This window comes from Lathyrus oleraceus, chromosome 2 (genome assembly GCF_024323335.1).
Source record: "Lathyrus oleraceus cultivar Zhongwan6 chromosome 2, CAAS_Psat_ZW6_1.0, whole genome shotgun sequence".
Classification (NCBI taxonomy): Eukaryota; Viridiplantae; Streptophyta; class Magnoliopsida; order Fabales; family Fabaceae; genus Lathyrus; species Lathyrus oleraceus.
In genome coordinates, this window is record NC_066580.1 from 131,544,965 (window position 1) to 131,617,053 (window position 72,089).

The 72,089-nt window shown below is 34.8% G+C and overlaps 3 protein-coding genes across 3 annotated transcripts; 1 reads left to right on the forward strand and 2 right to left on the reverse strand.

Annotated features, from left to right (window-relative positions):
* Positions 1 to 48,791: 48,791 nt before the first annotated feature.
* LOC127122239 (WRKY transcription factor WRKY24) lies at positions 48,792 to 49,574 on the reverse strand. The gene has a single exon (XM_051052608.1). It carries the CDS (start codon positions 49,572 to 49,574, stop codon positions 48,792 to 48,794), a length of 783 nt encoding a protein of 260 aa, XP_050908565.1.
* A 128-nt stretch (positions 49,575 to 49,702) lies between these two features.
* Positions 49,703 to 51,190, forward strand: LOC127122240 (uncharacterized). The gene is made up of 6 exons (XM_051052609.1): positions 49,703 to 49,839; positions 49,914 to 50,081; positions 50,182 to 50,286; positions 50,383 to 50,449; positions 50,849 to 50,944; positions 51,035 to 51,190. The coding sequence occupies exons 2-6, from the start codon at positions 49,927 to 49,929 to the stop codon at positions 51,188 to 51,190; spliced, it is 579 nt and encodes a 192-aa protein (XP_050908566.1). The 5' UTR covers positions 49,703 to 49,839; positions 49,914 to 49,926.
* A 3,577-nt stretch (positions 51,191 to 54,767) lies between these two features.
* LOC127121020 (probable O-methyltransferase 3) lies at positions 54,768 to 56,261 on the reverse strand. Its single transcript, XM_051051642.1, has 2 exons — positions 55,365 to 56,261; positions 54,768 to 55,216 (listed from the first exon to the last, which is right to left on the reverse strand). The coding sequence occupies exons 1-2, from the start codon at positions 56,136 to 56,138 to the stop codon at positions 54,911 to 54,913; spliced, it is 1,080 nt and encodes a 359-aa protein (XP_050907599.1). The 5' UTR covers positions 56,139 to 56,261; the 3' UTR covers positions 54,768 to 54,910.
* Between the last annotated feature and the right edge of the window lie 15,828 nt (positions 56,262 to 72,089).

Below are 72,089 nucleotides of genomic sequence, written 5' to 3' on the forward strand. Positions count from 1 at the left end.
GTCGATATATTATTACTCTCTACGGTAAGAGCAGCTCAGTCAAGCAGTGCTACATCTCAAATGAGCTCAAGTTCTATTGGCTTTGTTGCTGGTATGAGACGGATGAACGGAAACACCACAAGTACCTGAAAACCAACAGAATTTAAAGAGAATGAGCGAAAATAACTAGCAGTGAATAACCATTTACCGACAGTGAAAATATGCAGCAACAAAAGCGAATCAAAATATTTTCAAGGGAAAGTACAAAGTACAACTTATCTTTTCAGAGCAAGCACCAAAATGGGGTAGAAAACAGAGCAGCGCAAGAAAGCACTCCCAATTCCAATACTCTTTTAATCTCAGTGGATAATTCCAAATCCTAACAGGGTGAATATAAAAGCAAGTACACTCTCTTCATGGGGAGGCGGCTACCATTCAAAAAGAGAAAAAAGAGAGGAGAAAGACATTTTCGAAATCTATCTCTCTCTGTGACACTGTTCACACAGAAAAATAACCCACCATACTCCACGCTTCAGTTGTAAAAACCACAAACCCCTTAAACTCTCCTCCGCTTAAACACTTCCTCAGTTTGCGACCTATTACATCTCTCCACCATTTTCGTAGCAGCAGCCACGACTACCGGCGTAAGCTCCAACTGTTCGCACCAACTATCCGACATCAAGAGGAGCGTTCAACTTTTGGTAATATTCTGAGTGTCATCCCTTAACATTGTATCCATTTGCGGTTTATTTCGATAACATTTTTGGTCTTGATAGTATGTTTATTTGGAAATTTTGATTATTTCATTATGCCCTTTAAATTGTTTTTTTTTCTCTCTTTCCTTTTATTTGAGATTTATATTTACTGGTATGAGGTTATGTGTTCATTGTTGTACTTTGGTATTTCTAAACATTGAGTTGGTAACAGTGACCACAATGGTTGTTTCTGCTACTATTTGCTGTAAAATTTATTTTGTTTTATCTCAGCATCACTTTATAAAACATATACTATTGGACGCGAGAATATCACAAGGTAATAGGCCTGGTCGAGTGGTAATACTTAGGGTTTGCCTTCCCTGCGTCTTGAGTTTGATCCTTCTGTGTGTCATTTCTTTTTGTCCAACTTGTTTTTTTCCCTTCTTTTTCTAACTTTCTATTTATTTCATATTTTTACCATTTCATTTTTTCTAATGTTATTTTATTTTTAATCATTTTTATATTTTTTTATTCTCACTTCTCCGACACTTGTGAATTTTTATGTTTGTCCTTGATTTATTGTTTAAACATCGATTTTTTTTATGGATTCAACAATTCTCATGTTGCTTATCCATGATTATTTTTATCGATACATTGATAGTATTTCGCCGCGTTTTGATTAATCACATATGACATTTCGATTGTTGTTAATATGTGCAAACCGGCTTTGAGCACATTATTTAGGTTGTGTGTCCCTCAATTTCCATCCGTGCAAATCTCAATTTTACTTCTTTTGATTTAATTTTTGATTATCTTGTAAATATAATTTTGTATTTGTTGTTTTCTTCATATGGCTTACTCTTGGGCCTTCTTACAATGAGACAGTTCTCTTGCACTTACACTCATACATCGTATTGTTTGTTGTTTGGATCTGATTTAATTATTTCATTACTTTGAATCCCCATTCGACAAAATGTACCCCCACTCCCATGGCATGTAATAATTTTTATCGCTTTTTTACTTCTTTATTTGCTTGACTGTTTAGTTAGTTACTAACACAAGAATAAAATCAACCATTTCCAAAAGATCAAAAATAATGACTCGATCCAACGTCGAGTATTTTCTCAATAAACAAATCAATCCATTTCTTCCTCCCATTCTATTCCATTTCTTTCAAACCTTCATCAAATGCTTGATCCAACGTCAAGCCATTTTTTTCATAATAAAAACTCAAAAATACATTAATTCATATTTAAGACCTTTTCAATAAGGATGGAAATGGATCGTGGTGGATACCACGCACTCCTGAGACTAGGGTTCGAGATGGATGTCTCGCCTATCCTAGCTCTCGCCATCATCCAAATTTATCTATTCTGTTTCTCTCAAACCTTCATTCAAATCTTTCTCTTAAACGTCCATCAAATGCTTGATCCAATGTCAAGCCATTTTCATAATAAAACTCAAAAATACTTAATTCATATTTAACACTTTTTCAATAAAGATGGAAATGGAACGTGGTGGATACCATGCACTCCTAAGATTAAGATTCGAGGTGGATGTCTCGCCTATCTTAGCTCTCGCCGTAATTTAAAATTGTCAATGCGGTTTCTTCAAACCCTTTCTCAATCAAATTCAAAACACTTAATCCTTATTAAACACTTTTTGCAAATAAGATGGAAATGGAACGTGGTGGATACCATGCACTCCTGAGACTAGGATTTGAGATGGATATCTCGCTCATCCAAGTTCTCGCCATTACTCAAAACACATCAAACGAATCAATTTCTTTTCTCGCCGCCGTGCGATTGACCCTCTTAAACCTTTTCTCAAACGAAAGGTACTTTGTTTCAAAACAATGCAAGGCAATGTTTCTCCACCTGTTTTGGGTAGTCCAACAATGTTTTCGTCGATTTGACACAAAGTAGCTTTCGTTAAAATCGACCAACAAACAAACATTTTCTACCCAGAACTACGTAAGCCTTGATTTCTCTATTGAGATACGTAGGAAAAGGATTTGTAAATCTTGTCAGGTCCACTAATAAAAAACTTAGGCTTAGTCCTTCGTCAAAAATCCAAAAACATTTTCCTCTCTTTTATTCTTTCTTTCCCACCTAATAACTTAAAGCCTAATATTTCAAATTAACGCGCACAAACTGACCTAATGGTTCCCGTTGAGTACAACTGACGTGAGGGGTGTTAATATCTTCCCTTTGCGTAATCGACTCCCGAATCCTGATTTGGTTGCGACGACCATAATCAATGACGTTCTTTCTTGGGTTTTATCGATATTTCCCCTTTCCTTTTTAGGAATAAATAAAGTTCGGTGGCGACTCTGTTCAGTCCATCATTGCGAGCGTGCGATTGCACTTCGGTTAAGTCGTGTTCTCATTTCCCGAGGTACAACACGCAGGGCAAGTGAACTCTTCACTATCCATAGTTGTAAGGATCAAAGCACCGCCTGAAAAGGATCTCTTAACAACATATGGGCCTTCATAATTAGGAGTCAATTTTCCCCTAGAATTTGGTTTAAAAGATAGAATCTTCTTGAGCACAACGTCACCTTCTCTGAATACGCGAGGTTTGACTTTCTTATCAAATACTTTCTTCATCCTTTGCTAATATAACTGACCATGACACATGGCAGTCAATCTCTTCTCTTCAATCAAATTCAGCTGGTCAAATCTGGTCTGACACCATGCCATAAACAAGTGAAAAAGGGGTTGCCCCTATTAAAGTGCGGATGGATGTACGATACCCGTACAAAGAAAATAGGAGCATCTCATGCCAATCCTTATACGTTACAACCATCTTCTAAATAATCTTCTTGATGTTCTTGTTTGCAGCTTCAACAACCTCATTCATCTTAGGTCTGTAGGGAGAAGAATTATGATGTGCAATCTTGAAGTCTTTGCAAAGAGCTTCTACTATGCTACTATTCAAGTTCGATCCATTATCAGTAATGATCTTACTTGGCACACCATGCTGGTATATAATCTGATTTTTGATAAACCTCACAACAACTTGCTTGATTACATTTGCATATGATGCCGCTTCAACCCACTTTGTGAAGTAGTCAATAGCCACCAGAATGAAACGATGCCCATTCAAAGCTCTGGGCTCAATCATGCCAATCATATCAATTCCCCACATGGAGAAGGGCCATGGGGGAGGAAATGACGTTCAACAATGTCGGAGGAACGTGAATCTTATCTGCATAAATTTGACACTTGTGGCATTTCTTCACAAACTTGCAACAATCATATTCCGTTGTCAGCCAATAGTAACCTGCTCGCAACATCTTCTTTGCCATGTCATGTCCATTGGAATGAGTACCAAAGGAACCTTCATGGACTTCAGTCATCAAAAAGTACGCTTCGTGTCTATCCACGCATCTGAGCAGGACCATATCGAAGTTTCTCTTGTAAAGCACATCACCATTCAAGTAGAAGTTGTCGGCTAATCTTCTCAAAGTCTTCTTATCTTTCAAAGATGCGCCAGACGGGTAAATCTAACTTTGGAGGAAACATTTGATATCAAAATACCACAACTTTTCATCTTTGACCTCTTCAACAACAAACACATGAGCTGGCCTATCAAGACGCATCACAATCAGTTTGGGAACCTCATTCCAATACTTAACCATAATCATTGAAGCCAACATTGTAAGATCATCTACTATCCAGTTCTCATCTCGAGGGATATGATGAAATTCAACCTTTATAAAGAAAGTTGAAGTCCTCCTCGCATAATCTCTATATGGTATCAAATCGGGTTGATTTGTCTCCCATTCACCTTTGATCTGATTCACAACCAAAGCTGAATCTCCATAGACGTCCAAATACTTGATTCTGAGATCAATGGCCTCTTCAAGCCCCATAATGCAAGCTTCATACTCAGCCATATTATTTGTACACTTGAAAGTCAATCTAGCTGTAAATGGAAAATACGTGCCTTGAGGAGTAATGATTACTTCCCCAATGCCATTACCATATTGATTAACAACTCCATCAAATATCATGCCCCAACGGGAACCAGGTTCCAGCCCTTCTTCAAGCAATGGTTCATCACAATCTTTCATTTTCAAGTATAAAATCTCTTCATCAGAAAAAACGTATTGCACTGACTAATAATCTTCAATTGGTTGGTGGGCCAAATTGTCAGCCAAGACACTACCTTTGATTGCTTTCTGAGATCGGTATTCGACATCATACTCTGATAGAAACATCTGCCAACGGGAAATCCTCCCAGTTAAAGAAGGCTTCTCAAAAATATACTTGATTGGATCAATTTTAGATATCAACCAAGTGGTATGATTTAACATATATTGACGCAGACGCTTAGTAGCCCAAGCCAATGCACAACAAGTCTTCTCAAGCATAGAATAACGAGTCTCACAATCGGTGAACTTCTTACTGAGGCAGTAAATAACATACTCTTTCTTTCCAGTTTCATCTTGCTAACCAAGAACACAACCCATACTCTCTTCAAGCACAGTTAAATACATGATCAACGATCTTCCTTCAATAGACGGAGACAAAATCGAAGGCGTAAGCAGATACTCTTTGATACTATCAAAAGCTTTTTGGCAATCTTCGGTCCAATCATAGGACTGATCTTTCCGAAGAATCTTGAATATAGGCGCACATGTGGAAGTCATGTGTGAAATGAATCTTGAGACATAATTCAAGCGATCGAGAAAACCTCTGTCTCGCTTCTCAGTTTTGGGCGCATGCATCTCTTGTGTTGCTTTGACCTTGGCAGGATCAACTTCAATACCCTTCTCGCTGACAATAAAGCCCAACAACTTACCAGAATGAACACCAAAAATACATTTATTGGGATTCAAGCGGAGTTTGTACTTCCTCAAATGCTGGAATAGCTTCAACAAATGCTCAACATGTTCCTCTTCATCAATGGATTTGGCAATCATATCATCAACATAGACTTCGATCTCTTTATGCATCATATCATGAAAAAGAGTAGTCATTACTCTCTAGTAAGTTGCACCAGCATTCTTTAAACCGAAAGACATCACTCTATAACAGAATGTTCCCCAGGGTGTAAATAATATGGTCTTATCTATATCCTCGGGTGCCATCTTAATCTGATTATATCCGGTAAATTCGTCCATAAACGAAAAGACTTTGAATTTAGCTATATTGTCTACTAACATGTCAATGTGTTGCAGCGGGAAATCATATTTCGGTCTGGCTTTATTCAAATCTCTATAATCAACACACATGCAGACTTTTCCATCTTTCTTTAGAAAAGGCACAGTATTGGCCACCTATTGCGGATACTCAACGGTAACAAGGAAACCAACGTCAATATGGTTATGCACTTCTTCTTTGATCTTTACTGCCATATCAGGAGGAGTCCTCCTCAACTTCTACTTGACTGGCGGGCATTCTGGCTTCAACGACAATCTATGCTCCACAATATCAGAATCCACCCCAGGCATGTCTTGATAGGACCAAGCAAACACATCAGAATACTCTCGGAGAAGATCAATCAACCCATTTTTCACTTCTGGACACAATCGAGATCCAATCTTGACTTCCTTCACATCATCCTCGGAACCCAAGTTGACTAACTCAATATGCTCTTTGAACGGATGAATGGCATTTTCCTCGTGCTCAAGTAGATGAGACAATTCATAAGATACTTCTTCATCACTTCCTTCCTCAGCCTCAAACATAGGGAATTCAAAGTTTGGCGAAGGAGTAGGATCATTGTATTCAACGGGTTTAGAAACCAACCTGCATAATGATTTGATATTTTGATTTTAGAAAATTGAATTGGTGAGCAAATATCATGCAGATGGACAAATTATATTCATTTATTTATATTTTTTGCGATTACCATTTTTCAGAAAAAGAAAAAAGTAAAAATAAAACATCATAAATGTGGATGAATTGAATTGAATTTTATTAATTCTCAAATTTGAAAATGCCAACCATATTCACTTCTCCCTTAGGCATAGAAGAAGGATTTTCAAAAATAATAAAAGTAATTACTTAGAACGGTGCATAATAATAAGAACATCAACATCAGTCCAGTTGTTGCAAGCTTTTCCATGCGTCACAAAATTGGTGCAATCTTCATCTTCATCACCCTCGATCACGGCATCTAAGTGTTGTTTATTACCATGAATGAACCCTCCGCTACTGAAACTGGGTTGCACATCTTCAGCTCTAATCTCGGATGAACCTTGTTGGAATCCCAAACCGGCCTTGCTCTTGTTCTCGGTGACCTCTACAATCTGGCCCCACTGATTAGAAATACCGTTTTCAACAATCTTCTGAGCGTCTTTGAAGGAGGACATAGGTGCCCCAACTCTCTTTTCCTCAGTAATAGATAGGGCTTGGAATGGCATTCAAACCTCATCCTCAACTTCTACATAAGAGAAAGATGACAGATGGGTTACCAACAAAGCCTTCTCCCCACTGACGATAACAAGCTTTCTATTCTTTACAAACTTCAACTTCTGATGTAGTGTTGACGTAACGGCTCCTGCCTCATGTATCCATGGCCTTCCTAACAAGCAGCTATAGGCCGGGTGGATATCCAAGACTTGAAAAGTAATTTGGAAATCACTTGGACCTATCTTCACAGGAAGGTTCACCTCACCAATCACAATCTTATGAGAACCATCAAATGCTTTGACGATCACGCCACTATACCTCATCGAGGCTCCTTGATACGACAATCTAGAAGGAGTTTATTTGGGAGAACATTCAACGAAGAGCCGGTGTCAACCAACACATTTGACAAAGCATCCTCCTTGCAGTTCATTGAAATGTGCAATGCCAGATTGTGATTTCTACCCTCCTCAAGGAGTTCTTTATCACAAAAGCTCAGATTGTTGAAGGAAGTGATGTTAGCCACAATATGATCAAACTGATCCACCGTAACATCATGTTCCACACAAGCTTGCTCCAACACCTTTTTCAATGCTTCTCTGTGTGCTTCGGAGTTCATGAGCAGAGACAACACTGAAATTTTGGAGGGAGTTTGGAGCAGCTGCTCCACCACATTGACATCACTCTTCTTGATCAACCGGAGTACCTCATCATCATCATTAGGCCTCAAATTGCTGGATTCACCAGACTGACACTTTGGAGCGCTACCCGGATCCACTACAGGCACATCCACCTTCTTTCTGACAGATACATCTTCTAGATTTTTTGGGAACACCGACCCAAAAACTCGACCGTTACGGGTCACCTTCATAACATCAACAATGCTCACAACATAACTGGTCGTAGGAAACGAAACCTCTTGACCATTCTCCAATATAGTCGCATTATACTCGTACGGACTAGGCTTATCGAATGCGTACGGGACGAGACCCGCTAACTGTATAACCAACGACGATACCGATCTATTGCTGACACTATTAATGTTGCTACTGTCAAATCAGATTACCACTCTCATTGGTGTTTTGAATACATAAACTATTACATTCACATCGTCACCTAAACGACGGGACTGAAGAATCTGGATCATACCCTCATCCATCAACCTCTGCATGTCTCTCTTCACAACTACACAACCTCGGGGGTTAACACTGCAAATTGCACAGCCATCATGGTCATGCTCACAATCACTTACCAAACAGATATCTTTGTGCATTGTCACCAAAGACCTTCTAATGAAACAAACATCATATACCTTAAACTCCTCAGGAAAGCCATCTACCAGATTAACAGAAGGGTTACCATTAGCAGGTAGTGGGTTAACTTTGACATATTGGGCACACGGTCCTCAAAGGACACCATCCCACTTTTGACCAACTTATGAACTTCATACTCCAGGGGGTAACAATTCTCAATATCATGGCCAGGAGCCCCTTGGTTAAAGGCACAGTGAAGCTCTGGCTTGTAGCACCATGGAAGTGGTTCAGGAATCTGTGGCGGATTTCTTTGTTATAGAAGGTTCTTGAGAACCAATGATGGGTACAATTCATAAGAAGTCATAGGAATCAGGTCAAAATAGACCTTCTTCCTCTCGAAATTCTGTTGTTGTTGATGATTGTTGGTGTCGTTATTGTTTTTGTTGTTTGTTCTTTGCGGTGGCTGTTGTTGACGTTGTTGTTGAACTGGGGTTGATTGATTATTCGAAAATACTGGAATAACAGATGATACTTGATGACGGTGTTGACGGGTTTGTGGAATTATTCTAACATGAGGCCTCCTCTGGCTTCCAACGGATACTGCATTAGTCTCGCCTTCTTTCTTTCTAGCAAACCCACTGCCATACTTCTTGCTAGACGAAACCTCATCTTTAGACAACCGTACCTCTCGGACACCTTCTTCTAATCTCATCCCCATGTTTACCATTTCAGTAAAATCAATGGGGTCACTGGCAATCATTCGCTCATAGTAAAATGAGCTCAGAGTCTTGAGGAAAATCTTGGTCATCTCCTTTTCTTCCAAAGGAGGGTTGATCTGAGCAGCTAGCTCTCTCCATCGTTGGGCGTACCCTTTGAACGTTTCTTTATCCTTCTGAGATAATGACCTCAACTGGTCCCTATTTGGCGCCATATCCACATTATACTTATACTGCTTCAAGAAAGCCTCACCCAAATTATTGAACGTGCAGACACTCGAACTATCCAAACCCACGTACCACCTCAGAGCGGCACTAGTCAGATTGTCTTGGAAATAATGAATCAGTAACTGATCATTATCAGTTTGCGTCGACATCTTTCTAGCATACATGACGAGATGACTGAGTGGATAGGTATTCCCTTTATACTTTTCAAAGTCAGGGACTTTGAACTTCATTGGAATTTTAACATTGGGAACCAAGCAAAATTCCACAACACTCTTACCAAACAAATCCTTCCCTCTCAAGGTCTTCAAATCCTTTTGCAGCTCAAGGAATTGGTCTTTCATTTCATCCATCTTTTCATAAACATCCGGACCCTCAGACGGCTCGGAATGGTAGATGGTGTCCTCAACACGAGGCAAAGTGTGGACAATCGGTGGTGGCACAGACATGACTGGGCTAGATGCCGACATGGAGGCAAAAGTAAGCGCAAAACCCTCAGTCACAAAGTTGGGCGGCATTCCCCACGGGAATCCGATAGGCATGGCAAGAGCGAATTGAGTGGCAGGCACGGTTGAAGAAACAATCTCTGAAGTGATCATCCTCTGAGGAGGAGGAGTTAAAGGCGTTGGAGAAGATTGACTTTGATCAGCTAGGATTGACTCCATCATGGCAGTCAGACGAGCGATCTTGTCCTTCAAGTCTCTATTCTCTTGCTCTAGATGCTCCATGATTCTCGGATGATTGGCGCGGGTATTGTATCAATGAGTCAGCTTGGCTGAAGCACATAAGAAATACCAATAAGACATCTGGAGAAAGAGAAACTTGTATGCAAATGATGCATGAAATGCAATGCTTGATTGTTTTTATTTTCAAGGGACTAACTATTTTATTTGCAAATATAATAATAATAACAATTGCAACAATTTTGATTGACCATAAAATCTCTTTTATTTATATAATTGGAAGGATTAAACTGAGTACAATTTCAGAAACCAAAATACAAAATACAAGAGAAAATGAGACTAATCATCCTAAGGATCTCCTAACAATGGTGTCAGATGGTCGGGCCGCAGGCGTGTACTTCCTTCGGATGCGTCGAATCTTGGGCTCAAAAGAAGTCTTCATCTGAGTCTTCTAAAGGACAAGCTGATCCGCAATCTTCTTCCAAGCAACGGAAGGATGAGGCATACTAGAGGAAGATGAAACCTCTGGCTCTCTCTGCCTCTTTACTACTCGGTCTTCAAGAAGCTCAATAAGTGCATCTCTGTCCTTAGACTCAAGCTACAACTCCTCATGCTTTCGGATCAAAGCATGGAAACAATCTTCCCACATATCCTTCTCTTGCTTCATCTTGGCGAGTGCGTCTTCCAACTCCTCTACATCTTGGTTAGGGAGAGATAATGGCTCAACCACAACCATAGACATAGGTCTTTCATAAGCATAAACCATCTTCAATTCCAAAGCTCTCTTCTTCACCCAAAGAGTGTAGGCTTCCAAAGTTACACAGTTGCACGAACCAAGCTCGCATCTTCCTTTTCTATGCACATTATGCCAAGCATGCACAATCTTCTGCTTCAAATGTTGGGGATCTTTACCCTCTTCATAGAAAAGACATGCTAACTGAGTGTTATTAGGTTTGTCTCTCAAGGGGAACCCAAGTTGACGCCGAGCCAAAGCATGGTTGTAGTTGATTCCTCCTTGTGTACCAATGAGAGGTACATTAGAGAATTCACCACAACAAAAATAATCTCCAAGTTACTCAATGAAGAATCATACCAAACTATATCATCATTAGTGAGAGACATAAGTCTCTGAGACCATCGTAGACACTGTTTGTTCTCCATAAAAGTAGGCGTCTGAGGCAAGTGCGAAATAAACCACTTGTACAGAAGAGGAACACAACACACAATAGTTCCACAACCTTTAGAATTCCTTAGATGCAAAGAGAAGTACATATCTCCTAACAGAGTAGGCACTGGATTCCCAATCAAGAAAATTCTAATAGCATTAACATCAACAAGACCCTCAATGTTAGGAAACAAGGCTAAACCATAAATGAGCAATACAAAGATAACTTCAAAAGCATCCACACTACTGGCTTGAGAAAAAGCAGTAGCTTCCTTGATGAGGAACTCAGAAGTCAATCCAAATAATCCTCCTATCTTCACCCGATGAGCCTCTATCTCAGACTTCTTCAAGTGAAGAGCTTCAGCTATGATGTGAGATCTGGGAATCTCCTCCAATCCACTAAAAGGCACTTTGCTAGAAACAGGTGTTCCCAAGAGATATGCATACTCCTCTAACATATGCACAAGCTGATAATCAGGAAAAGTGAAGCAACGGTAGAGATGGTCATAGAACTGAACCAATACACTCAAGAGTCCTTCAACCATATTAGCAGATAAAATAGACAGAAGCTTCCCATGACTTTGCTTGAAGTCCAAGGGATCTAATACAAAAGATGACAGCTTCCTTAACTCTTTCAAATCTGGACATCTGAAACTATACTTCTTAGTGTTCCTTCGTCCATAATCCATGGTCTGAAAATATTTGTAAATAAGACCTCAGTTCCTTGAAATTATTTATGGTGTGATGAATGTTATGATGCGCATGAATGCAAGAATGCAACAATCACAAATAAGGGATCACACACAAGGAAAACAAAGGTCAAGGGATGAATCAAGTCATTGTCAAGATCAATCATCCATTTTGGTGGATTATGGTTTTCACCTTATCAACACCCAAGTTCCATTGATATTTACAAGACTCGATTGGATCAACCAAGAATCGAGGGTTCATAATCTCCCATGTATCAGATGAACTCAAAGATAGGCACTACGCACAGGTTTAAAGTAACAGCATCAATAAGACCATGTAGCAGATGAACTCAAATGGATCTTCAATACTTGTTTCAGATGAAGTTTCAATTCACAAGCAATTGGTTTCATGAAAGTTGGCATTGGCCAAGTCCTTTTGCATAGGGAGTGTTGCCTAATTTTAAGTCCAATGTCTCAGATGAAATCCAACAGTCCACACAAATGTCTTTTAGGGTTTTTGTTGTTATTATGTACATTAAGGTCAAAAGACCACAAACCCAAGCAAATATATACAATCACAATATAATCACAAGATAAGGCTCAAATGATCAAAGTGAAAATGGAATTAAGGTAAACAAGTTAAATGGTATGAATAATGGCAAATGAATAAAGACTTAAAAATTAAAGTGCATAAAAGTAAATGGCTTGAAATTAAATGTTAGTTGTTAGTTGATTAGAAGTTAGTGTTGCTTTTGCTTTTGTTTTGTTTAAGTCATTCTTTGGAGAATACTCAACCCACTATTCACAAGCATGGATCCTTGAACCAAGACATCTTCCAAAGGAAGGAAAAAAGGCCAAGTTTCCACACAATACCATGAAAGAGGGGAGCCTTACAATATCACTTACTAGAATGTTATGCCTTTTATGTAAAACATTTAGTGCTATGTTAAGCAATCGTAATTGGACTTATGTAGAAGTCACAACTATTTGAGGTCGGGCAATAGAAATTTTAGTGTTAATGCATGTTAGAGATATGGTATTATGAACCATACTCCTAAAACATACTACACTTAAAAGAATATGCAAAAGGGGTGGACCTAATCTCATTCACACTTATGTTGATTTTGCAATCAACTAGCCTTACGATATAGAGACATCATAGGTCCATGAAATGAATGAGAAGATAATGGTATTGATATGAAGAGGGAGGGGAAATGGAATCAACACAAATTGGTCAAAGGAGGACTTTTATCAAATTAAAATCATTCATTCATTTTGGGAGATGAAATGTACATTTCATCAATCCCCTAAATCCAATGATTTTAACTCAACAAAGTCAAATCAACCTTGACCAAGGCCCCAACAACACAAGTCAAACTCAACAAGTTAATATCAAAAGCTCAACACAATTTATTTTATAATTAAACAATTAAAATCAATTAAAAATGCATTAAATTAAATTATGGTTGGTCAAAATCCTAAAACCTCATCGAAACACCCAAATAAATGGCCATGAGGTTTATCATAGGTCAAACAAGATCAAAGGACCTTGGAGAAAAAATTTCATTAGTTTTGGAAACTTGTAACTATTTTTAAACAATTAAAAATATTCATAAAAACAATTAAATAATGAAAAATATTAATAATGATCCAAAAAATAATTTAAATTCAGAAAATGAAAGAGGAATTTATTTAATTTTTTTTGGTGAAACTCTCATATTTTTTGGATCAATAAAATGAAAATCAGAAAATAGCAAAAAACGTGGACCACTTGATCTCACTCATTAATTGAGGTGGCAGATCAAGTGGCTCCCAGCGCGCGTTCCACAATAGACTTTAGTCAATGCGCAGTAGGAAAGGTAATCAGAACCAACGTGTGAGATTAGAACATTTAAAAGAATCTTATGGCTCAGATGAACGGCAGCACACCATCGGAGCCAAAGCTCCGGTCTCCTTCTCCGGTGAGCCTCACCGGAGTGGTTCACTCTCAACCATCACCAAAATAAAAAAGAAGAACATGAATTTAAAGTAAAAATGCTCAGGAGCTTGAATTTGGCCTCAATTTCATCTAACTCCAAGTATATTGAAAGATACATGGAGTTGAAATTTGAGGATCATGATCTGAGTTTCTTCGATTTGACCTCAAAGCAACTTAATCTTGTTGCCTACTTTGGTAGGACTTCAGAAAACCAAAGATCAAGAAGAATTATGGAGAATTAAGTGAGAATCGAAGAGATGAAAAATTCTGAAAATTACCTTCAATGCAGGTCTGTATGAACACGATCTTGCTTCCAATTGCTATTGATCTTGCTCTGGACACTTAATTGAATGGAATTGAATCAGCAAAAGGCACAAGACTCTTGGAGATTTGAATCTCAAAATAGTGGAGATTCAAACTCAATTTCCAATGGAAATTCTCAAGGTTTTCTTTTGAATGAGAGGGTTTGGAGCTAGGGATTCAAAGCTGACGCACATGGTCCTTGATTCTGAGCATGAAGGTCTCTATTTATAGGCCAAATGATTGTTATTTGCACACTTGAAATTAATTTCCAAAAATAGCAATGTACATTGCATGGATGCATGGGCGTGTGATAGGCCCATGTAATCATATCTTCAGGTTCAAAAATGAGTACAAACATTGCTGAAGTCACATTGGTAAGCCATGCAATTATGTATGAGGAATGCAAGCTCAATTATGCCAAATGGTCATCCAAATTCAAGCCATGCACAAGCCACTCATACTTTGTCCAAGTGGGATGAAATTGGACTTGTTGAAATCTTTTTCATTTGAAGCTTGGATCATGATGAATTTTGAGGTGGAAGTTGGGAAAATCAAACATGTCAAAAAAAATTCTAAGTGTCAAGCCATATGTTCACTTATTCCACCTTAGCTAACTTTTTATGTGAGCTTCAAATGAGACAAGTTCCTTCATAAAAGTTGTAGCTCTCTCAAAGTCCTTAAAATGGTCAGAAATTTGACCATATTTGGATTTAGCATGAAGGAGTTATGCATTTATGAAGTTGAGGAAAATCACTTGTTCAATGGCATTAGTCCAAAATGACCTATAATGTATCCTCATATAAAATGCATATAAAAGTTGAATTTTATCTTCTTATAAACATAAAAGTTTAAGTAGACATCTTGAATTTGATTGTGAAACTTGAATATATTTCATCTCATAAAAATTGAGCAAGTTACAGTCTTGGGAAATTGACCTCCAAATTAGGGTCTAGACAAAATTACCTATAATCTTTCACCATAAAAAATGACTTTCCAAGAAAACTAGATCTTGACTTAAACATGAAAGTTGTTTGGAATGTCATTTAGAGTAACTGTTCTCTTAGAATCATTTTAATATGACAAAAAGTGTAGGATGCAGGGTCTAGGGAACCCCAGTTTTGACTAGTTGAATTCCTCTGGTCAACCACCATGAGCCAACTTGGTAGCTTGACATTCTCTTGACGTTTGGGACTCATGGAGGATCATATATGCATAATATGATGAAATTTGAAGTATCCCTTGAAACATTTGATCAATTATCAAAGAAGCTTGTTGAAGAAGTTACATAAGATACCCAGATGAATTAGAATTTCCAAGGCAAACCAACTCCAAACTCTTGATGATTTCTTGATCAAAATAACATGTGAAGAACAAGGGGATTCATATATGATGCTCAGAGCCAATGTAGACCAATTCTTGATTGAACTCCTTGCACTAAGGGTCTTAAACCCTATATGTGAGCTTGATAGATCAAAGGTAAGCATGTGCCCTACCTACAAAAGAGTTAGATTATACAAAGACACATTTTTGGTATTTTTGTTAGTAAAAATGGTAAAATACAAAGTGTGACACAATCAAATGGTGCTTGGTGATCTCTCCCAATGCAAACCCAATGAATGGGGGGTAAGGAGGATGCCAAGATGTGATCCCAATGCCAATGCATATGATGAGATAGCATGAGGGATCTTAGGTTCAAAATTTGGGGTCTTACATGCTCCAATTCCATTGCCTTGTTGGTAGACTCGGTGGCAGCATCCCAGACAGCAGCTTCAGAACCAGACTTCTTATCAATTTCTCCCATAAGTTGAGGTAGCAACTTATGATCTGTGACAACTTTATCGAGCATAATACCTATCTCCAATATAACATTGGCAACTTCAGAAGATGTTTCCAGCAGGTCGTCTCAGTTCAGAAAAGCCTTTAAGGTCAAAGGGGCAGAAGGATCAGCCAGCAGCAGCAAGAACAAGTCGCCTTTGAAGACTTTGTCTTTAATCTTGGAAAGTACCTCATCTGTAGGAGTGCTTGAAGGTTGATGTTCAAACACTGGAGAAGTGCTAAGGCTTTTCTCAGAGGAACTTTCCCTACAACTTAACATAGCCTTCAAATACTCAAGGAGTTGGCTTCGTTTCAGAATAACCAGTCTTTCTGCAGAAAGGGCCCTAGTGCTGCTTGTCGAAACTCCGCCCGTTTGAACAACTGCAATAGTTGGAGTGATAAGAGTTTCATTTTAATCCCGCCCTTTGCCTATATCAGCCTCCCTCCCTTCAAAGCCTTCGTCATCGCCAAGGATTTGGATTTGGTTGCCTTCATTCTCTTCCTCCATAATCGTATCCTCGACGTTGCCACCTTCCCCCTGGGGATTGATTGTTCCTTCGATGTTATGTAAATTTTCTTTAGGAGTATCTCCATCTTCAACTAATTCATCCACAAACATGGGTTCTGGATTCCCTCCAGCTTCACCTTCTTCAATCGAAGTAGTTTCATGATCGAAGTCGCTAGTGTGATAATATTGAGTAGCAGTCTTCGGTAGTGAAGCATCAAGGCCACCAGAGGGAGGTTGGTTAATCTCACTCATAAACCCTTTTTCAGACGATGGTTGATAAGTGGGTTCTCCAGCAATGTTTAAGACATATGTTATAGAGCCTGGCATGGAGAAAGTTGTAGTCTTAGTTCGAATGAAGATGCTTACGCCACCCTGAAATCAACACAATCGAAACCATGAATGGTGAAAGACAATAAATAAACTATGTAAGGAAGAGTGAATTATGTTTTACCTTGTCACCTTCGACCCCAGGGCTGAATTTGTCACTCTCACTTTGGGCTGCTGATATCTTCGCCATCTCTTTAGGAGTAGGCTCTTGGATAGTAAGTGCAAAAGGCCTCTACTTAGGGAGTTTTACTGGAGGATGGCTCGAAGTTTCGGTGGCCTTCGGCTGCTGCTTCCTCTTCCTAGAAGTTAGGTCGAGAACTGGCGACAGATCCTCTTATTCAGACTCTATTATGACGGGGATTTCAGCAGGTTTTTGGATTTTAATGGGGCTTACAGGAGGTTTTCGAGTAGCCTGAGTTAAAAATGGGAATGTCAGCATCATTAAATATAACAAAAGCAAAAATAAATGAGAAAGCAAAAGTATACATTTATAGGCTTGCTACCTCCCTCAGTCTTCGATTCGACTGGTCTCCTGTTGGTGGGTTTCTTAGGTGGAACTCTGATGGCTAAATGAAAAAGTAACATAAAGCAGTTAGTGTTAGCTAAGAGTAAATAGCCTGAAAAAGGAATGTGCTTCGACGGAAACCTCTTGTGTCACACCTTCATATATGTCCGATTTGATTCGGACATCTTCGATCTCTATATGAAGATGCCCTTTGAAGCTGTCTAGAGTATGCTTAGTCGCAACCACCCGCTGAGCTTTTTTCTGAGACTGCTGTCGAAGTATTTTAATGGAGTCTCCACAAATAAACCAATCTGGAAATGGAGAGGCAATGGCCACTCCAAAGTTAGCATTAGGCAGTGAAGGAGACATTGGGGGAAACAATTCAAGAGCCACTTCATAGCGTTTCTCATGAGGAACGTATGAAGGAATCTTTAAATCATCCATTTTCTTTGAAATTTTCTCTTTGTGCGTGACAGCTGCTTCGTGGATTGTTCGACTAAGATCATAAGGCCTATAGGCAGTTTCAAAGTAGTTTTGAAATGCTTATATTTCTTTTATAAGCGTGTAAGTACCTTTTATGGTATTTTCCTACACAAGAAGAAAAGCTTTGTCAAAGAGTTGAATGAAGGAAGAGACATCACAAAATTCTTCGATGTAGTATTTAGTCCACCATCTCCCAAACTCTCGAGTACAGAGGAAGTTAGGCTCGAAGTTAAAAGGAGTAAGTGGGGTTCTACCAGTGTATCTGGATATTTGCTTGAGGGCGGTAGCTTCATTGTGGACTGAATTATGGAGAAGGAGGCTACCCTCTTTTTCGTACAGGCACTTTGGAAGAACCTGAATTAACCCAAATTGTCGAGTGACAAGGTTGGGTTGGTAGGTGATCAAAGAAAACTGAACCTTTGAAGGGTTAATTCGAAGGGTTAGAATCCTAGGGGTCAATAAGGCTTCCCAAATCAGTAAAGATTTTGTTTCTTGTTTCTTGGACGGAGATGGGAAAGTCCTGGTAAACCATTTTGGACCATACTTTCTGAAGGAAAATGGGGCCATGCCCGAAGTGAAAAAATGGCGCTTTGGGAACATCATAATGTATTTCATGAAAGTCGGTTGAAGGGCTTGACCTTCATCATTAGGAGTCATATGAGCCAGTCTAGTGCCATTGACCCTTCTTTTTTTAATCTCTTCAGCTTTTTCGTCAACGAGGCCTTTGTTCGACAAACTAGCTTCGAAGGTGGCATTGAGCCAGAGTTGCAATAGCCATAAAGGGCCAGAAAAAAGAAGATTCCCTTTGTCACCCAAATTCTTCAATTGAGAAACTCCATCACTCAATGACTCATAGAGACTTGCCAGGATCATCTCACTTAGACAAATATCATGCCTATCATGTAGTTGATTCGACAAAGTGAGATATTTCTTGGCAGCTTGCAAGGATTTTGAACAGAAAACAGAGTGGACAACCACAAAGCAAAGAAAGCTAAATGCTCCACGTAGGAGATGATGTCAGTATCTTTATCGTGATAATGGGCAATGTGTGTCGAATATGTTGCTCTGGTGGTCGAAAATGTTATGGTGTCCACAACATCAGTGTCGGGATCGTAGGCGTGTCTAGTAGGTTTTAGCCCTGTGATAGCGGCCATGTCGAAAAGGGTTGGAGTGGCCATACCACAAGGAAGGTGGAGAGTATAGTGTGTATTATCCCATAAGTATAATGAAGAAATCAACATAGGGGTGTTATACTCTAAATCTAGTTTCGACAGCATGATCAGGTCATAAATGCCAGTGTCTTTCTATTCCTGAGATTTATCTTTCTCTACTTTCTTTAACCAATCTAGATAATCAGTGGGATCTTTCAAGGTGGGGGTAGCACGGAAAGCTCTAAAACCATTATTGATAAACCTTAAATCTATAACATCACTATCCTTAGGGTTTTCGGTGGTGGTTATTCCAATCCTAGGGTTTTTTGCTTGCCCTATAGGCTTGCATTTGTGATAAGAAGGAAAAAACTCTCTAAGTTTACTAGAATCAATATTTAAATCAGATAGAGGTCCAGATAGTGCATGGTTCTTTCCAGAAACAGAGACGGGAATGAGTACCTGAGAATCATAAATTCTTCGTTGTTCCTCCATTTTGGGCTCTGGTATGTATTGTTGGTTACCAACCGTGATTGGAGCAGACAATGTAGTGAAATGAGGAAGCTTTGAGATCTTCTTGGGAGATTTTGTTTTGGTGGCAATGGTCTTGATGGACACACCTGCTTCTTCAAAGGATTTGCTTGAAGTTGCCATTTTTGAGAGTGAAAGAAATCTGGGTTTTGGTTGAAGATTGTTTGAAGAGGAAAGACTAGAGTGTTTGGGAATTCAGAAAGCGTAAAGTGTGAAATGGGTATGTTTGTAGGTTTTATAGGCGTGCTTGGAAGAGAAAACATTTCAAATCAACATTAATGGTTGACAAGTTAGTGGGACACATGTCTTCTTTTGGCAATGTGATGGAGATGTTTATTAATGTTTGAACCCATGATTTCCTAGAGTCTAGAATATGTGATGAGTGAAAAGATTCGGTTGTGGGCTGAAAAGATGTTCTTAGGAAAGAGATAATAATGACCTTGAAGTCACCAGACAATTGGAGAAACTGAAAACTTTTGCAACATTGGAACACTTGGCAAGATGTCCGAGTTGTTAAGGCGTTGAAACAAGGTCTCAAAAAATGTCTTTTTCTCTCATATGTCGAAAATAACATTTTTGGGGGGGCAATTTGTTAGCTCATAATTTCGACACCCATTAAAGAGTTACCAAAGAGGAAATCCTATGTAAGGATGTTTTCGACCAGGAGGCAATGTTCAACTAACTACAGGTGCTTCGACTAGATGAGGGTAATAAGAGTCAGCATGCAGTTGAGACTTCAGAAATATCTCTTAAAGTGGTCGAAGATGTTTCTTGATTAGGGATTCAAAATTCAAATAAAGGAGGTAATTGTACTCTCATCTGAAACTGTTAAAAGTACACGTGGAGCATAATGGATAGTTACATCCATGCAAGGCGCCATGTGTCTCGACGTGATTGAAGGGCTGTCAGAAACAATTATTTCGATCTAGTATAAATAAAGGGTCTTACTGTTAGGATATGGGTGTGTCAAAGTGTGTACGGAGTCTGTAAATTTACTAATTATTTGTGTGAAGAAGAATCGTAAATCAAAGAATGTACGTTTGTTTACACCATTGTTAGTTATTTTAAAGCAATACAAATTTATCTTTACTTTTCTTCCAGAAATACATTTCTTTAGTCTTCTATTCTAAACACTCTTCTTTTACTTCGTCATTTTACATATATTAAGATTTCTTTGTTTTAAACACTTACTTTTGCCACTTCGTTATCATCATAATCTTTTACAATTTCTCTCTTTAAGCCATATTAGCTTTTTTACTGTAAAGTTTTAATCACTAGTCTCACGAGTATTGTCGAAGTGTTCACGATCACTAAAACTCATTTTCAAAAACAATTAGCACATGTCCTAGGAACAATCTGATCGATCCTGTGCGTAACCAAATTTAGAAATTTGGAAGATCAACGGTTGTTTACCAATTTTCAAGGTAAACAACCACGATAGAGTTTATGACGAACCGTTTGACTTACCTCTTCCATCTCTAGAATGCAAGTGGGATGCATGGGAGTCTTGGATGGCTTGCTTTCTGACATGTCAAATTTCTTCAGAAAATCTTTTATGTATTTACTCTGATACACATATGTGGCTTCTGACGTTTGATTGATTTGAATTCCTAGAAAGAACTTTAGTTCTTGCGTTAGGCTCATCTCGAATTCTGCCTGCATTAACTCAGAATATTCTTGGCAAACAGAGGGGATAGTAGAACCAAATATAATTCCATCAACATAAATCTAACAAATGATAATATCGTTTATGATGTTTTTTCAAGCTTAGCAAAAGAAACCGAATCATTTTCCTCTGATAAAATCATTTTCCAAAAGAAACGAGTTAATGGACAGGAGGTTATGGGAGCTTGTTTCAGACCATAAAGAGATTTTTTAACTTTAAAAACACATTCTAGAAGTTTTGAGTTTTCAAAGCCAGGAGGTTGATGGACATACATTTCTTCAGAAATATAACCATTCATAAACGCTCTTTTGGCGTCCATCTGATATAATTTAATGAAATAATTTACATCAAAAGATATAAGAAGACGAATAGATTCTAACCTTGTGACTGGAGCAAAGGTTTCATTGTAGTTAATTCCTTCTTGTTGACTATAACCTTGTACCACCAGTCGTGCTTTGTTTTTGACCATATAGCCTTTTTCATTTAGCTTGTTTCTGTAGACCCATTTGGTTTCAATCACATGGGTTCCCTTGGGTCTTGGTACAAGATCCCAAACGTCATTCATGGAAAACTGATCAAGTTCTTCTTTCATTTCCAGAATCTATTCTTTGTCTTGAAGAGCTTCTTCACAGGATGTTGGCTCTATCAGAGATACTAGTTCCAAAAGTGTTTCTTCTGAAACTTTAAATGTTGATCTTGTTCTGACAGGTTCATTCATGTTTCCCAGAATCAATTATTCAAAAACACTCTGCATGTTTCTTTGTCTTTTCTGATTGATTGTGATTTTAGGTGCTTCTGAAGTTCCTCTTTCTGCTTCTTCATAATCTCCAGATATGCAAGCATGATCTCTAGATCTGCAAAATTCTCAACTAGCTTTGACTTTTCATATCAAGCTTATCATCAAATCTGACATGAATTGATTCCTCCACAATTTGTGTTTCTGTATTGTATAATGTATATACTTTAGAGCGTTATGAGTATCCCAATTGTAAGACCCTAATTTTGACCCTAAGATCCGTCATGGCATCATATCATTGCACTTTGCATTGCCTCAAGGATCATAACATCTTGGCTCCTTAACCTTTGGGTGGGATCTCTTGACAGTTGGTTTAAGATCACCAAGCATGCTTGAATTGTATATTATTGCTTTTCTTATTTTGTTTACTAACCAAAAGCACCAAAATATGTCTCTAACATCTTTTGTTTGTAGCTTGAGCAGTCACAAGATCCAAAGCTTCTAGGAGACCCTATGCTCATTGATGTGGCCAAGTGAAGATGAAAGCAAGCATGGCAATGGTTCCCAAAGCTCTCATCCATCAAATGTGCCTCCCAAGTATCTCAATTCATCATTTTGATCAAAGCAAACCAAGGGGTTTGAGGCTTGTTTCCCAAGGAAACCCTAATTCATCTGTTCATCAATTGTGCCTTGCTCATGAAGCAACCTTAGCCCATGATCAAATAAAATAAAGGGAAGTTCTTTAATTCATCATTTCATGCATATTTGAACTTATTTGGTTATCCTCAATCATTAATTCATCAAGATATGAGGCATGGACTTGAGAAGTTGATCAGTTAATTCATCTGACTATTTTGAAGTACACTGAGACCTAACTTTTGATGTGTTTGTCAAATGGAGATGACCCCAAGAGTAAAACTGTTCTTATGAACCATATTAACAACTTTCATGTTCATCCAAAATTTATTTGAAGCTTGGAAGGTCATCATCCATTTCAAAACATTATAGGTCATTTTGACTGAAACCCTAATTTTAGGTCATCTTCCCAAGAACATAACTCATTCATTTTTCATGATTTTGAGATGGGATCAAATGCATTGGAAAGTTTAAGATGTCTAATTCATTTGTTATGTCGAACAAATTCTCAAAACCCTAAAATAAATACATGTGATAATGCAAAACATTATAGGTCACTTTGGACCAAAGACATTGAAATGTGAAAAAGTCCAACTTCAAGTGCCCATAACTTCTTCATCAAAAATCTAAATGATGAAAAATTTAAGTCCAAATTGATTGACTTGAAAATATATACAAATTTTATGTTGGAGGTTTTGTCATTTGGAGACTGCATCATTGAAACAGGAGGGCTTGAAGTTTGGCTATTTTTGAAATTCTCACATGTACATGTTTTGCACCCTACACTTCATGATCAATTTTCACCAATTTCCAACTTTCAAATGAAGTTTTGGTCAACATAACAAATGATCCTCATGCAAAACGCTTTCCAGCCATTACCCATAAGGTTATGCTTCAGTTTGGGAAGTGCCATTTTCGAAAGCATGAACATATTGGTACAATTTTGGAAACTCATTAAAAATGCATTGCATGAGCTAAGTATACACAATCTGCACGTCCACTCTGATTTCTTTTGGCATAAGCTTGCAAATCCAAGTGGAATTGGGCCCTCCATGCGCCTGTACAGGCCCATGCATGGAGGCCCTTTCCATCCATGCAATGCTTTGTTCATGCATATCAGCCATTCCTTTGCTATAAATAAGTGCCTTATGCCTCTCATTTCAATAACCTGAAGGCGCCTTACATGCTGCACGATTAATCCCTCAACCATACTCAAAGGAACTCACCATTTTCTCTCAAATTTTTCAGATCTAAACTTCAATTTCATTGATTGATTTTTAGATCTACAGTTCCTAAGCCTTGCTCACCTTGATTCATAGAACACACTGCAAGCTTAAGCATCAAAAGATCATGCTCTCAAGCTCTTCAATTCAGAGGTTCACTTCAGATTTTATTTTCTTCTAATCTACTTATATATTGCTTGTTTCTTGTTGTTGCTGTGTGATCTGAAGTCCTCTCCATAGAGGCATTCAATTTGAGCTTTGAATTTTCAAAATCTATCAAGTTTCAGTTGAACTCCACAAAATTCAACCTCTGATTTCTTTCTCCATGAAAGTCTAGAGTGAATTTGGTTGGTACAGGGGTGATATACATCACCCTAGCTTTCATTTGGTACCTGGATCGTGGCTTTTGGTGAACATTTTATTCTCTGCAAATTTGGTCGGTGCCGGAAGTTCGTCGGAGAAGACGGTGGTGTACACCACCGTCCAGTTTCCAGATTAGATCATGGTCGTGCGTTTTGTTTTCCAGATTCAATCTGATCCACTCAATGTTATGACTTGTTTAAAGGCAAGGTATGATGCTTTGACTGAAGCGCATGGTAGGCGCGCATGTGTGGACCAAGCGATTTGCCAACTCAATTAATGAGCTCTACATCCAACGCTCCATGTTTTTTCGCTATTTTAATTTCTGATTTTGATTTTCTTTTTATTTCTTTAATTCCATTTCATTTCCAAAATTCATATCTCCTTCATTATTGGTCCAAAAAATGTGAGACCAATTGCATTCTTCTCATCTTAATTTCTAGTTTCTAAAAATGATTTTTAATATTTTTTATTTTATCATTTGATATTTTTTAGGAATTTTCTCTTTTCTGGTTATTTTTCATTCATTTTAAATAGTTTTTCATACTCAAAAAATACAAAAATATTTTTCCAACCTCTTTGAATGATGATAGATCTATGAAAAATATTCTCATCAATTTATTAATTTATTTGAGATTTATTTGAGATTTTAATTCAATTAGGTTATTTTTATGCATTTTTAAATTGATTAAAAATAGTTTCTGACTTTTAAAAATGCTGAAATTTTTTGTCAAACTTTGTTTGACCTTGTTGAACTTAGGATAATCCACTTGGACTTTTCAAAGTTGATTTGAAGTGAGTTGGAAGTTTGACCTTTCTTTATTATTTTAATTCCAGTATTATTTTACTTTTGAAAAATACCAAAAATATTTTATGTTGAGTAAGATTCGTATTTCCTTATGGAATCGAATGTCCATCCTGTAATTGAGTTTGCTTTTTCTTAGCCCTCCTTTCGGATGATGAGTGTCTTGGGAATATTCCCCAATTCACGCTTGGTTGGTCATCTATTATATGCCCAGTAACCGGTATCCCTGGTGTTCCTTCCCTTCTGCTCCCTTTTATGACTTTTTGTCCCCTGTGGAGTCAGATTTCCTGAGTCGAAATATACCTTTTAAGGTCTTCCTCAGATGATTTTGGATGTTTGATATCTCTCACCCTTATACCGGTTTTAGATATTCATTCTCCCCGAGCGTGTTGTTCTCTCACCCTCATACCGGTGTTTCGATCACATGTCTCCTTGAGCTTATTACCCAGTAACCGGTAATACCTCATTATGTTGTTTCCTCAGATGAGTCCTCGTTGGACATTCCCCAGTGAAGTCCCTTAGTGGATTTTCCCCATTTGAGTCCGGATTTTCATCCGAAGTATCCTTTATGGATAGTTTTTGTTGTATTGGCATATTCCCCAATACATGCATCTTTGCGTCAGCTCGAGTATTTCCATTGATTTATTTTCGTGGAATTCCCCTCGTGTCTCTCAGCAAGTTTCAAGTCATGACCTGCTCACGCATTTTATTCCCTTTCTTATCCCCATAAGAGTCCCTAGAGTCTCTGTCCCATTGAGTGTATTACTCATATGGATTGTCAGTTTCTCCTGATTTCTTTTCTTCTTTGTGAACACATATCCCCACAAAGTATTACCCTTTTGCATACATACATTTGCATCATGAGGTCTCTTAGGGACCAAAGTTCGTCTCTTTGTTATTATTTAAGCCCATTCTACCTCGTCGAGACGAAGATTTTAAACTTCACTTCTCCGGCTAGAATGACCTTAAATAGGGGCATCTGTAAGACCCTAATTTTGACCCTAAGATCCCTCATGGCATCATATCATTGCACTTTGCATTGCCTCAAGGATCATAACGTCTTGGCTCCTTAACCTTTGGGTGGGATCTCTTGAGAGTTGGTTTAAGATCACCAAGCATGCTTGAATTGTATATTATTGCTTTTCTTATTTTGTTTACTAACCAAAAGCACAAAAATATGTCACTAACGTCTTTTGTTTGTAGCTTGAGCAGTCACAAGATCCAAAGCTTCTAGGAGACCCTATGCTCATTGATATGGCCAAGTGAAGATGAAATCAAGCATGGCAATGGTTCCCAAAGCTCTCATCCATCAAATATGCCTCCCAAGTATCTCAATTCATCATTTTGATCAAAGCAAACCAAGGGGTTTGAGGCTTGTTTCCCAAGGAAACCCTAATTCATCTGTTCATCAACTGTGCCTTGCTCATGAAGCAACCTTAGCCCATGATCAAATACAATCAAGGGAAGTTCTTTAATTTAACATTTCATGCATATTTGAACTTATTGGTTGTCCTCAATCATCAATTCATCAAGATATGAGGCATGGACTTGAGAAGTTGATCAATTAATTCATCTGACTATTTTGAAGTACACTGAGACCTAACTTTTGATGTGTTTGTCAAATGGAGATGACCCAAAGAGAAAAAATGTTCTTTAGAACCATATGAACAAATTTCATGTTCATCCAAAATTGATTTGAAGCTTGGAAGGTCATCATCCATTTCAAAATATTATAGGTCATTTTGACTGAAACCCTAATTTTGGGTTAACTTCCCAAGAACATAACTCATTCATTTTTCATGATTTTGAGGTGGGATCAAATGCATTGGAAAGTTTAAGATGTATAATTCATTTGTTAGGATGAACAAAGTCTCAAAATCCTAAAATAAATACATGTGATAATGCAAAACATTATAGGTCACTTTGGACAAAAGGCATTGAAATGTGAACAAGTCCAACTTCAAGTGCCCACATCTTCTTCATCAAAAATCTAAATGATGAAAAATTTAAGTCCAAATTGATTGACTTGAAAATATATACAAATTTTATGTTGGAGGTTTTGTCATTTGGAGATTGCATCATTGAAACAGGAGGGCTTGAAGTTTGGCTATTTTTGAAATTCTCACATGTACATGTTTTGCACCCTACACTTCATGATCAATTTTCACCAATTTCCAAGTTTCAAATGAAGTTTTGGTCAACATAACAAATGATCTTCATGCAAAAAGCTTTCCAACCAGTACCCATAAGGTTATGCTTCAGTTTGGGAAGTGCCATTTTCGAAAGCATGAACATATTGGTACAATTTTGGAAACTCATTAAAAATGCATTGCATGAGCTAAGCATACACAATTTGCACGTCCACTCTGATTTATTTTGGCATAAGCTTGCAAATCCAAGTGGAATTAGGCCCTCCATGCTCCTGTATAGGCCCATGCATCGAGGCCTTTTCCATCCATGCAATGCTTTGTTCATGCATATCAGTCATTCCTTTGCTATAAATAAGTGCCTTATGCCTCTCATTTCAATAACCTGAAGGCGCCTTACATACTGCACGATTAATCCCTCAACCATACTCAAAGGAACTCACCATTTTCTCTTAAATTTTTCAGATCTAAACTTCAATTTCATTGATTGATTTTTAGATCTACAGTTCCTAAGCCTTGCTCACCCTGATCCATAGAACACACTGCAAGCTTAAGCATCAAGAGATCGTGCTCTCAAGCTCTTCAATTCAGATGTTCACTTCAGATTTTATTTTCTTCGAATCTACTTATATATTGCTTGTTTCATGTTGTTACGGTGTGATCTGAAGTCCTCTCCATAGAGGCATTTGATTTGAGCTTTGAATTTTCAAAATCCATCAAGTTTCAGTTGAACTCCACAAAATTCAACCTCTGATTTCTTTCTCCATGAAAGTCTAGAGTGAATTTGGTTGGTACAGAGGTGATGTACATCACCCCAGCTTTCATTTGGTACCTGGATCGTGGCTTTTGGTGAACATTTTATTCTCTGCAAATTTGGCCGGTGCCGGAAGTTGGCCGGAGAAGACGGTGGTGTACACCACCGTCCAGTCTCCAGATTAGATCATGGCCATGCGTTTTGTTTTCCAGATTCAATCTGATCCACTCAATGTTATGACTTGTTTAAAGGCAAGGTATGATCCATTGACTGAAGCGCATGGTAGGCGCGCATGTGTGGACCAAGCGATTTGCCAGCTCAATTAATGAGCTTTGCATCTAACGCTCCATGTTTTTTCGCTATTTTAATTTCTGATTTTGATTTTCTTTTTATTTCTTTAATTCCATTTCATTTCCAAAATTCATATCTCCTTCATTATTGGTCCAAAAAATGTGAGACCAATTGCATTCTTCTCCTTTTAATTTCTAGTTTCTAAAACTGATTTTTAATATTTTTTTTTTATCATTGATATTTTTTAGGAATTTTCTCTTTTCTGGTTATTTTTAATTCATTTTAAATAGTTTTTGATATTCAAAAAATTCAAAAAATATTTTTCCAACCTCTTTGAATGATGATAGATCTATGAAAAATATTTTCATCAATTTATTAATTAATTTGAGATCTATTTGAGATTTTAATTCAATTAGGTTATTTTTATGCATTTTTAAGTTGATTAAAAATAGTTTCTGACTTCTAAAAATGCTGAAATTTTTTGTCAACTTTGTTTGACCTTGTTGAACTTAGGATAATTCACTTGGACTTTTTAAAGTTGATTTGAAGTGAGTTGGAAGTTTGACCTTTCTTTATTATTTTAATTCAAGTATTATTTTACTTTTGAAAAATACCAAAAATATTTTATTTGTTTCTTGACTTCTAATCTTCATCTTGCTTCTGTTTACTATTGTTTGACCTTGATTTCATATATCTTTGGTCCTGCTTGTTGATTATCTCATTCCATTTCCATTAATGCACTTTATTGTTCATCTTCTTCTTCTTCTTCTTCTTTTTCTTTTTTGATCAATGAGTTAAAGATTGGTGGTTAGCCTTGATACATGGGAGGTTTAACCTTCCTTGATTCAAATCTAATTCATCTTGATCATGGATCAAGTGAATGACTTTGCATTAAGGATAGGTTGCTTCCTAATCAAGCAAAGAACCTAAATCAATACAAGATCATTTCTCATCTTCTTTTTGGCATGGCAAGTTGTAGGAGCTTGATTCACTAATAAAGATCTCTAACTTGTGTTGTTGCCTACATTATTATTGACCAAACTCAGATAGTTGTGACTTCTACATAAGTCCAATTACGATTGCTTAACATAGCGCTAAATTTCCTTATGGCACACTAATACTAACACTAACCATTAACTCATTACATTTAATTCTTGCACTTTACATTTATGCAATTTACTATTCTTGTACATATTATTCATTTGCTTTTGCCCTTTGCTCATTTAAGCACATGTTTATGTTAATACAATTTTCCTTTTGCTCACTTGAGCATATTATTGTGTATATATTATTGTGCTTGTGCTTTTGTTTTGATTGTTGTGGACCAAATGCAAAAAAAATGGACAAAAAGCACTTAGATTCTAGGACATTCCCTATGCAAAAAATGGAGTAAAAAGGCCTTAATGTTGAAGATGGATTAGAAGGACCAAATCTCTAAACTCACTCTTGTCCATTCTTGATTTGCTTCATGGAATATTTTGATGTGTGTGCTTTTGTGCTAGGGATTCCTATTTGAGCCAAATTGAAGAACCATTGTCATGTGCTTCTAAAGTGAGAGATACAAGAGCCATTGGAAGACTCCTAAGAGCTTTGCTTGATTGATTGATTGCTTGAGTATACATATTTGCTTGCTTATTCCAAAGGATGAAAGCTACTTGGATCATCAATATGATCTCAAGAAAGGAACTCCATTTGTGGTCTTGTTTCTTATCCTTCATCTCTTGTATGATTAGGACTTTAGCCATTCTTCTTCTTCCCTCCACTCTAACCCAAGCCAAAACTTTTATGCAAACATTAACACTTGTTTTCAAACATTAGAAATCTAAGCATTATGCTTTTGATTTTCAAACTCTCTTTTCATAACACTTATTTTGAATTGAATCTTTAAGTCAACTTTGACCATATTTTGTAAATACTTTTCATTGGTAAATATAACTCATTCAAATGTTTTTGTGGTTTCAATGGCTACTTGTTATTAAAAACTTTTCATAACCTTTAGCTATTAGGTTTGAGTTATCCTTGAGGTAGATATAATACTCACCTATATCCTTAGTGATGGACAATGAGTCTTCCATGCTTATTATAGGGTTAACCCCTCACTAGCATGTTGAAGCTATTCTCACATGGTGGATTTGTGGTTTTAGGTTGAGTTTTCTCCCTTGGATAACAAAAGACCGTAAGGCTTTTGGACCAATCAATTCACCAACTTGTTTTGAGATTTTTACCCCGAACTACGAGGTTTTGATCCTAATCCTTTTTAAGATGGTACGTAGGCAATGGGTTTATCCATTCAAACACAAAATTGTAAATAAATTGTATATTCTCTTCTCATATCCCCAATCATGTTTGCCCAAACAAATTTTCACAAAAATACCAACGTTACAACAAGTGTGAAAAGGGCTCCCTAGGAGTACCTAGGATGTTTTGGGTGCTTAAAACCTTCCCATTGCATAACCAACCCCCTTACCCAGATCTCTGACATTTTTATTAGTTTTTGATTCGATAAAACTTCTCGGTTTTTGTTCGCTTTCTAACCTTTCCTTTGGATAAATAGAAGTGCGGTGGCGACTCGACTTGTATGGTTTACTTTTGATTTAGTCAATAAATCTAAAGATAACGAATACCCCGCTACACCAACATAATACACTTTTGTGCCTTAAAGTTAAACTTGTTCAGATTATCTTTAATTTTCAGAATAAAACAAGAGCATCCAAAAGGATGAAAGTAATAAATGTTGGGTTTTCTTCCCTTGCACAGTTCATAAGGAGTCTTATTCAGAATAAGTCTGATAGAGATTATATTTTGAATGTAACATGTTGTATTCACAACTTCTACCCAAAAGTGCTTAGCTACATTAGTTTCATTGATCATGGTTCTGGCCATTTCTTGGAGAGTCTTATTCTTCCTTTCTACAACTCCATTTTTTTGTGGAGTTCTAGGACATGAGAAATCATGGGATATTCCATTAGAGTAAAAAAGTACTTCAAAAAGTTGTTTTCAAATTCACCACCATGATCACTTCTAACTCTGATGATTTTATAGTCAAATTCATTTTGCACTTTTGAACAAAAACTGGTGAACACAGAATGTGACTTATTCTTGTGCCTTAATAATCTTACCCATGTACAACGACTATAATCATCAACAATGACAAGTCCATACTTCTTACCCATTGACTGACGTTGTCTTAACAAGTCCAAAAAGATCAATGTGTAGAAGTTCTAGAGGTCTGGAGGTAGAAACAACATTTTTGATTTTGAAAGTTGTTTTAGAAAATTTACCTTTCTGACATGCTTCCCAAAGAGAATTGAAGAGAACTTCATCTTAGGCAGGCCTTTGACTAGCTCAAGTTTATTTAGCTGAGAAATCCTCCTTAAGCTAATGTGACCCAATCGTCTATGCCACACCCATTGCTCTTCATTTACAGACATCAAGCATTTTACGTTTTGATTTTTCAAATCTGAAAGCTTTATTTTATAAATGTTGTTGTACCTCTTTCCAGTGAAAAGGACTGTGTCATTTTTCTGATCAACAACTTTGCACTTTTTTTGATTAAAGATTATATCATAACCGTTGTCACTTAATTGACTTATGGGTAACAATTTATGCATTAATCCCTTAACATAAAGGACATTAGAAATAGAGGGAAGATATTCATTACCAACTGTTCTAGATCCTCTGATTCTTCCTTTCTGATTTCCTCAAAAGCCTACGAAACCAACATTTTTAAGTTCCATGTTTTGGAACATATGCTTTCTTCCCATGATGTGCCGTGAGCATCTAGAGTCCAAGTACCATGACTAGTGTTTCAACTATGCTGCATAGGATATCTGCAGCATACACTATTTTATCATTTGGTACCCAAAATCTTTTGGGTCATTTAATATTAGTTCTCCCAGAGGTACTGAAAACTTTGGGTTTTCTGTGCAGGTTTCATATAGAAGAAAAAGGAGATTTTGATTTGTTTTCTATAGAAGGTTTCATATCATCTTCATCATAGTCATAACCAATTCCTCTTTTTCCATTATGACTTACACCATAAATCATAGAAGCCATCTTGCTTCTATCTAGGTTGTTGTTCAGAAATTTCTGAAAAGCTTTTTCATATTTGTATATGATAGTGTCAGAAGTAGGTGGAGCTTTAGAAAGTGTTTCTTCAAGTTTTAAACATTTCTTAGTTGAAAATTCTTTTTCTCTTTCAAGAATAAAATTATTTTCTTTATGTTCAGAAACTTCTTTCTCAAGCTTTTTGACGAACCTTTTGATATAGGCTCAAAGATTTTGAGGTTCTTGAATTTTTGACGAAGCTTTTGATATAGGCTCAAAGATTTTGACAAACATGCTTCAAGATCAGAATGAGAAAAGTCAGAGAATGCCTATTCAGAGTCATACTCTGTTTTAGATGAACTTCCAGAGGTAGTTTCCATGAATGCTACGTTTTTCCTGCTCCTCTTCAGAATCAGATACTAAAGCTTCAGATTTAGAATCATCCCATGTTTCCATGAGTCATTTCTTCTTTTCTTTGAAATAATTCTTCTTGAAGCTTTATTTTCTAGAGCTATCCTTCTTTAACTTTGGACATTCATTTCTGTAGTGTCCAGACTCTTTGCATTCATAACACGTAAATTCCTTGTTGGGTATGCCTCTGGAGTTTGAATCTGGATGGCCTCCCTTCGGTCTGGGACTTCTGAAGTTGTTTCGTCTTTTTCTCCAAAGATGTTTGATTATTCTAGAAAGAAGAGATAATTCTTATTCATCATCAGAATCTTTATTCTCAGAGTCATCAGCTTCTTCTTCTTTAACTTGAAAGGCTTTGTTGCTTTCTGGCTTCCTTCTTTCTGATCTAGACTTTAGAGCCACAAATTTTCTTTTCTTCTAGGGTTCATCATATTCAAGATCTATTTCATGACTTCTGAGAGAGCTGATAAGTTCTTCAAGAATTATGTTGTTCATGACCTTTAATAACTTTAGAGCAGTAACCATAGGTATCCACTTCTTGGTAAGACTTCTGATTATCTTCTTGACATGATATGACGTAGTGTATCCTTTATCCAGAACCTTGAGTCCTACAACTATGGTTTGGGACCTAGAGAACATCACTTAAATAACTTCATCATCTTCCATTCTGAAGGCTTCATATTTTTGGATTAAGGCCAGAGCCTTAGTCTCTTTAACTTGATTATTGCCTTCGTGCATCATTTTCATGGAGTCAAAGATCTCTTTGGTTGTTTCCTTGTTTGTTATCTTCTCGTACTCGTTGTAGGAGATGGAGTTTAACAAAATGGTTCTTGCTTTATGGTGATTCTTGAAATCACGCTTCTGATCGTCATTCATTTTTCTTCTTGGAATGGGAAAAACAAGTTCAGAGTTGGGTATCTCATAGCCATTTGTAACCATATCCCAAAGATCAGCATCGTAGCCTAGGAAGAAACATTCAATTCTTTCCTTCCAGTAGTCAAATTTTTCTCCATAAAAAACTAGATGTTTTGCGTTGTAGCTATCTTTTTCATCTGTGTTAGCCATGAGGTTTTTCTCACCATGGGTCTCTCTACATTGTTAAGTGTTTGATTCAAAAATGAATCACAGAGCCTAAGCTATGATACCAATTAAAGGTAGAGAAAAATTGATTAAAAGAACACGTGAGGAACAACCTATAGAAGGTGATAGTACACAGTGTGATCCTACCAAATGTCATCCTTAACAATGAAAAAATAAAGGCATATGTTTTGAAATTTTCTATTGGAAGGATAATCTTTTGCGCCATAATCTTGTTCTGTTGCATATTGAGAAAAATGTGCGTGATAATGTCATATTTACTTTACTAAATGATAGGAAAAAGATTAAATCCCATTTTAAAGCTCGATAAGACCTTCAAAACATGGGCATAAGACCTGATCTTTGGCCAGATGAAAATTTTAGAATTTCTCCGACGACCTTTAGTCCAATGGGTAAAGAAAAAAGGATTTTTTAACAAATTTAAAGAATATTAGGGTGCCTGATGGTTATTCAAGCAACATTTCTAGATGCATTGACTTGGTAAATATCAAGGTGCATGGAATGATGACGAGTCATGATTGTCATATATTAATGGAACAACTTCTACCACTAGTCATTTGCACAACATTACCTCATAATATTTGAACAATATTGATTGAGTTGTGCTGATTCTTTAGAAAATCATGTCATAAGGTATTTAAAATTGAATACATGAAGAAATTGAAAAACCAAATTGTCCTCACTTTATGCTACGTGGAAATTTTATTTCCTCTCTCGTTCTTCACTGTTATGGTTCACTTGCTTTTTCACCTTGTTGAAAAAGTTAAACTTGGAGGACTTGTTCATTATCAATGGATGTATCCTGTTGAAAGTGAAACTATGTGATTTTGTTCTAATGCTACTAACTTATAAAGTATAAAGTTTTTTTAAGCGATACTATTATGGTTCAATAATAGGCACTTCGAAAAACTTAAATTGCATGTATGTAATTAGGTAAAACCAAAAGGGTCGATTGCAGAAGGATACCATTTTGAAGAGATTCTTACATTTTGTTCAAGATATCTAGAAAACATTGAGACTAGATGGAATCAACTTAGACGTGTAGATGATGATCTTATTGGTGATATCCAAACAGGTTCACGTGTAGCAGAATTATTTTCTGGAGTTGGAAAACATGTGGTTGGATCTTCATATTACACCCTAACACCAATTGAAAAGTTGCAGGCTCATAGACACGTTTTAACGAATTGTCCAATAGTTGAAGACTATCTAAAATAAGTAGTTTTATTCCATTTAAGTAGTTTCATCTACACTATTAAGATTTTTTTTTCCATCTAATATCGAATAACCAAATAGGAAGTTATGAAGTATTATTCATAACCAAATGAGGTGTAGTCAAAGAAAAGATGTTAAGATAGACAAGAACGTTCATAGAGAGGTTGTTCATTGGTTCCACAATCGTGTGAGTTTTTGTAAAAAAAAGTAGATGTTTGTATTGAATATTTTTTTAATAATAACATGACTAATTGGATGTTGTATCATGTATAGATTTGCAACAATCTTGATAACAATGATGGACCTGATAAAGATGTTCTCATTAGTCTTGCTCATGGCCCTTTCGATAAAGTAAAAAGGTTTACCGCGTTCAATGCCAATGGATTCATGTTTCAAACGTTGGAACAAGATTTTTTTTTTAAACTCAGAACAATTGAGTTTTTGGCATGTTTGGGACACAAAGTTATTCAATCAATAGTGATACTCAAATGAGATTTGGAGGGGTTTCTTACTACAGAAGTTTGGTATACATTATTATGCTTTCCTATGTTGGCTTCATAGTGTCCATGTTTAAATGTGAATGGGCTAATACCACAAATTCAAGAGGTGTTAAGATAGATAAGTTGGTTTACCTCTATAAACATTGTAAGACTACTACATACTAGGGAACATGAAGACAACGAGCAATACATTCAAGCGTCAGAAGCTCAAATGTTTTTTTTATGTTGATGATGAGAATGAACAAGAATTGAGCATACTTATTTATTTGAAAACAAGAGACCTGAATGAAATGCGTGAAAATGATGGATTTATGACACCCATTGAGCCATATCCATCATAAAATTTGGAACAAATTTTTTCTAATGATGATCCTGCAACTTTAGCGACAAATGATGACAATAATTAAGATATTGTTTTTTATTGATAAGAAGTCTATCTTGTTTGTAACTCGTGTGAGACTTATGTTTTTTGTTTCTTATCCCTAATTAATGTATGAGATTCTTAGTTTTTTATATTGATTCATCATTATGAAAATGAAGTACCAACATATGGTATTTTTACTCTATGTTTTATTGCATAATTTTTCTTTTAATTTATTGTGTTTATATTATGTTTATTAAATTTGTAGTCACTAATATAAAATTTTGACGTTTACTATTTTTAGTGTACTGACTTGTTTATCAACTATACTTGTAGTTGAAGCATGTTGTGAAAGAATGACTTTATTATATGAGGATATTAGCCACAAAACAATTGAAGAGAATTAGAAAAAAGATGCAGACTCTCAATCTTATTAAACTCTCACAATCCCCTTACAAATCATCTTCGTATTCTTCAAAACCATCATCGATTAGTGATAAATTCTCAATAATATTCTATACAAATTAATTGTATTGATTTTTGATAGATATTCACGGATGCATCTTATTTAGTATGTGAAAGGTCGTCTGAGGTTTGTACAACCTAGAGAGCTTGAAATAAACAAGAAGCGCCTACGTTCAATGGCAACTCAAAAGTCATCAATAACCCCTCGTCATTCCAAACTACAATAACCCCTCCGCAAATCGAAACTACAATAACCCATCCGCCAATCTAAACTACAATAACCCATCTCCCATCCCAAACTACAATAATCCCTCTGCCAACCCAAGCTGCAGAACCTAGGGGTGGCAAAACGGGCTCGGCCCGCGGGGTATGCCCGTTTTGCCCGCACTTTTGTGCGGGGCGGGCCAAGGATTTAGGCCCTCACCCTCAAATGTGTCCGCCCCGCCCGCCCGTTTTTCTCGCGGACTTTTGCGGGCACGTGTATTTACATAAATTTTTGCATTTTTAGGCTTAAAGAGTGCAGTGCCCGCGGGCTTTCCCCGCCCCGCCCTCACTTTTTTGCGGGGCGGGTCTAAGTTTTAGGCCCACATCCTCAACTATGACCGCCCCGCCCCGCCCCGTTTTTTTTCGGGCTTTTGCGGGGCGGGCCTAAACGGGGCGGGCATACCCGTTTGCCACCCTTAGCAGAACCATCACTTTCTTCAGAGACATTTCCTCACCATGACATTTTAACCCCTCACTCATAATATGTTGTGACTGAAGATGTTGTTCAAGTGTCTAGTTCTGAATATTGGTATGTAATGTTATTAACAAGTAATTTAAGATTAAAGTATCTTTAAATGATTTAAATGTTTTACATAGTTGAGTTATGAAATTATTTTGTTAACTGTTTAAGTGATAACTATGGTGGGTCATATTTCAAACACATGTTTAAGCGTGCAAGACTTGGTTGCGAAAACAGAGTCTGATGGAACATGGAGAATACTTGAATGGGATAAAGAATATCACACAGTAGGACTTGCTGCTTGTTTGTTATGCAGGGTATTTGGGTAGAATTATTAGAATGTCTAAAGACTTTCACATAATGTCCGAGAGTTGGAAGGAAATTCCAACGAATAAAATAACAAAGTTTTATGATGTAAAGATAACAGTATCCTTAATAAACAACAACATATTTATAAAATTAATTTCATGGTGATTATTCTTTGCTTTGTCAACAAATTTTTATTTTTATGGTTAGTTTCATTTTTTTGTTGATGATGGGCATAACAAAGATTTCATAGTTACTTATGCTGCAAAGAAATGCAGGGATGACCGACATCACTTGTTACATAAATTTTATAGATGGGATCTCACATTGGGGAAAATCTTGCAAATTATCCAAAAAGACATTAACAAAAACAATTGGGTTGTTTTTGTTCAATATAAGCGGAAAGAAGAAACACATGCAATATTAGTGTTTTACCCGTATAATTGTATTTTTAATATATAATTTTATTTGTTATCAATGTAGGTAATAGCAAAAAAAAGTCAAAAATAGAGGAAAATTGAAGACTCCACGTACACTCAGATCTAATTCGATTGTAAGGAAGCAACATGAGTTGATATATCTAAATCTATATATTGTTGATTGTATGCCTAATAGTACAAATAGTTAATATTTTTTTGCTTATTTGTAAGAATCGAGAGATGGACAACCACACAACAAAGGAGATATGTATGCGGTTTCTCATAAAAAGTATGAGAGAACTTTTGTGAACGAAGATGCATACAACAATAATGCAAGTGCAAGTTAATTATTTTGAAATATATGTTAGCCTCCTTAAATTTTGAAAAAATATCATACCTTTTGGCATCTCTTAGAGGTGGAGAGAATATGTCCGAAAACTAGTTAAATTAAGTTGAGACTTATGATTATGTTTGAAACTAACAAGCCTATTATAGATTCATGCATTAGATAGTAAATTAAAAAGTATAATACATTGAAGAGTGATTCAGTGAGGTTGGTTTCTAGGAAGAGTGAACTTTGGTAAACACCAGTTTTAGCGCATGATAGAAAACCTAATGCAATAAAAAGAATAAAGATATATTTAAGTTCACAAAGATATCACATTACTAGAAGAATAAAGATATATTGAAGCTTGGCTTTGATCAATAAAAAGAATGTTCTATGACATGTAATTAACCTTTTCAAACCCTTGAACCAATCAGCACATTGAAGTTTCGATTCTACAGTTTCAATCTCGAGTTCCTATTATATATTGCAAAACTACACTGTATTCTTTCACCAAAATTACTTAAGAATTTATGCTCTGAAAGATTAATACCAGTTTTAACGCATATAAAGTTGGAGATTTTCTTAATGGATAAATTAACATTTTAGCGCATTTTTTTTCCAATGGTCTCTATTAAACTGCTAATGATTTATGCTTTCTGTTTGTCAACTAAGAAGTACACCACAAGTGCTTCATATTATATGCATTTGAGGGTGACTTAATTTGAAAGTGTAACTCATTATTCTATAAGTTAGAGCATAATACATTGTGTGGAGTGAAGACTTAATTTGTATCAGACTAATTTTGGTGGTTTCATCTTATTCACTTAAAATTATTATGATTTAGGAAGTAAATGAAATCAGCCAAATTCAGAAATCAAAATTATATCGGAGGCATAATACTCAAACAAACACTCACTCAATTTGTTGTTTTGCACGTGTCTGAAAAATTACAAGTTGCAATTAAGGATTATGTGTTTTATGTGTTTTAAAACGGGGCATTCAGAAAGTCTTGGAAATGACCATCCTAGATGTGTTTGTTGTATGAGATTTGGAGTTACGTCATTTCAGATTAATAGATCGATGAGGAGATTGACGTCTTCTTCTGAAGAAAATTGTTGCACATACAAAAAAGAATTCAAAAATTAATGAATTGATAGAGGAAATCGCACTCTTCAAGGAAAAGGACAATGGTAGAAAAGAGAAAATTAAACTCTTAATGCATATACATAATTCTAGTGGAAGACATGTATATTATTTTTTATGTATTTAAAGTTCAATATCATTAGTATTATTTTAAAGAGTATATTATTTTAATATATAGTTTTCTTCAAGAATTAGAATCATGCGTTGATGGTAGACATTCTTCTGAGTCTGCTACCGAATTGCAGATAATATATCATCAAGAAGAATTAATTAGACTTTGCTATGAATTGATTAGATTATGTATTTTCTTATGTATTATTAGCATTATGATACTTATTATTATAAGATTAGGATTTGATATGTTTTCGGTTTATTGTAATACATGACATGATTATGAAACTCGGATTTGTTTGACATTATGATGTTTAATTGATATTAGATGTTTGTGATAGAAATTTTATTAATTTAAAAAGTGGTGGAAAAAAATTGAAGAAATATTACCAAAATTAATAATAATATAAAGAAATAAATAGTATTATAAAAAAATAATACTATAAACAAAAATATTTAACATGAAATAAATTTAAATAAAAATGTAATATTATAAAAGAAATATTATAGATGAAAATTAAATAATGGTTTAAAATGTTGCTAAAAGAAAAAATTAAATAATTAATAGCACTTTAAATTGTTACTAAATAAATAATATTAAGAATTCGTATATCAAATTATGACAGTTTGAACCGTTAGGATTTCACACTAATAACGGTTCGAAACCTTCGAAACCAGCATTCAAACTGAAATTCACGACGGTTTGTAACTGTCGCAACTTGCAATTTACGTTAGTTGCCAACGTGGCACAATTTAGAACGAAGGTTGGAGTAGGAGTTTTAGCAATCGTCGTTGTACAGCCTAGCGACACACGTTTTTGCGATAGAAATAGAACTGTCGTGACTATACATTTGAGGCAATTCAAACTTCCGTAACCTGCCAAAATCAACCTTCGCAACTTATGCCAATTTTCTTATAGTGACTCAATCTTCCAATAGCTTAGCTAAAATAGTTTGAGCCAAAAATTACATTATTTACATTATTTTCTTGTGAGATTATCCGAATGATTGCTATTTTCTAGAATTTGCATTACTACAAATTATATAATGTGACATTTTTTGTGAAAACTCTGAGCATTTTTCACTACTACAAATAACACATGTAATGTCGGGCGCGAAATGAATTTCACCTCGGTTACAATGCAATGGTAACGAAGGGTGACATGAAAAGTGAGAATTTTCCCTCTCGATTTAAGAATAACTGAGGGGTTAGTGAAGAACAAATGTTGAATATCTTGGAGAAGAGAAAATATTGGGGATCCTCGTTTCATTGATCTTGAAGAACATAAAACATTGAATGCAATATATTCTCTATGTCGTTTGTATTCATTTGTTTCTGACATAAAACAAAATAAAAGTTAGATAAGTAAAATAAATATTCAGTTATATGATTATTGAAGAACACAAATCTTGAACCCAATAATTTGTTGCTCTTACTATCTATCACATAAATCTTTGGCAAAGTAAATACACTCTCACCAATCATATATTAAATAAACCTAAATTTTTTCTACTCTTCAACTCACATTGATACTTTTACTTTATAAAATTTATCATAACAACATTTGAGTTTCTTGTGGATTAACTACTATAACATCTTAATGTTCAAAATGCTTTTATAATTAGGGTTTTAGGTTTCACGGAGATCGCTAATGGCAATGTCATGAGCGTTGATACTCATTAAAGAGACGACAAGTATTTGTTTAAGGATTTTGAAGAAATTAAATAAACACGCTTATATTTTACTCTGGTTATTACTCACAACCCAGGTAAAATGTGTTTCTTTTAAAATAAAAAACAATAAAATATGTTTCAACCCAAGCGCCACATAACTCTCGGTTTCTGAAAAAAACTGAGGGGAAAAAGATTTTTTTTAAGTGTTTACACAATATTAAAATAAATTATTTAAACAAATAAAGAGTTTGACAATAGATTCTTGGAGAAAAACATATCTTTTCAAATTTCTGATAAATTTTCTGTTTCAAATAGGAGAATTTTTTTTTGTACTTGCAATCCATCATAATGAGATTTCATTATCTTGAGCAAATATTTGTATGACAAATTCTTTCACGTTAAAGAGAACATGTAAGAGAAATAGATGATTATATTTAGGAATAAATTTTTCAATATTGTCAACTGAGGAAAGGAATAAATTTTTCAATGTTTTCTTTGATTGACAACATAGGAAGTTTATTACAAAAATACAAGAACAACATCAACATCATTATTTAAGATAGATTGCAAGTGAAAAATATTTTGGTCAATATTGAAGAATATTGGAGTTTTTTTTGGTCTTGCAATCCATCACAAATAATGATGCGTAAGACTTTGGAGCGGCTACATATAAGTTAGATTTAGGGTAAAATCTGATTAACGAGTGTTTTTATAGTAAAATATGATAATCTAATCTCTTGGTTATTAAATATAACTGAAGGAATAAATTATTAATTTAAAAGTTAAAATGAAATAAAAAGAAAGACATCACTTTTAAGGAAATAAAAATCTAAACTGCTGATGCTGGGATTCGAAGCATGTCCAGAAATATTTTCCCTCGTTTTTATATAAAAACCGAGGGAATATGTGGTATTTATTAAAAAATAATATAAAACATGACGCGCCTTGACCTTTTACCTCGGTTTTTGGTAGGTTGAGGTGAAAGTTTCGTCATTAAATGTATTATTTGTAGTAGTGTTTGAACCAACTTGAATGAACTAAATATATTAGTTGTTTAACCAATTTGAGCTAGGGCCCTTCTTTCGATGACATAACTTAAATTATAGCCATTTGACTTGAAAGTTTAAATATTTCTATCCTATTTGAAGTTAGGTAGAAAATTTATTTTCCTTGCCTGATGAAAAATAATAAGTTTGAGGTTGCTCTTGAAAGTTAACAACATTTAAGTTTGGGGTTTGGGTACTAGAGAAAAATAAAAAAATTCAATATAAAAAAAAAGAATATAAAAATTAAAGAAGATAAAATGGCTTCTTCAAATAATTTGTGAAAAATGAATGAGAACGACCAACAAATTGCATTCTCTAGTAACAATCGACCAGGTAAAATGTATTATGACAGAAACATGGTAACATAAGGTAAAATAAGTATCTAACTCCAAGGTTTAAGAAGACTATCCCAAAATATCATACCCTATCATAATGTAAAAGTGTGTGTTTAAATATATCTTTGATTAACTTTGTTATAATTTTTGCAAGCTTATGGTAAAATGTTTTTGTATGTTGATTGTGTGATCACCACGTTCAATTTGAGTGAAAAATGTGAGATGAAACACAGGTTGAGTACTTGTGATGTTGGAAGAACTTTTCGGAATTATATGGATTGAAGTAGGGATTTTATTGGTAAGGGTGAGCACTTTATTTTTGTTGAAATATTCAATTTATAGGCACGTTACTTGAGAACAACCAACATAATAAGTTTTGGGTTGTGATGACACTCTATCATTGCAAAATACTTACCAACATTTTCGGTAGAATCAATGTAATTTCGAGCGAAACACAAGCTAAAATGAATACGAAATTAGAAGAATAGAATAAGAGAAAGAAAATATAGACTTAGAAAAAATAAGAAGGGGAAGAAATACAAAGGAAATAGCCCCTTGGAATATTCGCGATTGTGATTCCCTCATAGTGGTCGCAATGGAAAGTTATCGCAGTCGCGATACTTTCTATCGCTCGCGATGGTACACTTGGTTGACACGTTGTTTGCTAGTTTAAAAGAAAAAAGTGGATACTTTTGCAAGGGTTCCTAATTTCAACATAGAAAGTGATGGATAAGAGTTCTACAACAAGGACTTTTAGAGTTTTTGAGGCAGTGTTCTTCATTGGTTTTCATGTACTCTTCATCTAAACTCATGGAAATGATTTGTGTCACTATGAATAGTTATATTTTTCTTTATTAAGTCTTAGGAGATGAACTTAATTTTACACTGTTGGATCATATAATTGTTTAATTTTACGTGAATGATAGATTATATATTTTATATTTAAATCCTTTTGTGTTCATTTCTATTTAGGTGTTGACGAATTCACAAATTAAGTTTAGACGAGTAGAGATTATTGACCGTAACTCCATCGGTTAGAAATAAAGTAATTCTTCAACTTAGTAATTAACTAGGAATAGATAATTATAAGTTCTGGCTAGGGAATTAATGCACGTAGATCGCCTAGTTTTACTATCCAACTTTCCTATGGAATTAGAGCATTGTAGTCCAATTTAATGAGTTGTACACTAAATAATTCGGTACATGGTATTTTTATTTTGCCATAGATCTATAAAGTCAATTTGGTTCAATTAATGCACAATCATCAATAGCAAAAAATTAGGGGATTCAAATAAGAGTTAGTCATTTTCTCAATTGGTTTTTGATTCAAGATTTAACGTTTTTCAAGGATTTTACTTTTAAATTCGCATGAATTTCACCATGTTGCAATAGCAATCTTTGTGGAGACGATTTTAACTTTATTACTTCGATTTTATTAGTTCATTTGCTAAAAAAAATCATTAACTAACATACCAACAAAGGGGAAAATGACGTGCTTTCATGTTTTCACACCGGGCTTTGGCCCAAGGGAAACGTAGTGCACTATCAATTACACTATATTTTACCTTGCCCATTTTACCTAGCCCACGTAACAGAGGTTAAAACCCTATTTCTACTAAGATAAAAGCCCTTTTCATAGTAATGTAGACCTTTAACTCTTATTTTGTTTCATATTTTCATATTCCGGTGTTACGATTGTATCAAATATGAAGCTTTACGATATTTAAAAATATAAACGTATAAGTCTATTTGATCGAACTACTGGTATTTCCTCGAGTTATATCAACTCCAAAAAAAAAAATTCCATGCCAAAATCAAAATCTCTTGACAGCTACTCGTTGTTCACTTAGAAGCAAGCCCTGAACTTTAACAAATCATATATAGACAATATAAAAGTCATAAATAATTGAATATAGTAAAACTCACACTCAATATATATGGACTAATCACTTCTCCTTAGGAGTTTTAGTGAAAGGAGAAATATGTATTTTTATTAGTGTTGGAACATGTGAAAATTATAATATAGAATGAATTTTAAAATTTTTCTTTAAGTTCCGCATTATTAGAAAATTAAGTTTATTTGTGTTTTAATTAAAAAAACTCTAATTCCATATTTCTTAAATTATATACTTTGACTAACTTACTTCATTATATAAGGAATGCACATGTTTCATTCTAAAATACATCAAAAATTTCTTCTGAGTTTTTTCTACCATATTCTCTTTACTCTGCTTTCTCGAATTGTCAAAGTGACAAATTCTTCCCTTTTATTTCTACTAGTTGAGTTTTCATAAATTATCTTTGGATAATTATTTAAAAAAATTTCTTGTTCGATAATTTATTTAGGATGGTCAAACAACAATTATTTAATTATTTTTGGAGAATTATTTGGTTTTCTTCTTGTTTGAGAAATACTTTATAGTCGTCTTTGTATCATTGATGGTGTATTCTAAAATGATTTTCTATTGTGCAATAATAATTGTATCACTATTGAACATGGTTATTTTATCCTAAAGGATTTGTGGTTGATAGTATGTCTTACACAATTTTTGACAGTATCGCGAAATGTTTTAAAGAGAGCGCGACCTAGTCCGGAACTCGACCATGTAATTTGTTATGCGGGATTTACTAAAAACTAATTTTTAAATAAAAAACAGTTTTAAGAAGTTTCAAACTACAATGGGTACCGGAGAAATTATTGGTAATTTTGTTGTTGTCTCTGACAAACTATTCAAGTTTGAGGGAGTAATTTCAAACGTTGACAACGAAAGTTGTGATTTCTCTTAACCTTTAAAAGATTTTCCAATATGTTGACCAATGACATTCCTTTTGTTCCTTTTTGAATAAGATGATCAAACTAACTCTAAGAAATCTGTGCACAAAAGAGATTGATTTTAATGATCATAACAAAAGAGATTGATTTTAAAAGATTGAAATGGAATACTTAACATTGATGAATTTGAATCTCCTGCACAAATTATAGAAAAATATTTATAGATGAGGAAAGAGATTGACTAATCCTAAAAAGTCATGTTCTAAATGTACTCGAAGATGATTTGTAAGACAATTATAGTAGTTATGATACTACAAAACAGGTTTAAGAAGCTTTAGAAAAGAAGTATGATACCGAAGAGGCTGGAGCAAAGAAGTATGTTGTTGATCGCTACCTGAAGTATCAAATGGTATATGAAAGGATTATGGAGGCTCAATATCATTAACTTCAAAATATTCCTCACAAGATCATCAATGAAGGAATGTATTAATATGAATAATTTCAAATTTCTTTTATTATTGAAAAACTACCATTGGTTTGTAAGGTTAAAAAAATGCTTTGCCATAAAACAAAAGAATTTTCAATAGAGACTCATATTACTTGCTCTGAATTATAGAAGAATCATGGAGACAAGATAAAAAAAAAGATTCGATTGTTTCAAACAACATAAATAAATTTGGTATGGTTGTGAAGCAATCTGAAAAAGCATTAAAGAGTCAAACCCACAATATTGAGAACTGAATTAAGAAAGGTAACCGATCAAGGACTCAAATTACCCTAACTTTTAGGCAACAACTACCATAACAAATAAATTATTCTGGTGTTTTATCTTGCGTCAATTTTGTAAAACCAAGTCATATGGATAAGAAATGTAATAGTAGACCTAAACCAAGTGATGTCGTTAATGCACAAGTTATCCGACAGATGAGCAATTTAATGGTACACACTTTATAATTTTATATCAAAACTAAAATAAAGGATTATGAACCAAAAGCAATAACCAAAATGGAAATTTTTTTAGGTTGTCCAATAGGATTTGTCACTAGTCCTTAAGCACCTATAGTTATTTGAAACTAAGTAGATCAATCAACAACGACTTTATATATATAGTACAATGATTAAAAAGAGTAAAATGATTAATTATAAATTTCAAAGGGATATAAAACATTTACTTACTAGTTTTCCCATATCCCATCTTCATGATCACAACAAATATCATGCACATCATCTGAATCATTTTCTTCAGATGCTTGACATACATGTGTTTCTAAATAAGGCGTCTCATACCTAAAATCTTGATTTTCCTCAATACTTTCGGGAAGATGTTTAACTTTAAGAACAATTGACCATCTAGTGTTAGAAGGATCAGTGACATAAAAAACGCTGGTTTGTTTGGGTTGCCATAATGAAAGGTTCAATCTTATAAGTTGTCTTACGAATATCAACCCATGTGAACAACAACAATATGACAAAAATATTTGTAGTGACATTTGATGTACCAGATATCTGAAGAAGAAGTAAAAGAAAATGATTTGGATCTTTGAAGAAGAAAAGATAGCCCTAAACATATAACATCTTCGTATTGAAGATGATATGTGTTTATGGCTCTCTTTGTTTAACGCTCTTCATTAGAGTTCTATTTGTGTTGCTTAGAGAAATGAAGCTTCATTCCATTCTCATACTCTTTTCTTAATCTATTGGATTTCACCCAACTACGACCTATAATCACATAAAGCTTTTGAAAAAAAATAAAAATAGTACATAACCAACAAAAATAAAGTTTCTCAACAACAACAACAAGAAGAACAACAGTAACGGAGAATAACAAGAATAACAGTAATGAAGAATAATAATAACAACAATAATGGACCAAATCAACAACAAAAACAACAACAACAAAAATAACAACAACAATAATAAAATACCGGTGAATAATGGTTAGAGATTTTTTTCATTTGCTAGGCTTCATTGGAGAATAAGTGTTCTTTCGTTGACTAGAGAAGAAGTGTTCTTTCGCTAGGGCTCGAGAAGTGAATGAGGTAGATACTGAGGGAATAAAAAATATAAAGATAATAACAAGAATAATACACTAGTGCAAAAAGAATAATATAATTTGTAAATTTACACCCGTTTTACAAAAAACGGGTGTAAAAAGCAAATGCGGTGGCAGTTTTGTAAATAAAGTCTTATTTTGAATTTTAGTACGTAACAATAGACACCCTATTTTTAAATAACGGGTGTAAATTCAAATATTATTTATTATCAACTCTATATTACACCTGATATTCAAAAAAAGGGTGTAAATTTAAAAATAAAAATAAAATATTCGTGCCTTAAACAATAACTTTTATTATTCTTATTTGTTTAATCTTAAATTTTCTTAAAAAAATAATAAATTTTAATATTAATATATAACAATAGACACCCTATATTTAAAAATAGGGTGTATAATTATAACAATATAAATGACTAAATTTATATTAAACCCGTTATATTAAAATAGAGTGTAAATTTTGGAATATTAATATAACAATAGACACCCTATATTTAAAAATAGGGTGTATAATTATAACAATATAAATGACTAAATTTATATTAAACCCGTTATATTAAAATAGGGTGTAAATTTAGGAATCCCTAAGTACAATTTATCATTACCGCCTAAAATATAACCATGACTTAATGGGATTTAAAAGTCTGTTTAAAAAAGAATAAAGCATTGAATAAATAAAAAGAAAAAAAAGAAAAAAGTGAGGACGCAAACATGACTCAATCGTCCTCCTCTCTCTATCTCGCGCTCCTCCCTCACCGTCAACCTTCGCTCAGTCATCGTCTCTCAATCGAAATTTCTCTCTGCTCTCAACCTCACTCAAACGCCCTCAATCTCGCGTTCCAACCTCTCTCTCGCGTCCAACTCTCTCTCTCTCAAACTTTACTCTACATGCAAACAGAGGCAAGGGCGGTTGAAAAGGGCTCACCTTCGACGGTGACGGCGAGCTCAGGTAACGCTTGAGTCCTCCTTTCCCCTCTTTAAACGCTGGTTTTCTGATTTGGGATTTAGGGTTTTGATTCGCTTTTTTAGTTTCAATTCCGCCTCTTTTTTGTTTATGGTCGCCTCTAACGTTTTTTTTCTCTCACGAACTCCCTTCTCCTTTTATGCTCACAGATTAGGGTTTGAATAGGTATCTTTGGTGTTGCAAGAAGTTACTCTGCAAAGTTCCTTTTGTGCTCAGAAATTGGAGTGGCCTTTTTTGATGCTAGAATTTGTTAACAGGTAATCTGAGCATCTGAGCATTCCTCTCTGTTTTGTTTCTATTCCAATTTGGGAATATTTCTTGAATTACTGCCTTGGCTAATTAGTTTGTCCTTTTTTTTTTGTTACTGCAGTGAAATGGTGAAAACATGAAGAGCTCAATCACGGTTCTGTTGACGGTTCAAGGAGAAAGACGGGGTAATTCCTTCTTGTGAGTAGTAAATAGACTTTGCTCCACTCGGATACAACTGTGAATCAGAAAAAAGCATGAGGCATCCCATGAGGCAGCTCGTTCTTAGTTCCATAAGATTCGGTCTGTTGAGAGATTGGATATCTAGAGAAGGATATTCTATCGTTATGCAAGGTTCCAACAAAAACTTCATCGCTGTAACAAATATTCGGATTGCGGTTATCAAAATACTGTCCGTTGAGATTTTTGGGCGGACCAATGTCAACATGTCGACGAGGAATAGAGGCTTGTTGATGGTATCGGCAAACAGCAGTGTTGATGCTGTAGCGGTTGTTGTTGCGGATTCATGTAAGACTCCATTGGATTCAAAAACCTTGAAAATCCGTAGCTTCTTTGAGGCTGCAGCATGTCTAAGTTGAAAGGAGGGGATTGGACCTGCTGTGCTGGTTGTTGTGTCCATTGCCAAATGATCCATATGATTGATCAATGATTTCATTTCCATTTGGATTAGCAGGAACAATCACGAGAGCATTCGACGAGTTTTTCCTAGTAGATTGAGGCTTAGGATGATTATGAGTACCCTTATAAACGATCTCAGTAATCTGTCCCTCGACGGATCTCTCAACTTTTTCCTTCGTTGGACAATTCGGGTACGTGCATTTGTAATAGCTTCTCGGATTCTCACTTCCTTTCACTTGTTTTTTGTCCGTATCTCTCCAATTGTATCCATCGTCTGATTTCTTACTCAAGGTTTGAACTTGTTGCAGTGGTACTGCTTGGTAATTGTTGAAATCAGATTGAACTCCATTGTTGTTCATCATGGTGGTGTTCATTTGAACATTAGCAAACTCCGGAGAATAAATCTGCATAGAAGTGTTGTTGTTTTCACCTTGCATCATGTTGTTTCCAGATGAATAGCCTTCTTGTTTTGTGCTTTCTTGATAACTCCATGGCTGCTGTTGTTGAATTCCAACGTTTGATGATTGAAAAGATGTGTTGGATGCAGAAACAGCATGATGTTGTTGGGTCTGAAAAGAGAAATTTGCAAGTTGTTGATTCCCCTCAGAATTGTTCTTCCAATTGTAGCTGAGCTGTTCCGGATGATGTGAATATGTCCATAGCATTTTGTATAACTGGCTGGACTGTTGAAGATGTTCCTTGCGGTAACAAAATTGCTTTTGCTGCTTTTGCATAGTTCTTTAATGTCGTCAATTATTATTCATCTTTGTTTCTGTTCCTGTTAGGTGTAAGTCCTTAATGCGTGTTTCCAACTCTGTTTCAGGTAGCGTTGTAGCAGAAATACCTCAAAAAGATTAACAATCTCAAGGAAAATTCATTCTCTCTAGATTTGGATCATGAAACAAGTGAACTCTCAGTTTTTATTGATAGGGTGGATCTTAATGAATTAACTTCCGGTATTAAATGGCTATCCACATCTATCTTGTCTTTATGGTGCACGTAAGTATCATATTCTATTGTTAGTTATTTTTTTTATGTATCAAATATAATTAATATTTGTTTCAAAAATTTAGATATCTACATCGCATGTGTATCTCCAAGAATTTCAACAAACTATTTGGGTTTCTCGATCCAAATAGGATACTAGTTCACACAAAACCGGCCGAAGTTATTCAAACATACATACAAAATAAGTTGGATGGAGAGCCAAAAAAATGTTATTTAGGACCATTGCTAAATAGGTAAGTACATGTTTCCTTCAAGGTTTTATCGTTTTTCATATGTTATTTTGTAATATTTAAATTTTATTGATTCTAACACTTTTTTTTTGTAAATTTACAGCAATCACTGGCAATTGTTTGTCATTTGTCCTGAAGATAATATTATTTTTTGGTTTTGTTCATTAAACAGATCTCCTAAGAAAAATATTAAGGTCATATTGGAGGGGTAAGAAGCCTAAATAGAGAGATATCATTTATACTAAATTTTTGTACACATAGTCTTTATATTTATAACTTACTTCGTTGACAACTCTTTTATCAGAGCTCTAGAAGGTTATCATTTATTAAGAGGTATTAAGAAGAAGAAGCCTAATTGGAAGAATATTATGGTAAGATTTGTTTTACTATATTGTCGTTTCTTGGAATACTGGTGTGTTGGCTTGATTTTTTAGTTCTTGAAAGATACCATTTATAAAGAGGTATTAAATGCCCATATATCTTGATTATTTATATTATTATAAATGAGATAAAGAAAAAGAAAATTCCGATTTTATAATTGCAAGTGATATATTTGTAAGTTATCATTATAAACATGTAGTATATTTATTACTGAATTGCACTTATGGTGATAAAATTATAGTTGTACATGCTCTGAACCAACTAAAATTGTATGTGTTTCTATGTCGAGTGAAGAAAGTTAGTGTTGGTACAAATTTTGTGAAAAAGGAAAAAAGTTTGTGATGTTGTTGTTTTTGGTGGCTTTAATGTAACTAGGAGTTTATATGCAGGGGCATCAACAAGATAACGGATGGGCATGTGGATATTATGTCATGAAAAATATGTTTGACATTATTGATGCTTGTATTGTTGAAAGATTCAATGAGGTATTTTATATTACATATATTTAATGAAAAACATGTAAATTATTGTTTTAACATGTAGTTGTTTAATTTATTATATGTTTGAACTTGCAGATATTCACAGACACCTCATCATATGAAAAAGAGTCAATTGATCACATCCGACAACTTTGGGCTCAATTCTTTTTGCAAAAGGTTGAAGAGCAAGAGAACCAGGAAAAGAAAGATTTAATGACAAAACAGAAGCGATTAAAAAAAACTTATATATAGATATATTTTTGTTCCATGAATGATTTATTGGTACAAGTTACATGAACAAAGTGGTTGAATTTTTTTCTTACATGAATACAATTTTTGTTGATGTATGACTTGGTGCAAGATTCTAAAGATTAGAGAAATGTTTGTTTTGGTTATTTTTGTTTTTTATTGAATATCCAGGAATATATAAAAATATTTGGTTTAATGAAATTTCAAATAAAATATTTTTAAAAAAATTGAGATATTTTACACCCTTCATACACAAAATAGGGTGTAAATGTGTTAAAATTAAATGTAATTATAAGATATTTTACATTTGATATATCAAAAATAGGGTGTAAATATTTGTCATTTTACACCCGTTTGAATTATAATAGGGTGTAAATTCGTTTAACTTCAATGTATGTAGGTGACAATTTACACCCGTTTTATATTAAATAGGGTGTAAATGTCCTAAAATTCAATGTATATATCTACCAATTACACCTTTTTTTATCTAAAACAGGGTGTAATAGGTGACAATTTACACCCGTTTTATATTAAATAGGGTGTAAATGTCTTAAAATTTAATGTATATATCTACCAATTACACCCTTTTTTTAAATCTAAAATAGGGTGTAATATATTCTCTTTTTACACCCGTTTTAAAACGGGTGTAAATTCTTCATACATATCTCACCCTTTGAATTTACACCCTATCATAACGGGTGTAATATGTATAAAAAACGGGTGTAAAATCTTCTTTCTGCACTAGTGATAGTAATGGAGAATAACAATAACAACAGTAAAGGACCAAAGCAACAACAAGAACAACAATAATAATAACATACCAGAGAATAATGATGAGTGTGTTTTTTGGTTCGCTAGGGCTTCTTGGAGAATAAGTGTTCTTTCGTTGTCCATAGAAGAAGTGTTATTTCTCTAGGCCTCGAGAAATGAATGAGGTAGACACTGAGTGAATAAAAAATATAAAGAGTATTTATCGCGGTTATACCGAAAACTGAGGTAACATATCCGACGTAAAATTTATAAAAAATAAAGGCGCCTTTTTGGTTCCAAAAAGAATAAAAACTTAGAGAGTATTTATCTCGGTTTTAATTAAAAATGAGGTAAAATATCCGACATAAAATCTATAAAAATTAAAGGGGCATTTTTGGATCCATATAAAATATAAAACTACAGGAGCTGTGAATCGAATCTCAAACCCTTAGCATATATTTATGTCGGATTTTCATAAAATCGAGGTAACAAATTGATTTTTTTTATAAACAAAATCAAGGCGCTCCCATTACATACACCCTCAGTTTTATATTGTGCATAGTGAAAGCTTCGTCATAAAAAGCATTATTTGTTGTAGTGGGGTATGCCATTTATGGCATGTTTAAGTTGAATGTTGAAATGCGTGTACTCTTTGTGTGATTTTAATGTTAGGCATGTTAATCTTTGTCATGTTAATGAGTTCATTATTTATAGTTTAAGTAATCTAGGCTTATTCACAAATTTAATTTAAATGATTTAGAAAAATGTGAATTTTGTAGGCAAGCAAAGATAACTAAGACTTCACATAAATCAATAATAGGAGAATATGAACCTTTAATTCTAATACATTTTGACATATATGAATTTGTTGGGACTTTAACTAAAAATAGTAAATGTTATTTAGTCACGTTTATTGATTATTTATCTAATTATACATTTTTATACTTAATGAATAATAAAAGTGAAGCGATTGATATGCTTAAGAATTTTATGAATGAAATTGAAAATTAATTTACCAAGAAAACTCATAGGCTTTGTAGTGATAGGAACTGAGTATGATGATTATAAATGAAATTATACATGAAACCACTTTATCACATTCTCCTAAAATGAATAGTAAAGAAGAAAGAAAAAATATAACTTTTATTGAATTAATTGTTGTTATTATGTTAAATTCTGGTGATGTTTCTCACAAGTGAGGCAAACTTATATTAATTGTATGATTTGTCTTGAATAGAGTTTTAAAATCTAAAAATAAGATACCTCCTTATGTGATATTGAGGAAAAGACAAAACTACTTGTCTTATTTTCGAACTTGGTGTTGTCTGGATTTTGTCGGGATTCTGGATCCGAAGCGAGTTAAACTCTCAAGTAAGCCTATAAATGTGTATTCATTGGATATGTAGCAAACAGTGAGCTATATATGCTTTATGATCTAAATACTAAAGTAAACATCAAGTTAAATGATTTTAAATTCTAGGAAGATAAATTCCCTTTCAAATTGAGAATAATGGGGAAATGAATCAAATCACATTTATGGAGAAGATCTTAATGAAATATAATTATTTTGACTATAAAACTACTTGTACACCATACCATCCTAGGTTAAACTGTCTAATAACACTGTTGACAAAGTTAGATAAACTAAGTATATGAGTATCATTGGCAGTCTTAGGTATGCTATTGATTGTACTAGACTTGACATTTCATATGTCGTAGGATTATTGTGCAGGCTTACTAGTAGAAAGAGTAATGAGCATAGATAAGCTATTGATAGAGTCTAAAATGATAGAACGCATTATCATATGACTCAAAAATACCTAATAGCTATATATTCAATATAGTTGGAGGAATTGTATCTTGGAAATCAAATAAATAAACTATCTTGGCTCAGCCCATGATGGAGTCTGAAATGATAGCATTAGCAACAGCTAGTGAAGAAGTAAGTTGATTGAGATGCTTGCTAGTTGAGATCCCTTTATGGAAAAAATATATATCAATTGTGTTGATCCATTGCGATAGTATCGCGACTATTGAAAAACTTGATATCCGTTATTATAATTGTAAGAAACGCCAAATGAGAAGAAAATACAAGACTATTGGAGAGTGTGTCTCTAAAGGAGCTGTAAGAGTGTATCATGTATGCATTAATAAAAATTTAACAGATTCTTTGATGAAATTCCATAATACATCAAATAGGACGGGAATAATGCCTTTAAATAAGTGAGTTGCTTAGGATGATAACCTGACCTAAAAGAGTCGAGACTCCAAGAATTAGATTCAATGGGTAGTAATAAGTTATGAGCAAAACGAGACGATCATGCTAGTAGAAATAAAAGAAGCATGAATCATGAAGCGATAAGAGGATAAAATAATATAAACTCTTAATGAGATTTAAATTTTGTATGAGGGAAGTATCAGGCTACAAGAGTACTTTTGATAGACCACCTGTATAATTGTGGAACTAAATTCCATTCCTCTGAAATTTTGAGGTAGGATTCTTAGAGCCTTCACTTAACCAGGATAGATGTCTAAAGTCATTAATCACATGCTTATACAATACACTCTAAAAAAAGGTCTTGTGAGTGTTTGATGTTTATGATATAGTTTAAGACAATCTCTCAATATTCTTAAATCAAAAGTCTACCCGTTATACAAAGACTGGAAACCTCTACTTAATCACAATATTAAAAACGTTTGATATTACTTCTGAAACATTAGGACATGTCAAAAATTTAAGTTGAAGATGAATTTGAAAGTTATGTGTTTTTGTGTGTTAATTGAAAAAAAAAAACACTAAATCTCACATTGATTAAATTACATACATTAATTAATTGGATAACTTAACTTAATTAAAAGGAATGCAATGTTTCATTAAAGACAATACCCTAAATAAATTGTCTTAATACCAAAATAGATATTAATCCTAATAAATTTAAGATGATTATGACAATTGGCTTACTTTTATTTTTATTATGGATAGACCTCAATCACAGACCTTAAGCCTAAAATTGGAGTTATCTTATAATCACTAAAACCAGCTGATAAAAACAGCTTAACCCATTCTTTCTTATTTCTCTCTTTTCCAGCTAGTAACACCATCATTGCCATATCAAAGAAGAGTTTTGTTTCAACTGATTCATTAATATTTTCTTCCTCACTGTCCAACACCATTTCTATGATAATCACCTTCCCTTCATCACCTTTCTTCTTCAATGATTCCTTACATTTCTTCAATATATTTACACATTCCTCGTCATTCCAATCATGCAATATCCACTGTGAATTCATTAAAGTTGTGTTTGATTATAAACAAAAGATAGAGAAAAATAAACAACTAGAGGAGACAATATGTGATGATTAGGGTTTTTGGTTCAATTATTCTGTACTACACATTTAACAACCAAACCAGAAATCACATATTTACCTTCAACAAAATGGCATCTGCAGGTGGAATTTCTTTAAACATATCTCCACCAACATATTTTACGTTATCACTTTTATGTAAACCTTCAATAACATGTGGGAGATCAAAGACAGTGCACTCTAATTGTTGGAATGATTTTGCAAGAGCCTCAGTTAAGGTTCCTGTTCCTCCACCAACATCAACCAACGACTCCAATCCATTGAACACTTCCCTGCAATTCTCAAAAAACAAATTGGTGACTAATTGAGCATCACTTGCCATGGAGTCATTGAATAATTTGTTAAATCTAGGGTTATGCTCTGCATAATTCCACAAAAACCTCCCATGTGTAGTTTGAAACGTTGTAATATCATCATTTTTTAACCAAGTGGAAAATTCATGCCATGGATTTGTCATAGTAGGATCGAGACTCCCTTGCACGAATGGTGCCATACTCATTGGATTATCCTTAAGTAATAACTTAGATACATCCGTTAACATATACTCGATTTCTAGCTCATTATCCGTGATATTTTGTTGAGAGAAAAAATCAGAATGAGTCATGATTCGCATCAAGCGATAAATGCAAGGTTTTTTGGAAGGATGGATTGGTAGTGAGGAAATGAGTTTTGAGAGTGACATGGGTTTGCCATAGCTGTGTATGATATCTGGTATGCTTAAATCAACTACACATTTAAGTGACATTGAATTTACAAAGTTAAAAATATGATTCCATATGTGGCTTTGAGCTTTGAGCAAATTTGAAGCAATATGGTCTTCATTTTGGGATTCCATAGCCTTGCTATCTTAATTCTATTACCGAGATTTAAAGTAAGTAAAATGATTTGGAACTTTTTTGGTCCTTATGGAGAAAATTTAATGATGTCAGACATTATTAGGACTGGCCTGACTATGATGTAAATGATAATTGCTTGGCTATATATTTTGAAGGTGTGGACCTGTAGTCACATGTTCAGAACATGATACAAATAATTTCCAATTGTGGAGCGTGAACAATTTGTTAGACATGCAATAAAAAGTTAAAAGTGGTTAATTAAAATTGTTGTTTATCGTCAGAAGATGAGACCAATAATTTCCACTTGTGGACCATGAACAATTGATTATACATGCAACTTGGTCATCGACAGTACGATGGTGGGAACTTGTGTTTGATGTCTCAGACGATGAATGCCAATGTACACAAAATAACAATAAATGACCACTAAAAACTGCTACAAGAAGCGAGGCTTCAAATTAGCAACTAAAATCAAATGTTTGATCTAAGTTATGTTGGTCCATAATAGTATAGTATCACTTTTATATCCTATAGCATATTGTAATTTGCATTTTTTTTTAATTTCTGTAATCATAATATTATATGTTGTCATTTTTTTTTAAATTTGGGGAAGATTTAATACTATTATATTCTCACATGTTGTTATTTCTTTCTCACTTATCCTTTATTGCATTCCAAAAAAAAAAGTTGTTGTAAAATCATTCTACTTCTTTCTTTCGTCAATAGTAAATGAAAATCTGGGGAACATCATTTAAGAGGAACAGTAAAAATCAAACAACAATTCTGGAATGGTGTATTTGGATTTGAGAATGAAGAAAAACCGCAATTTGTCAAATGATATACTTAGATCTTTAGTTCTGTGTGGGGCTAGCAAAGTTTACATCTTAAATTTGTTGGAGAATTTAACAAGATGAATGTTACAATAGTACATTGAATACTGAATATAACTCAGATGCTTACAATCTTTTAATGAATTATGACGTGATATACGAATCTGGTGATTTGTCGTTGTCAGATAATGATAATACCACGTCATAAGAAGATATAAGAAGAAGATGTAGAGGGAAACAATGATGGTCGTGGATTCACATTTGATGAAGACACAACAATGAATGTATGGATGGTTTAGAGAAAATCGATTTCAAATAATTAACTGTTGAACAACTTATGAGGTATCATTTTTCTGATCGTAATGTTGGGTTTATGTGATAAGCAAACAACATAGGTTGAAGTTGGATAGATCAACTACTAAGAACAAACACACACTTGACTGGATTAATTCTTATGTGTGGGAGTCACCGCAAATGTCCCTGGGAGGAGCAAAATATTTTGTATCATTCATTGATGAATACTCCAGAAGATTATGGGTATAGCCAATCAAGAAGAAGTCAGATGTGTTTTCAATATTTAAGTATTTCAAAGCACTAGTTGAGCTTGAAACTAGAAAGAAAATTAAGTGCTTGAGGACAGACAATGGAGGAGAATATACAGAAGATGATTTTCTGGCATTCTGCAAGGAAGAGGGTATAATGAGACAATTTACAGTTTCTCATACACCTCAGCAGAATGGTGTAGCAGAGCGGATGAATTAAACTCTCCTAGAAAGGACTAAAGCTATGTTATGAAGTGTAGGATTAGCCAAGTCGTTCTAGCAGAAGTAGTGAAAATTGCATGTTACGTGATACATAGATCGCCGTCAAGTGCAATTGGTTTAAATACTATGATGAAGATGTGGAAAGGAAAGCCAGATGAGTATTCTACTCTACATGTGGTTGGATGTCCTGTGTACGTGATGTACAACTCCCAAGAAAGAGCTAAGTTGGATCCAAAATATAGGAAATGCATATTCTTGGGCTATGCTAACGGTGTCAGGGGGTATCGCCTGTGGGATCCCGCTTCCTGCAAGGTTATTGTCAGCAGGGATGTAATCTTTGCAGAGAATGAACTGTAAAGGGAACAGGAAAATAACATCACTTTTAAAGATATCACTATTGTTCATATAGATGGAAAGTCTGTAGAAGATGATTATTTTGAAGCAGAACCAGAGCACGGCGTACAAGAACTAGAGGAACCTGATGGTATTGAAGTTCGACGATCAACATATCCAAAAAGGAAACCAAATTGACAGTAAAACTATGTTATGGCAAGCCATGATGCATATTATCTTCTAACAGAAGATGGAGAACCATCAACCTTTGAAGAGGCTATGAGTTGCTCAAATAATTCTTTATGGATCGCAACAATGCAGGAAGAAATGGAAGCCTTAAATAAAAATAAGACATGGGATCTTGTTGTACTTCTAAAGAGTCGGAAAGCCATCGACAACATATGGGTCTATAAGATTAAGCATGATGCTACTGATCAAGTGGAAAGATAACGTGCAAGAATGGTGGTTAAAGGATATGCTCAAAAGGAAGGAATTAGTTTCAATGAAATATTTTCTCCGGTGATTAGACTTACCATTATCAGAGTAGTGTTAGCTATGTGTGCTACTTATGATTTACATCTTGAATAGTTGGACGTAAAGACTGCTATATATATATATATATATATATATATATATATATATATATATATATATATATATATATATATATATATATATATATATATATATATATATATATATATATATATATATATATATATATATATATATATATATATATATATATATATATATGTATGTATATGCTCCGACCATAAGGTTTTGAAGAAAAGGGAAAAGAAAACTTGGTTTATAGGTTGACCAAATATCTGTATGGTTTAAAGCAGGCGCTGAGGTGTTGGTACAAGAGATTTGATTCCTTCATTATTAGCCTTGGATATCACAAGCTGAGCTCAGATCATTGTAAATATTACAAGGGGTTTGAGGAAAATGTTTTCATCATTTTGTTGTTGTATGTGGATGACATGTTGTTGGTAGGCCGCAACAAAGATCACATCCAAGAATTGAAGACACAATTGGCTAGGGAGTTCAATATGAAGGACTTGGGGCCAGCAAACAAGATTTTAGGAATGCAAATTCAATAAGATAGGAAAGATAGGAAGACTTGGCTTTCTCACAGAAATTATCTACGAAAAGTTTTGCGGCGCTTCAACATGCAAGACTGTAAGTCAATATCTACCCCACTTCCTATCAATTATAGATTATCCTCAAGTATGAATCCTATAAATGAAGCGGAGAGCATGGAAATTTCTTGAGTACCCTATGCATCAACGGTGGGAAGCCTTCTATATGCCATGATATGTACAAGCCATACATTGCACAAGCAGTGGGAGCGGTCAGTCGATTTATGGACGATCCTGGTAAAGAGCATTGGGATGTTATTCAGAAAATCCTGAGATATATAAAAGGAACCCCCAATGTTGCATTATGTTTTGGAGGATTGGAGTTTGGTGTCAGAGGATATGTTGATTCAGATTATGCAGGTGATATTGGCAAAAGAAAATCTACAATTCGCTATGTGTTTATAATTATAGGAGGAGATGTAAGCTGGTTATCCAAATTGCAGACTGTTATAGCTCTATCTACTATAGAAGCTGAATATATAGCAGCTACCCAAGCATCCAAGGAAGCTATATGAATTCAAAGGTTATTGGAAGAGCTCGGATACAAACAACCAAAAATTATTGTGTATTGTGAAATCCAAAGTGCCATGCACATGGCAAGAAATCCAACTTTTCATTCCAAGACAAAGCATATAGGAGTTCAATACCATTTCGTTTGTGAATTAGTAGAGGAAGGGAGTGTGGACATGCAGAAGATTTACACTAAAGACAACCTAGCAGCTGTTATGATAAAGTCGATCAACGATGACAAGTTTTATTGGTGCAGGTCTTCCTATGGCCTATCTAAAACGTAGCAACATGGAATAAGCAAGGAAGAGAAATTTTGGAAGAAAACGAAATGACTTTAAGTGGGAGATTGTGAGGACATAAAGTCATTTGTTTTGTAGAAAGAAAATGTCAATGCAATAGAAATCATTGATTTATATGATGAAGAGAAGATTATGATGAATTCACTAAATATATATTCACTTATTATAGTACATGATATTGTTATAAATAAAGAACGCATATTATAAATTTTTAATCATCCATGATTTAGAATTAATTGTGTTTACTTGTAGCGGTATAAATTTGACATTAAGTTATTGATTAACTTAACTCATAAAGTAAGAGTCGCCACCGCGCTTTTAGAATTTGTAAAGGAAAGGGAAAAAGAACGAATAAAACCCAAAGTAGTTTTAAAACAAAACTAATAAAAAGAGATAAGGGTCCGGGGGGTTAGTTATGCAAAGGAAAGTGATCTGAGTCGTGACTGTATATAAAATATAGGACCAACACAAGAAATTCACAAATATCTTCTTCTTCCCATTTTCGATTTAAAATTAATTTTGGGGTTAAGTTTGATATTTTTGGTGAATTTTGTGATTTTTAAAAACTTATTTTCTTCATATTTAAATTTTTTTTAAAATAGCTTACTTGATTTAATGTTTTGATGAGCTTTTGTATTGACTTTGTGTTGTTGACCTTAGTTCTATTTGGTGTTGGTATTGGTTTAATTGGACTTTCAGTTGGTCAATAGCGTTAGATTTAGGAGGTTGATGAAGTTTAAACTTCATCCCTCAAGATGAATGAATGGTATTGATCAAGTGAGGTTCATACCTTGACCAATTTGGTATCCCCTTCATTTTATCTCTTCATCTTCATCTCATTTGTTCCCCAATCATCTCTTGGCCAATGACTTCTCATGTGTCATTAGCTAGCTGATTCATCAATGATATTGTGTCAGATGAATCAACATAGGCTTTGAGAGATATGCCCATCCCCTCTTATTTTTTGTGTGGTATGCTTTAGGAGCTTGGTCTTGGATACCTTGTTTCTAGCATGCATTAACATCAACATTATTATTGATCAACCTTAGATAGGTATGGCTTCTACATATTCCTACTTACGATTGCTTAACATAGTGCTAAATTTGCTTCATGGCACCAACTAACATACAAATTTGACAACTAACATTTAATTTTCTTGTCATTTACTTTAATGAAATTTAAATTCTTGCACTCTATCATTCCTTGTCATTTATATTAATGCAAATTTTTTATGCTTTAATCAATTGCTTTTTTCCCACTTGGGCCTATGTTTATGCTTCAGTTATTTTCATCTTTGCTCACTTGAGCCATTATATTTTTGTGCTTGTGATATATTTGTGCTCATGATCTTATTTTCTTTGTTGTCTTAGGACCTTAAAACACTTAATAAAAACAAAAACATTAAAAAACACATTGGTGGACTGTTATATCTTTGTCTATGACTTGATTTGGACCTATGGACTTAGAGTAGGCAACATTCCCGAGCTATGGAAGAAAAACTTGGCCAATGCCATTATTTTGATACCAAAAACATGGCCAATGCCATTCATCTGATACAAGCTCGAGAGACTCTCTTGGTTTTATCTGATACACTCTTTCTATTTCTCTGATTTGTTATCTTAATGTTATTATTTGATTTTTCTCTTTGAGTATGTTTCAAGGGATTTTTCATCTAATACTCATAAAGGACATTGAATATTTCTTGCTTTGGAGTGCTAGCTTGGATGATTGGTTATCTTTATTTGATACCATTCGGTTTCTTATTAATTGCTTGGATGATTATGGCTTTGTTGTTTGCTTGACAATCCAAAAATAATGGGTTTCTATCTGACACTATTGTCTTGTGGATGCTTTCCATGGGTTAGATCTTTTCAACTCAAAACTTTTAATCTTGTCTAATATGGGCTCGTCATCGCCACCTCTTTCTTCTTTAATTTCAAAATCTCCCTCTCATTTTCAAAACTTCTTTGCTTGTTGTTTTTCAACTTAGACTTGTTTTAATGAGTATAAACCTTGGCCTTATGCCATTGGTTTTCAAACTGTTTTCTTAATCAAACTTGTAAAAGGACTTAATCATATTGACTTTATTTTCAAAAAGACCAAAAAGAACTAACAACCTCATCTAATCATTTTGGCCTCTTGGTGCCTTTTTCCTTTTAAAATTTTCAAAAAGAAAGCATTTAGATTTGAGTTATCCTTGGTTGAGATGTAATTATTCCATTCCATGATATGTTGAGTGTAAGACTTTCCATTTACTAGGGGCTAGTGGCATACTTATTTATTTAATCCAAGTTGGAACCTTCCCTCTTAAATGTTGTAAAGCCCTCATTATCGGTGGATGTTTGGTTGAGTATTCTCCCATTGATAACAAAAGATCTTTAAGCTTTTGTTAAAATCAATCCACCCATGTTTGAAATTTTTACCATGAACTACGAGGTTTTGATCCCTCATTATGTTGGTACGTAGGCATAAGATCAAAAGTCTTATCAAACACAAAATGTAATTAATGAATTCTTTTCTCATTCCCTAATTCTATTTTCAAAACAAATATCTTTTCAACCAAAACAAGTGCACTCAAAAAGGGTTCCCTAGGAGTACCTAGGACAATTTGGATGCTAATATCTTCCCTCTTTGTAACTGATCAGTGCATTTTGATGCACGTTCTTCCATGGTTGTACTTAAGCATTTCTTCGGTTTGCTTTGATTATTTTTATGTTTTAATGTGTTTTCATAATTTATTTTATTTTTGCACTTATTTAATTTTCGTATTTAATTTTCAGCATTAGCAGCTTTCGGGAGAAAAATCATATCTTGAGCTAGGAGTATCGGATTGAGACGTGCTACTAGTCGATGAAAAGCTAAGAAAAAGATCTACAACTTTTGTTCAGAAGTCGAGAGCTGAATCAGACTGTAGCAGGGCCAGAAATTTCGTTGAAACTGCTGCATTATTTTTATATTTTGTTTGGGTAAGTTGTATTGGGTCCGGATCGTATTGACCCGGTTGAGTTGTGAAACGGGTTTGGGTGTTTTTACCTAGCGGAGGCAGCCAAAAACAGGATTACGTTTTTCTGTTCATGTACGATTTTTTGAGAGCTAGCAAGATGACTATGGAGAACTAATCCCTTTTGAATCAACCTGCGGTAATTCAGAATCCGCTTTGAGGTTTTTATTAATTCCAATTTGTTTCCTTTGAATTCTTCTTATAATTCCAATTATTTACTTAATCTAATTGTTGCTATAGGATAGAATCCTTAAATTCGATTGATGAATGATGATCCCGAATCAATTTCGTGTTAACATAGCTTTTATTTTATCACGAACGATCAAGTTGCGTCTGCTTAATTCGCAATAGTTTTTAAGTCGTTTGCTTAATTCGGAATTTGGGAATATTACTCGCATAATTTCCTTTACGCTTGTTAATGGTAATTGTAATCGAATAGGAGCAGACCCGTTAGGGATTTGGAATTTTATAAGAATCAATGATAAGTCGGAAGATGATGCAGTAGGTTGGTTCGTGTCAGCTTATTCTATAATCACTTTTTTTAATCACTTTTCATAATCACTTATTCTAAATCGAATTGAAACCCCCATATTTTGTTTTCATACTTGGTTAATTTGTCAAGAGTCCTTGCGATACGATACTCGAGGTGTCGCTTTCCGTTTACTATATATTATTACTCGTTTTGACCCGTGTGCGACAGCGGATCAGTAACCACCCCCCTTACCTGTAATCTCTGACATTTTATTAGTTTTGATTTGAAAACTTCCTATCTTTGGGTTTTGTTCGTACTTTCTCCCCTTTCCTTTGGAAATAATAAAAGCATGGTGGCGACTCTGGTTTTATTGACGTTGAGTTAACCAATAGGTCAGTGGTCATGAATTTACCGCTACAGAAAAAAAGTGGCGACTTTGCTGGGGAGTAGTCCCAAGTGGTTTTAACCTACTTTTCGTGTTATATTTGTTGATTATCAATGATTGTATGTTTGTATATATTATATGTATGATATTTTCTGTTTGTTGTGCTTGGTGATATCTGTGTGGTGAGATAAGTTCTATACCTTAACTTGAGTGCAATCTAAGATATGGGGATGGTATAGTCATGTTCGACTCGTGTGGAGTAGTCCTTAGCGAGTTGACTTGGGAATCCATCCATTCAGTGGAGACCCCTTTCGGATTACTGATGTCACACGAGTAGTCATAGTTGGCATTACTTTTTCCGATCTGGGATCCCGAGAAGCTGAGGACCTTAGAACACTTAATCCATCTTGGTCTATTTAGGAAGCAGTGCAAAGACTGTTCAAGTGTAGACTTGATAATAGTTGTTACATGATACTACACTCATATGAGTTTCTCTTGAGAATATTATGGGTTGATGAGTCAATCATCCAAACCTATAATATCCGATAGATAAAATCACGACTCTGGGAAATTTTTAGAACATGCTCTACAAGTTTTTATCCTTAGTACACTCCTTTAGGGTGGTTCTTAACCCGACTCCATGCTCGTGAGTCGCAACAAACCCATTGATTCTTGGTTGATCCGATTAGTTACCATCAATATCAATGGATCTTTGGTGTTGATAAGGTGAAAACCCTAATCCACCAAAATGGATGATTGATCTTGACGATGACTTGATCCATCCCTTGACCTTTATTTGTGTTTGCCTTGTGTGTGATCCCTTGTTTGTGATTGCTGCATTCATGCATACATGCACATCATAACATTCATCCAAAATAAAGTTTAAGGAACTAAGGTCGTGTTTGCAAATATTTTCAGACCATGGATTGTGGGCAAAGGAACACTAAGAAATACGGTTTCAGATGTCCAAATTTGTAAGAGTTAAGGAAGCCAGCATGCTTTGTTGTTGATCCCTTGGATTTCAAGGGACGTCATGGGAAGATTTTGTCTGTGCTGTCTACCGAGATTGTTGAAGGACTCTTGAGCATGTTGGTTCAGTTCTATGATCCTCTATACCAATGCTTCACCTTTCTCGATTATCAGCTTATTCCTATGTTGGAGGAGTATGCCCATCTCTTGGGTATACCCATATCTGACAAGGTGCCTTTTAGTGGATTAGAGGAGATTCCGAAATTTCAAGTCATAGTTAATTCTCTTCATTTGAAGAAGTCTGAGATTGATGCAAATATGACGAAGAAAGGAGGTATCTGAGGTCTGACTTCTGAATTTCTGATTGGGAGAGCTACCACTTTTTCTCAAGTCGGTAGTATGGACACCTTTGAGGCTATCTTCGTATTACTTATCTATGGTCTAGCATTGTTCCCTAACATTGATAACTTTGTCGATGTTAATGCCATTAGAATCTTCTTGATTGGAAATCTTGTTCCGACTCTATTGGGTGACATGTACTTCTCCATACATCTAAGAAATTCTAAGTGAAATGGAACCATTGTGTGTTGCATCCCTCTTATGTACAAGTGGTTTATTTTGCACTTGCCTCAAACACCATTCTTCCTAGAGAACAAGAAATGTCTATGGTGGTCCCACAGACTTATGTCTCTCACTAATGATGATATTACTTGGTATAATTCTATATGTGATGGCTTGAAGATTATTGATAGTTATGGTGAATTCTCTAATGTGCCTCTCATTGGTACGCAAGGAGGAATCAATTACAACCCTGCTTTGGCTCGTCGTCAACTTGGGTTCCCCTTGAAGGATAAACCTAATAACATTCAGTTAGAAGGTTTGTTCTATCAAGAGGGTAAAGATCCCCAAAACTTGAAGAATATGATGGTGCGTGCTTGGCATAGTGTCCATAGGAAGGGAAGAGTCGAGCTTGGACCGTGCAATTGTGTAGCTTTAGAACCTTACACTAGTCGGGTGAAGAAGAGAGCCTTGGAGCTTAAGATGTTGTATGCCTATGAAAGACATGTGCGTATGGTTGTGGTTGAGCCATTAACTCTCCCTAACCAAGACGTAGAGGAGTTGTAAGACGCACTAGCTAATATGAAGCAAGTGAAAGACCTTTGGGAGGAACGATTCCATGCTTTGAATCAAAAACAAGTGGAGTTGCAACATGCGATGAAAGACAAGGATGAACTCATTAAGATCCTTGAAGATCATACAGTTAAGAGAGAGAGAGAGGGCCAGAGGATTTATTTTCCTCTAGTATCCCTCAGTCTTCTGGTGCTTGGAAGAAGATCGTCGATCAGCTCGTCACCGAGAAAGCTCATATGAAGACCGCCTACGAGTCAGAGATCAGACGCATTCGAAGGAAGTACATGCTTATATCCAATTCATCTGATGCAATTTCTAGGATCCTTAGGATGATATTTTCCTTTTCTCTTGTATTTGTACTTTGGTTTCTGAAATTGTACTGAGTGTAATCCTTCCAAATATTATGAATAAATATGAGATTTTATAGTCAATTCAAATTGTTATTATTATTGTTGAAATATTTGCAAATAAGACTTTGTATGTTCCTTGAAAATAATAAAATCACAAATATTGCATTCATGCATCATTTGCATCACAGGGTTCTTGCATTCTAGCCTTTCGGCCAAGTGTCTCATGGGCATCCATGTCTTCTTTGAAAGATGCGCAAGAGATTGTTCAGGTTGGTGACACAGACAATTGGGGTCGTGTCGTGGAAGTGGTCGAGAACAAGAACCGAGCCGATTTGGGATTTAAGCAAGGGTCGTTCAAGAAAGAAGTTAAGGCTATGCAACATATTTTCCGTAGTGGAGGATTCATCCACAAGGAGGAACAACACTCAATTGTGATCCTTCATAAATATGAAAATGAAGAAGAAGGCAGTGCCAACTTTGTAACACATGGGCAGATTTGCAACAATTGAGTTTCTGTTGATGTTCCTGTTATAATTCATTGTTCAAAGTAATATACGTTACTGTTTAAAGAAAAATCCTTCTCCTATGCCTAAGGGATAAGCGAAAACATTGTCAGGCATTTTAAATTATCATCAATAAAATGCTATTTTATTCATCCATATTTGTGTTGTTTTACTTTTTTCTTTTTTCTGAAAATGGTAATCACAAAAAACATAAATAAACAATAATTTTTCCCATATCTGCATAATATTTTTTTTCACTTCATATTTCTAAAATCAAAATATCAAATCATTATGCAGTCTACTTCTCAAACCCATTGAAAATAATGACCCTACTCCCTCTCCAAACTTTGATTTCCCTATGTTCGAAGCTGAGGAAGAGAATGATGATGAAGATGTTTCTGATGAGTTATCCCAGATGCTCTTCCAACGTTAGCTTCCATGATTGTTATGAATTATTGGAATGAAGTTCCTCAGCTGACTGTAATGCGCTTTGATAGGACAACTCATGTATTTTCTATTGAAGAGATCAAAGATGATAAGCCATGGTACCATGATATTAAATTTTTCCTCCAAAGTCAGATTTACCCGCTTGGGGAATCTTTGAAAGACAAGAAGACTTTGAGAAGACTGGTTGGCAACTTCTACTTAAATGGTGATGTGCTTTACAAGATAAATTTTGATATGGTTTTGCTCAGATGCTTGGATAGACACGAAGCAGACCTATTGATGACCGAAGTCCATGAAGGTTCCTTTGGTACTCATTCCAATGGACATGCTATGGCAAAGAAGATGTTGAGAGCAGGTTACTATTGGCTGATAATGGAATCTGACTGTTGCAAATACGTGAACAAATTCCACAAGTTTCAAATTTATGCAAATAAGATTCATGTTCCTCCGACACTGTTGAATGTTATTTCATCCCCATAGCCCTTCTCCATGTGGGGAATTAATATGATTGCCATGATAGAGCCCAAGGCATCAAATGGACATCGTTTCATTTTAGTGGCTATTGACTACTTCACGAAGTGGGTTGAAGCGACATCGTATGCTAATGTAATAAAGCGAGTTATTGTGAGGTTTATCAAGAATCATATCATATGCCGATATGGTGTGCCAAGTAAGATCATTATTGATAATGGGTCAAACTTGAATAACAACATGATGGAAGAGCTCTGCAAAGAATTTAAAATAGCACATCATAATTCTTCTCCCTACATACCCAAGATTGATGGGGCTGTTGAAGCTGAGAATAAGAATATTAAGAAGATTATCCAAAAGATGGTTATGATGTACAAAGATTTGCATGAGATGCTACCATTTTCTTTGCATGGGTAATGTACATCCGTCCGCATTTCAACATGGGAAACCCCTTTCTCTCTTGTTTATGGCATGAAGTTGTGCTCCCCGTAGAGGTTGAGATCCCATCAATGCGTGTCCTGATGGAAGCCAAGTTGACCGAAGCTGAATGGTGTCAGACCATGTTTGATCAACTCAACTTAATTGAAGAAAAGAGACTGACTGCCATGTGTCATGGTCAGTCATATCAACAGAGAATGAAGAAAGCTTTTGACAAGAAGGTTCGACCTCGTGTATTTAGAGAAGGTGACCTCGTGCTCAAGAAGATCTTATATTTCCAACCTAATTCTAGGGAAAAGTGGACTCCTAATTATGAAGGCCCATGTGTTGTCAACAGAGCTTTATCAGGCGGTACATTGATTCTTACAACTATGGATGGTGAAGAGTTCACTCGTCCTCTGAATGTCGATGCAATCAAGAAATATTTCGCCTAAAAAAGAAAAAGAACAACTCGCTAAGTTGAAATCCCAAAAGGGTGGCTTAGCCAAAAATAAGTGTCTTGGTGGATTGAAAACCCAAAAGGGCGGTCCAGGAAAAAATTAGAGACGTGAAACAGAAAAATCATCCTGGTACATTGAGTACCCCACCTTGGGGTAATATAGGAAAAAATTAGGGATTATGGCAAGTAACATCATATGGCTAGACCTGATCATTGAAGCCACATTACCAATCATTTGGTTCTGACTCATCATTCTCAACCGAGGACAAAGCACAAATGGTTTTCAAAGTCGGTAGAGAGTAGTGGTCATTGTATTCAATATAGCCCTTATCCATGTATATTACAATTTTAAAACATTGTAAAGATCCTTGGAGTCCTTCTATTTGCGGACTATCATTTCATTAAATAAAAGTTGAGCCTTTATCCAATTAGTTGTTATTCTCATTTGTTTCTGTTTACCTAAAATCCCTCGGCTATATATATATACATATATATATATATATATATATATATATATATATATATATATATATATACATATATATATATATACACACACATATATATATATATATATATATATATATATATATATATATATATATATATATATATATATATATATATATATATATAATATATATATATATATATATATATATATATATATATATATATATATATATATATATATATATATATATATCCCTCGGCTTGAGATGTGGATTCTCAACAGATTTCTCTTATCCTTAACATGTTGGTTGATATCCTCACCGGTGCTTTCGTCTCATCAAAATTTCAAAGTTGTATTTTCTCCTCTCCTAGAGAGTTTGATCTTTAAGCAAGATCTTTGTCAATCATTGCTTATCCCCTAGCAGTTATCATCCTCTCCTAAGAGTCGAGTATTGAAGTTAGGTTTGTTTTAATCCCCGTGACTATTACTGATATATCTATTCTTCATTTCCTTTGAGCGTTGAGTCTTCAGTAGTTTTTGGTCGAATGCATGTTCTCCATGTCTTTCCTCAACCAGAGTTGATCATTGAATTTTGATTGTGATATCTCCAACCTTCCTTGAGTACATGGTTGTGTACTGATGCGGTGTTTCGCAAGTATACGAACGCGTCAGAGTAATATAAAAGATTGTCGAATCCACAGAGACCAAGTGTCAATCTATCGTTATCTATTGTTATGGTGTTTATCAAAGGCAGTCAAAATAAGTGTTTTTAGGGTGTGTGCAACGAAAAGTAAAGTGTTGAATAAAGATTAATTTATAAAGACAGGGTCGAATGTAATTCACGTAATCAATTAATAATCCAAGTACTTGCTAACAGAACTACTTATGGGCAATGTTTTCTACTTTGAAAAGAACTAATTTAACGGGAACTGTCGCTTTCGCGTATTCAGAACCGAATTGTACTCCCTAGTCAAACCCTCTTATTGTCACTTATAAAAAGGCGCGCATTGTGTTAGAGTAGTAAACCTATTTTTAAGAAATATAGTATCTTGACTAAGTTGAAAAGTATTATAACCTGGATTTCTTAACCAAAAGAGGTTCTCACGAACCAGACTCTAAACTTATAAACGCGTCCGAAAATAGTTTTAAAATCTTTTTTCTTCTTAAGTTAAAAACTCCTAATGAACTAAACAAAGCGCTTTCGCTGTTTTTGAAATAGTTAAAAACAATTAAGTTTAGATAGACGTTGGACGGCTTTCGATCTTACCCAACGGAATTGAAGTGCGGGAAAACTTAAGTTGAAAGTTAAAATAGCCCTTAAGTGTTTCTACGAACAATTGTACAAATTATCTGTTCAATTACGATCCTTACATTCTAACCTTATAGATTTTGTAGCGGGGTATTCGTTACCATTAGAGATATTGACTAAATCCAAGGTAAATCATACAAGTCGAGTCGCCACCGCACTTCTATTTATCCAAAGTAATGGTAAGAAAGCGAACAAAAACCTAAAAGTTTTATCGAATCAAAAACTAGTAAAACAAAGTCAGAGATCTGGGTAAGGGAGTTGGTTATGCAATGGGAAGGTGTTAGGCACCCAAAACATCCTAGGTACTCCTAGGGAGCCCTTTTCATACTTGTGGTAAGGTTGTTGTTTTGTGAAAATTTGTTTGGGCAAGCATGATTGAAGAGATGAGAAGAGAATATACAAGTTTATTTACATTTTGTGTTTGGATGGATAAACCCATTGCCTACGTACCATCTTTAAAAAGATTAGGATCAAAACCTCGTAGTTCGGGGTAACAATCTCAAAATGAGTTGGTGAATTGATTGGTCCAAAAGCCTTAAGGTCTTTTGTTATCAAAGGGAGAAAACTCAACCTAAAACCACAAATCCACCATGTGAGGATAGCTTCAACATGCTAGTGAGGGGTTAACCCTATAATAAGCATGGAAGACTCATTGTCCATCACTAATTATATAGGTGAGTATTACATCTACCTCAAGGATAACTCAAACCTAATAGCTAAAGGTTATGAAAAATTTGATTAAGAAAGTGGCCATTGAAACCACAAAAACATTTGAATGGGTTATATTTACCAATGAAAAGCATATACAAAATATGGTCAAAGTTGACTTAGAGATTCAATTCAAAATGAGTATTATGAAAAGAAAGTTTGAAAATCAAAAGCATGAGGCTTAAGTTTCTAATGTTGAAAAGAAGTGTTATATGTTTGCACAAAAGTTTTGGCTTGGGTTAGAGTGGAGAGAAGAAGGAGAAGGGCTAAAGTCCTAAGCATGCAAGAGGTAAGGAATAAGAAACAAAACCACAATGGAGTTCCTCTCTTGAGATCATATTGATGATCCATGTAGCTCCCATCCTTTGGAATAAGCAATCACATAAACATAAACCCAAGCAATCATCAATCAAATGAACTCTTGGAAGGCTCTTCAAGGCATCTTGTAATTCTTTCTCTTAGAAGCTCATGGCAATGATTCCTCAATTAAGCTCAAGTTGGAACTCCTAGCACAAGAAAACACACATCAAAAGGTTCTATAATACAATCAAAGAATGGACAAGAGGGATTTTAGAATAGGGTCCTTTCAATGTTCATCTTCAAGCTTAAGCATTCTAAAGGCCCAATGCCTAGTTGCTCTTTGACTCCAAATTTGCATAGGGAGAGTTCTAAAGTCTAAGTCCATTTGTCTATTTTTTGCATTTAGTTCTCAACAATCAAAACAAAACACAAGCACAATAGTATATACACAATTATATGCTCAAGTGAGCAAAAGGCAAATGGAATTAACATAAACATGTGCTCAAGTGAGCAAAGGGAAAAGCAAATGGATAATATGTACAAGAATAGTAAATTGCATATAAGTAAAGAGCAAAAAGTAAATGTTAATGGTTAATGGTTAGTGTTAGTAGTTAGTGTGCCATAAGGCAAATTCAGCGCTATGTTAAGCAATCGTAATTGGACTTATGTAGAAGTCACAACTATCTGAGGCC

Bases quoted from the DNA above. Each gene is read 5' to 3' on its own strand.
- LOC127122239 (XM_051052608.1), bottom strand. From the start codon at position 49,574: ATGCAAAAGCAGCAAAAGCAATTTTGTTACCGCAAGGAACATCTTCAA.
- LOC127122240 (XM_051052609.1), top strand. From the start codon at position 49,927: ATGTGTATCTCCAAGAATTTCAACAAACTATTTGGGTTTCTCGATCCA. The intron at 50,450-50,848 runs GTAAGATTTGTT...GTTTATATGCAG, and splicing joins CTAATTGGAAGAATATTATG to GGGCATCAACAAGATAACGG. The intron at 50,945-51,034 runs GTATTTTATATT...TTGAACTTGCAG, and splicing joins TTGTTGAAAGATTCAATGAG to ATATTCACAGACACCTCATC.
- LOC127121020 (XM_051051642.1), bottom strand. From the start codon at position 56,138: ATGGAATCCCAAAATGAAGACCATATTGCTTCAAATTTGCTCAAAGCT. The intron at 55,217-55,364 runs GTAAATATGTGA...ATGAATTCACAG, and splicing joins CAGATGCCATTTTGTTGAAG to TGGATATTGCATGATTGGAA.